General features: G+C 46.3%; 1 protein-coding gene across 1 annotated transcript; it reads left to right on the top strand.

Annotated features, from left to right (window-relative positions):
* Nucleotides 1-38,945: 38,945 nt before the first annotated feature.
* On the top strand, nt 38,946-66,501 carry LOC143172122 (complement C1q tumor necrosis factor-related protein 3-like). The gene is made up of 6 exons (XM_076361379.1): nt 38,946-39,233; nt 44,025-44,136; nt 46,844-46,998; nt 54,598-54,727; nt 64,812-64,911; nt 66,342-66,501. Exons 1-6 carry the CDS (start codon nt 38,946-38,948, stop codon nt 66,499-66,501), a joined length of 945 nt encoding a protein of 314 aa, XP_076217494.1.
* The last annotated feature ends 5,588 nt before the right edge of the window (nt 66,502-72,089 follow it).

The following is a 72,089-nucleotide window of genomic DNA, read 5'->3' as shown; positions in this document are numbered from 1 at the left end:
TCTTGGAGGCGCCCTCCCTTCACAGGGGATGGGGGCCTTTGGACCTACACCTGGATGTGGGAATGATTTGGTGCCCCAGGAGGTGTTTGAGGGACACACACCATATCTTCTCCTCCAGCATCTCATCAGATGTGCTCCAGAGAAGGACTAGCTCATCTATGACCAGAAACTGTTGCATGTCCCCTTGGACAGCTGGACGTATGTCCATCACATGCAGTCTGGGTCACAGGACTGAGTGTCACATTAACAACCTGATGGGCGATCAGAGGAGGAGGGACTCATGTCTGTGGCCACATGATTGCACATCTGGGGGACTGAGGAAAGGGGGCAGCTGGAAGTGGGCTGCCAGCACAATTCAAACAGGTCCTGAGGAAAGATGGTAGAAGACCTGGACAGGTGACAAATTTTTCTGGGACTTACCTTTGAGGTGGCCAAAGGAGAGCACTCTTGCTGCTTATGTCAGCACCTGCTTCCCTGTGTTTCCCCTGAGACTCCTTCCTGGTCTATCTTACCACCAGTTCTCCCATGCCAGCACATTTCTATGATATCCTTTCTAGTTTCTGCTAGGCAAAAATGTAGCAGTGAAAATATTTTCCCCATTTCTAAAGAAAAGACATTTATGAGGCTAAACCTGATCTCTTTTCCATTCCCTAATAAAGACTGACTTTTGCATGATAAAGTTATGAATACCCAAATGGAAGGGGGACAATATAATATGCACAAGATTAGAGGCAAGATTTCCTAAGCTAGCAATGTGTCTCAGTTATTTGAATACCTGTATCTCTCTAAGCAATATAAATGAACACTGCTCATCACCTTCCTTCCTACAGCTGAGAGAGCCAAGACTTTTGAAACTGTCTGTTTAAAGTTGTGTCCCCAAGCCCACTGTTCAGCCATCTGAATAAGCTGTCTGATTTTCAGTCATTCTGAGCCTTTTACAATTCCCACGTAATTCTGCTAACAGCAAATCTTGGCCTCAAAGCCTTGCTGTTAAATTAAGCAGCACCAGGTCTGGCTGTGATTATTAGAGCTGAGAAAAACCTCCATTTGTGTTTCACCACATGCCAGGCAGAGCTGGCCAGTGTCCTGAGTAAACCTGTGCTAGGTTGTCTTTTCAAGCAGATTTGCACAGCTGTGCTCAAAACAACCCCCAAAAACGTATAAAAATGCTGTGATAGGACTCCTGTAACTCCAGTATTGATGCAAAGCAGCTCTGAAAACGGTGTGGGTACCAGCAGTGGAAGTGGTGAAACAAGCTGCAGTGGAAAAGGCTGCTAGGATATGCCCGTCTGTGGAATTCGAAATGTTCTCAGAAGTAGAATTGAATCTGCTGAGGTTTCAACTCATGAGATGGAAGAAAAAGCCCTGTTTCAACATATGTTTCTAGTTTGTATACTAAACTGCTTTCACTTCAATGTTTTTGAATATTCAAACATTTTTAAACTGTGCGTTATATAATACAATACAAAATACAAACACTCCTGTTCTGTCAAAATGAAATCTTCATAGGCTTGAGACAAGGTTTCTCTTCATAAAATAAATTCAGGTTTGTTCCAGCTTCAAATGAATCAACCAGGAAAATCTTTTAATCTTCCATAGAACAGAATTTTCTTCCTCCAGACATGTCAGCAGCTGCTGCAGCTGGTGTGTCTGCCTGGATCAAAGAGATCGGGAAGGGGTGGTGAGACAGCGTAGCATTCATCCAGCATGCGATAGTGAGCACAGAAGTTAGTACCTGGAATCATGATGTCATTTTATGAATTATAGAAAATCATTGGAGTCAAGGGAGACTTTCATGTCCCTTTCCTGGTTTGGAGAATATTTATTTTGCAAACTGGCTGTGGAAATATTTAAGTACAAGTTATGGTCAGTCAAACCTTTACATTTCAATGGGAGTTTTGTATTACTCAGGAATAAAGGGTCTAAAAGTTAGACTGACACTTCTGCAGATCTGCTCTACTTGTATATAGAGACTTGACTATTTGAGTCACTAAATGAGATACTTGGCAACAACAGTGGCTTTTAGAACGATTCTATTCTTCTTGTGCTCTGTTTTTTGAAGGAATATTATGCTGTCAAGGTTAATTCAAAGTCATGCAGAATTTCCCACCTCCCAGGTGGCTTATGTTGAACATGGCCAGTGAGTTCATGTGACTTTGAACTCGCGTTGCTCTCCTCCCTCAGCTTTAGTTCTTTAATGATGTCTTTTTGTTGATTCATTGCCTGTGAGTGCAGAGATAACCTCTCCTTTTCCTTGTAGCTCACATCATCCATGAGCACAATATAGTCTGTAAGATTCAGCGCTCTTGTTATCAGAGCTCCCTGAGTTTGGAAATGAAGCTTTCCATGTCCATTGAGTTCCAGATAATCGGTGAGGAAAGCAGTTCACAACTTACAAATTACAGCCCTGGTGCATGAAAGAGAACCAAAATTGGTGCTGGTTTACCTTAACATGCTGGGTTATAGTTTATGGCAGTTCAGGAGTGTATAAGGAGACATCTAGCCGTGCCTGCAGCTGGGATGGGAACCTCCAGAAGAGGGTGGGATAGATAGAGGGGGGCAGGCGGTCAGGTCAGCTCTCCCAGACTTGTCATAAGCCCATTAGTGAGTCAGAGCCCTCACCCCAGCTTCAGTGTGTCTCTGGCAATCAGACACATAATGCAAATGTGGGTGTCAACTGCCAGTCTTGCAAACCGCACTTCCTTGAGCGGGTGTAGAGAACCACATGGGGGGAACCACAGGCACTGATTTTTATGAAGCAACATAAAAAGCTTTGCTTCAGGACCCATATATCAGTTGGTTTTATGTATGTAATTGCCCAATGCTTTGCAATGTGTTTTTTAATTAGAAAAAATATAATTTTAAACAAACTGCAGTCATTTTTGATAGCAAAACTCTGTAGGTGCAATACTCTGGGAGTGGGTTCTTTGGAAGGTGAAGGGAATGTTATTGCTGTCTACAGTTATCTAATGGGAGGGTATGACTGAGCCAGGCAACTCACCTCGAAGGTGTACAGTGGTAGGACAAGAGGCAACAGACACAAGCTGGAGCATTTGATAAAAGGAAAAAGTTTCTCACTGTGTGGGTGAACAAATCTTGAAACAGGGGCCAGAGATGTAGGGAAATTCCATCCTTGGAGATCTTCAACACTCGGATGGAAAAATGCCTGAGCAACCTGATCTCACCTGCTTTGAGCAGGGTGTTGGACTGGGCGACCTCCACTTTGGTGTCCCTCCCAAAATGAATTTTTTTTATGATTCTATGAATGTAACCAACTGAAAACCACATGTATTCCTCAAAGAAAAGCAGATTCCTAAGGAAAAAGTCTCCAAAGGTGAATTGCAGGTAACATCTAACAAGCCAAGCCCCCACACGTATAAAAGAAACCCCTAGGGAGCGCTAGCGACCAGGAGTGGCATGAACAGAGAGGGCAGACAGGGCGTGGCGCATCATCAAGGGCGTGGCACAGCAGTTTGCGTGGAAGGGTGTGCAGGAAGGGCGCTGTAGCTCTGCCAGCTCGACCAGGGAGCAATGGTATCTACCTGGCAGAAGGCCATGTCCTCTCTAAACTCTGTACACGCCACGACTGACGCAGCTTCACAGACAGAGCTCTGATGGGAACATGCTGCCACCCAGGTGTCAGGTTGCAGGGTGTGCCCTACTCTTATGCCAGTACAGGATGGCAGAGCTCCGGGAGGAGGTGAGTAGGTTGAGGAGTATCACGGAGTCTGAGAAGGAGATTGACTACTGGAACCACACCCTACCATCCCTGGGACAGACTTGTCAGGCAGACAGGACACATGATATGGAGGATTCCCTATCCTCTCTCCACCTGGCAGAACGCATTAACTTGAAGGATAGGGGGGAATGGCAACAAGTTCCTGCCTGGCGCAGCAAGCGCATATCCTCCATGACTACCCCACCTTCCTAGGTGCCCTTGCATAATAGGTACAAGGCTCTGCAAGTGGAACCAAACAATGATGAGGATGATGGTATGTCTAGGTTGGAAGTGTCGCCAAGGTTAAGTTGGCCTACGCCCCACATCAAAACCACTTCCATAAAGAAAAAATGATGGGTTATTGTGATAGGAGACTCTCTTCTGTGGGGAACAGAAGGCCCAATATGCTGACCAGCCCCACTTCTTAGGGAAGTCTGCTGCCTCCCTGGGGCCCAGGTTAAAGATGTGATGAGAAAACTTCCTACTCTGGTACGGGCCCTTGGGTTATTACCCATTATTGATTTTTCATGTAGGCAGCGGTGAAGTTGCAATAAGAAGTCCAAGGGCAATCAAGAGAGACTTCAGGGCCTTGGGACGACTGGTTAAGGGATCAGGAGCACAAGTAGTTCCCTTCCAGTTGCAGGGAATGATGTTGGAAGAAACGGGAAGACCCAGCTGATCAATACCTGGCTCCGTGACTGGTATCACCAGCAGAATTTTGTGTTTTTTGATCACAGGTCGGTCTACATGACACCAGGCCTGCTGGCAACAGACGGGGTACACCTTTCTCAAAGGGGGAAAAGGATCTTTGCACAAGAGTTAGCAGGGCTCACTGAAAGAGCTTTAGATTTGAAGGGGGACAGGGATAAAGCCAGGCTCGCTAGAGATAAGCCTGGGGGTGACACGCCAATGTTTGAGGGATGGTGTGCTAGCGAGGTCCTTCAGTCTGCTCCACAATGTGCTGAGTGCACTGGAGCACATTTGAAATGTCTCTATACTAACACGCGCAGCATGAGGAATAAACAAGAGGAGCTAGAAGCTTTGGCCCAGTCCCAGAGCTACGACATCATTGGCATAAGTGAAACCTGGTGGGATGAGTCCTGTGACTAGTGTGCCGTGATGGATGGTTATAGACTCTTCAGGAGGGATAGGCAGGGCAGGCGAGGCGGGGGTGGTGGAGCTGTATGTAAGGGAGGAGTTGGATTGTATGGCGCTTGCAGTTGGTGATGACACGGTTGAGAGCCTCTGGGTAAGGATTAAGGGGAAAGCAAATAAAGCAGGTGGTGTTGTGGGAGTCTACTATTGACCACCCAGCCAGGATCACAAGACCGATGAATTATTCTATAAGGAATTAAGGGATATCTCTAGATCAGCTGCCCTTGTCCTTATGGGTGATTTTAACTTCCCAGACGTCAACTGGGAATATCATACAGCGGACACAAACAGGTCCAGGAAATTCCTGAAGCACGTAGAAGATAACTTCTTGGTGCAGGTACTAAGGGAGCCGACTAGGAAAGGTGCCCTCCTAGATTTGTTGTTTGTAAACAGAGAGGGACTCGTGGGCGAAGTGGTGATTGGTGGCTGTCTTGGTCACAGTGACCACAAAGTAGTTGAGTTTCAAATCGTTGGAGATAGGAGAAAAACTTCCAGCAAAACTTTGACCCTGGATATGGGGAGAGCAGACTTCGGGCTGCTGAAGGAGCTAGTTAGTAAGGACCCCTGGGGATGTGCTTTTGAAGGTATTGGGGTCCATGAATGCTGGTCACTTTTTAAGAGCCCTCTCTTAAGAGCGCAGGAACAGGCAATTCCAAAGCGTCGGAAGTCAAGCAAGCAGGGCAGAAGGCCGGCTTGGCTGAGCAGGGATCTCCTCCTAGAACTTAGGCGGAAAAGGAAAGCGTATGGACATTGGAAGCAAGGACAGGCGACACGGGAGGACTACGGAGATGCTGTTTGCCACTGTAGGGAGAAAATTCATGCGGCCAAAGCTCGATTAGAGTTCAAGCTGGCCAGCACTGTGAAGGACAACAAAAAGGGCTTTTTAAAATATGTCAACAGCAAAAGGAGGATCAGAGATAACATTGGTCCGTTACTTGATGAGGTCGGTCACCTCACAAATAGGGATGTAGACAAAGCAGAGACGTTTAATGCCACCTTCGCCTCTGTCTTTAACACTGATGATGGGCCCTGGGACCCCCGGAGCGCTGTGTTGGAAGACTGTGACTGGGGGGATGATAAACTCCCAGCCGACCCTGAACTTGTTCGAGACTTGCTGCTCCAGCTGGATGTGCATAAGTCTATGGGGCCTGAGGGGATTCATCCCAGGGTACAGAAAGAGCTGGCCGATGTTATCGCGGGACCTCTCTCCATTATTTTTCAACAGTCTTGGGAGCCTGGAGAGGTCCCAGTCGACTGGAAGCTGGCAAATGTTGTCCCAGTTTTCAAGAAGGGAAAGAAGGAAGACCCTGGTAATTACAGGCCTGTCAGTCTCACTTCAGTGCCTGGTAAAGTTATGGAGAAGGTTATTCTGGGAGTTATTGAGAAACACTTGAGAGACAACACAGTCATTGGTCATAGCCAGCACGGGTTCACAAGGGGAAAGTCCTGCTTAACCAACTTAATTTCCTTTTATGACAAGGTCACCCATCTAGTTGACCAAGGGAAGCCAGTAGGTGTGGATTCTTTTTGGATTTTAGGAAAGGTTTTGATACTGCCTCTCACAGTATCCTTCTGGACAAAATGTCCAGCATGCAGCTAGACAAGTCCATAATACGTTGGGTGAACAATTGGCTGATGGATCAGGCTCAAAGAGTTATAGGAAATGGGGTTACATCAGGCTGGCGGCCAGTCACCAGTGGGGCTCCCCAGGGCTCAAATTTAGGGCCAGTGCTCTTTAATGTTTTTATAAATGATCTGGATGCAGGAATCGAATGTACATTAAGCATGTTTGCCGACGATACTAAACTAGGAGGAGCTGTGGACTCCCTCGAGGGTAGAGAGGCCTTACAGAGAGATCTGGAGAGACTAGGCAGCTGGGCAATTGCCAACCGTATGAAATTTAACAAGAGCAAGTGCCGGATTCTCCACCTGGGACGGGGTAATCCTGGTTATACGTACAAATTGGGGGACGAGAGGCTGGAGAGCAGCCCCGTGGAAAGAGATCTGGGGGTTTGGGTTGATGGCAAGTTGAACATGAGTCAACAGTGTGCCCTGGCAGCCAAAAGGGCCAACCGGGTCCTGGGGTGCATCAAGCACAGCATAACTAGCCGGTCGAGGGAGACGATTGTCCCCCTCTACACTGCACTGGTGCGGCCCCACCTCGAGTACTGTGTGCAGTTTTGGGCGCCTCAATGTAAGAAGGACATCAAGCTATTAGAGTGTGCCCAGAGGAGGGCGACCAAGATGGTGAAAGGTCTCGAGGGCAAGACTTATGAGGAGCAGCTGAGGTCACTGGGTTTGTTCAGCTTGGAGAAGAGAAGGCTGAGGGGTGACCTCGTCGCAGTCTACAGCTTCCTCAAGAGAGGTAACAGAGGGGGAGGTGCTGATCTCTTCTCTCTGGTGACCAGCGATAGGACACGTGGAAATGGAATGAAGCTGTGTCAGGAGAAGTTCAGACTGGACATTAGGAAAAGGTTCTTCGCTGAGAGGGTGGTCGGTCAGTGGAACAGGCTCCCCAGGGAAGTGGTCACGGCCCCAAGCCTGTCAGAGTTCAAGGAGCGTCTGGACGACGCTCTTAGTCATATGGTTTAGTTTTAGGTAGTCCTGCAAGGAGCAGGGAGTTGGACTCGATGATCCTTATGGGACCCTTCCAACTCGAGATATTCTATGATTCTGTGATTTCCCACCAAGAAGCGTCAGAGCGGTCCTGCCCCCCTCGCTCGCTTCTCTGCTCACAGATGTGGCTTGCCCTCTCCCTCATGTTTGTTCTGGCACTTTTTGGGCTTTTTGTGGAGCCTCCCCAACCCCCAGCCCAGCAGAGCGCTATCAAGGGTGGCACAGGCTCAGGGCAAATCAGGTCCAGCAGAGCGAGGGTGTTCACAGTGTTTGGAGCGGGAGAGATGTGACAGAAAATGAGCCTTCCCCCTCCCTTTCAGCCATGGAGACCTGTTTGATTAGCTCAAGCTGATGCATATAACTGCACCCTGGTGAAGCATCCACGATGGTGACAATTCGAAAAAGAACTTCTAATTACAGAAGCATACATCATACAGCGATGCAACTTCACATTTATTGGACAATTATCCCTAAGCAACTCACAGGAAATATTAGGAACACTAAATACCAGTGTGCTCACGATACACGCACTAGAATATGTTTTACTCACTTTTCCAGAGATCTAAACCAGAGGAGCTTTGCAGGGATCTTGGCCATCCTAGACCTGTGATTGCCATCTAGCGGGCTCTGCTTTTCATGCAAACTCAAGTGAGATCAGTGCCTCCTGGAGAAGCTTGCAGGAAATGGCTGTGCCCTGTGTCCTTTCCTACCTTTGCTGAATGGTAGATCCTGTTCCATCTCCTCTGTCCCACAGGCATTTGCAGCCTGAGCTGTCGCTGCCATCCCGCTGCCCAGCCCCATGGCTGGTAACTGGCTGAGTCCCATGGTACAGCAGGGCCTGTTCAGAGGAGCCCAGGAGGCCGCACACTCACCCCTTGTGCCAGGATGCATGACCAAGGTGTTTTCTCATCGCATGACCCAAGACACCGTATTTATCCCCTGCCACATGACACTATCCAGAGAGAGCAGGTTTGGGAGGTCTCTTGCTCAGGGAAGGCAATCCAGGGTGTTTTCTGAGCAGTGCACAAAGCAGGGCCAATGCCTACATCAAGGAGACCAGTTACACTCCCTTGGGGCATGAGACCATTTTGCAAGCTCCTGCATTCTTGCTTTGCAAACTGTTTGCATGGATGGTCGTATCCATAGATACATGACCACGCTTGTCTGGCAGCAGCAGGACAGCGTGAGCGCTAACATGGCCTCTGCTAGATCGGGCTGCCTGAGAGACCGGAGCTCTTCCATACAATGGCTTCCAACAGTAATGAATGATGTATTTAGCCTGAACCAGAGCTCTGTCCTGCAGAGAGAGACAGGAGGCACTGGTCAGGTATGGACTTGTGCCTCCCACCATGTACTGGGGGAGGCAAAAGCCCGTCTGGGCATGGACGCAGGGACTGGGTTCATGTGTGTGCTGGTTTTCACTGGGATAGACTTAATTTTCTTCATAGTAGCTTGTATGGGGCTATGTTTTGGATTTGTGCTGAAAACAGTGTTGGTAATACAGGGATGTTTTTGTCATTGCTGAGCAGTGCTTACACAGAGTCAAGGCCTTTTCTGCTTCTCACACCACCACACCAGCGAGTAGGCTGGGGGTGCCCAACAAGTTCGGAGGGGACACAGCTGGGAGAGCTGACCCCAACTGACCAAAGGGATGTTCCATACTGTCCTGGTTTCGGCAGGGATAGAGTTAATTTCCTTCCTAGTAGCTGGTACAGTGCTGTGGTTTGGATTTAGGGTGAGAACAATGTTGATAACACACCAATGTTTTAGTTGTTGCTAAGTAGTGCTTACACTAGTCAAGGACTTTTCAGCTTCCCATGCTCTAGCAACTGAGAAGGCTGCAGGTGCACAAGAAGCTGGGAGGGGGGCACAGCGAAACCAGCCAAAGGGACGTTCCATACCATGTGATGTCATGCTCAGTACATAAACTGGGGAAAGCTGGCCAGGGGGGCCGCTGCTCGGGGACTGGCTGGGCATCAGTCGGCGGGTGGTGGGCGATTGCATTGTGCATCACTTGCTTTGTGTATTATTATTATTATCATCATCATTATTATTATTATTATTATTATCATTATTATTATTTTATTTCAATTATTAAACTATTTTTATCTCAACCCACGAGTTTTTCTCACTTCTACTCTTCCAATTCTCTCCTCCATCCCACCGGGGGGTTGTGGGGAGGAGGAGTGAGCGAGCGGCTGTGTGGTACTCAATTGCTGACTGAGGTTAAACCACAACACATACCATGTGACATCATGCTCAGCATATAAAGCTGGGGGAAGAAGAAGGAAGAGGGGGACGTTTGGAGTTATGGCATTTGTCTTCCCAAGCAACCATTACCCATGATGGAGCCCTGCTTTCCTGGAGATGGCTGAACACCTGCCTGCCGATGGGAAGTAGTGAATGAAGTCCTTGCTTCGCTTTGCTTTGCTTGTGTGCACAGCTTTTGCTTTACCCATTAAACCATCTTTATCTCAACCCATGAGTTTTCTCACTTTTACCCTTCCGATTCTCTCCCCCATCCCACTGTGGGGGTGAGTGAGCATCTGTGTGGTTGCCGGCCGGGGTTAAACCATGACAATGTGTCACCACATACCCCTTGTGTGGTACGTCTGTGGCGTGGCCTGAGGATGAAACCGCTTTATTTTAGTCTGACCTGTACAATTAATTGGGCCTGCTTGTCCTTCCCGTGGCCTCGACAGCTGAGGTCTTCCCTTCAGGGGAGGACACAGGGCTAAGAAGATGCTAAGGGAAGCTGTGGAGAGGAGTGAGGTCCCCAGAGGGGTGAGCAGCCCTCCCAGGGCTCAACTGTAAGGCATGAGCCAAACTCAAACACCAGCCATGGTCCAACCTGAGCTGTGCCATCTGCCTCCCCGCTCCCAGGCATCACTAGAGGGAAACAGAGCACTGTCTTGTGGCACTGCCCAGAAGTAGCTCCTTAAGTCCTATTTTCCATGCCTTTTCTTTCTGTTTGAGATTATTGCTGAAACTACGGCATTGCGGAGTATGCCAGACTTGCTGGGCCCTTGGCCTCTTCTGCCAGGACCCTGCAGGGCTTCCCCTGCCAACACCGGGGGCACAGAGCCCTGTGATGGCAGCTGGCACCAACATGAACACACCCTGTCTGTAAAGCAGCTAAGAGGCAGCACCAATATTTGGGTCTATACTGAATGTGTAAGAGGACATGAGAAAGAAGAGTCGGCTGTGGAGGGCTTGGGCCGCTGTAAAGGAAAAGCAGCAAGAGGTACCTGCTGGTCCCACCAAGCAGGAGCGTAAGTGACAGTGGGGGGACACAAGGAGCTGGGAATGGCTGAATTGCAGAAAAAAGGCAGGGTTTGAAGAAAGAAATCTGTTCTTACTGAGCAATGTTTATATAAATACAGCCAGGAGCTCTTCCCATACAGAATGGATAGCCCAGGCCTCGGGTTAAAGCAGTGGGTGACTGGGAGCTGAGTTAAGCTGGAGGAAGGACGGCAGGTGGTGACAGCCACTACTGTCTGGTCACTTCAGATCGAAAGGGACCATCAGGCAGAGCTGGGACTCACCTCACAGAACTTTGTCTGAAAGTTAAATGTCTAGATGAAGCTGTCTCATCTCCCAGTCCAAACAACAAAGACACACCCAAAAGGCAATTCATCTCCTCCCAGGACTGATGTTTGAGATAAATGGCGTGATTCATTCCCTTGATTTACTTTCTCTATTGGCTACAGAAGAAGCCTACACACCTCACCTAGAAGAGCTGCCTTGCTGCTGGCTTGTGCTGGACGGACCGAGCATAACTTTTAATTGGATCTGCCGTGCATCTTTGCCCATTCCACGCCACCCTCTTTCTCCTCCATTGAGCATAAACAAACATATCTTCCAGCAGGACACCTGCCAAGCATATCAAAGACTGGGCAATGGACTACTTGCACAGCTTTTCTAATTTCTGATTTGAATTCACCTGGTTTTAGGTTCTAGTCACAAGTTCTTGCAATGTGTTTCTCTCTTGGCAAGTATTTTCTCCCCATGAACTTATTTAGACACTATATTCAAATGCCCTCTCAATTTTCATTTTGTAAAGAGGTGAAGGAAGAGGTTCTTGAAAGGCATTTTGAATAATTTCATGACTCTCTTCTTATCTTCTCCAAATTTTTCGAAATCTTTAAAAAAACACTGCCAGCGGAACAGTTTGCCTGGTTCCAGAGCCAGGCGCATCAAGGCTACACACAGGATCAAAATTACCTCCATGATCATGTGCATTTGTCCCTTGGGTACAAATTCAATTTTGTCACATCACACTGGGAGCTTTTGCTGATCTGTTGAACCACTGTTGTGTTGTTTCACTGCCAGAGGCTCCCAGGAGCTCCATAGCATATGCCTGATATTTTTGTCTATAGCTTTGTAAATTTGCTTCAGTTGTGTTTGTTAGAAATACATTTTTACAGGATGCTTCCAAGATAAGTACAGTAATATTGGAAATTTTGCCCTGGATTTTTTCTATTTGATGAAATAAGGGCTTTTGTAAAAGGTTAATTTTGTGTCCTCTCTATTTTGCTTTCCATTTCTCTTTTATTTCTGCATTATATTTACCTCCTCCTCCTGCCTTTCCCCAGGACAGACTTGCAGATAGATACAGATGAATCTGCATCTCTCAAACATTTGTTTCCTAGTCTTTGTCATGTGGATTGTATTACCAATTCAAAACTTAAGGAGAAGCAAGTTGGAGTGTTTTCATTCTGAAATATGTATGCCACATTATATGAGAAGATTATAGCAAGCACCATGAAATGCAGCTATCATGCTGTTCTCAGCAGTTATTTTTGTCTGGTACATTATACTTTTAAATTTATGTCACTGCTGGTGTAACGCTATCTTATGTATAAAATTGCTACAAATTCTCTTTGAGACATTCTTGTGTTTCCTTCAAACTTTGTTCTAGAGAAAATAAGAAATGCCAGTCCCAGGACTGGAAGCGGGAGATACTTGGGGACTGGGGACTGACTTACAGTGCTTAAATTTATGAAACAGCCAGCTCTGCTCTGAGGACCACACTGACTGGGGATGCTCCAGACCTGCCGGAAGTGGGAAGGAGCGACCTTCCTTTAGCTGCAAGGCTGTTTGGCCTGGCCAGAGAAGCCCTGTGCTCTCCTCCGAGAGTGTCACTTCTGTCCCTTTGGGTCCACCAAGCTTTTCACAACCTCCCCCTTCAGTGGTGCTTGGCCGCCTGCCCTGCCCAGCTGTGTGAGCTCTCAGTGCGGCTGGCAGCCATCCTTCCTGCTGTCAAACCAAACTTTTCATCATTAGAAACCATTGCCTCCCCGGGGACCCAAAAAATCACCTCCCAGCTTTCTCGGAGACCATTCGAAAGGCTGAGGCACTACAAGCCTGCCTTATTCCAGCTCCAGGCTGCCATCCCGGCTAAACAGAGCCCTTCAGCCTTCCCTGCCGAGTGCGAGTGCTGCACCGGGTGCCGCAGCCTCCCAGAGCCCTCTGCCAAGTAGCTGGTGTTGCTCTGCGTGCTGTCTCCCACCTCCTCCTTCCTGAGCCAGCCTGATCACCATCTCCATTATATCTTTAAACAAATAACCTGCTACGGAATTGCCAGAATGGGTCATTAGCCAGAGGGGAAAAAAACAAAGACAAAAAAAATGGGAAAGAAAAAAAACAAACCAGGAAATCCAGTCTGGTTCATGCTTTAAGACTCTCTGAAATTCAAAGATGGTCGCATCTGGGGATTTGGCAGCTAAAGATTTCACATTTGTGAAACTGAGATCCTATCTGCAATTTCAGGCATGTCCAAATTTAGAGGACGTTCAGATATTTTCTTATTTTGCTTATTATGCCTGCCTTGAATTAAAACCCTTAAAGAATAGCTATGTGAGCGCATGGTCATGCCGGCACACTCGGAGAGATGCCAGCAAGTCACTGACCACGAGCAAACACTGCCCTTGCCAGCAGGGGGCTGAAGCACTGGCCAGGCTGAAACAAGGAGGCCATTAAATGTCCCTTCCTTTGGCCATGGTTGAGACAACCAAAGCTGCTTCTCCTGCTTGTTCCAGCTGTTTGCAGAACTGCAGGACTGAGGGCATGTTACATGTTAATAAACTGTAGTATGCTGGAAAGATAGCTGAATCTTATAGTCAGGTTTTTCCTCCTAATGGAAACAAGGACCCAAGTATCAATAATCATCCTAATTGCAGGCAGTAATGTGACAGATCCAAGAAGAAGAAGAAATAAATGCTTATTTCCCAGAAGGAATCTCCATGGTGATAGGAGAGTATGGGACACATCTGGCCCCAAATACCCAGGATCAATACATACATTACAGATAGCAGCAGCCAGTGTGTGCACTCCCACCACCTCCACAATAACAGCCTGCCACCAGCCTGTTTATGTCTGTCACAGTGCAATTTCATGCTCCGGGGGTGATCTCTGCTCAGCCTGCAAATCGAAAGGGGGGGACCATGACTGGAGGTCATTGCGTTTTTCTCTGAACCTGCCTACCTTCAGCAATATCCAGCTAAGCAGCTTCAAATACTTGCCAGAGGATGTGGAGCATGGGTGGGTGTGTTGCCATTACATGAGAGAGACGCGGGTGGTTCGCCTTGGGTCAGACTAAGCCCCAGATGAAGCTCTTCTCCAGACGTCTTCTCTGAAGCACGACACCAGCTCATGCTGGGCAATGGCAGGGCTCATTGGCCGAGGTCCTCGTGAGCCTCGCCGCTGTGCTTGCAGTGATGAGTCACCCAGGCGGCTCCTTCTGATCCCTGGCTGCACCGCTGGTGCTCCCCAAAAGCCCCGGGACGTCTGCTTCACCCCTGCTTCCCCCCCCCAGAGCTCTCAGTTGGGATGAATGCCAGCCCTTTCCACGGGAGCAGACTGCCTCATGGCTGAAGGTGACTTGCTCCGCCCTTTTTCTATTGTGTGTGGCATCTGCTTTACCCCTTCACCCCACCACACATGGTGCTTCAGATGTTTTCATGGACCACAGCATCTTCTGCTTGTTTCTCCCACCAGAAATCAAAGTCATGCCCCAGCCTGGCAGCCCTTGTGGCTTACTCAGCACCAAGACTTACATAGTATTAATCATGAGATTAACCCATGGGTTAATAACCCATAAGGTAAGATACCTGCATGCACTGAGTATAAACTGGGACTATGGTGTGAAAAGTGATGTCTTCTGCTAGCAGTTAACTTGTATGGAGGACATCATGTGCCCCATACTTGCATGGATTTGCTTCTATTATTTTCAACATACATGCAGATATCCAGTCTTGGCTCCATCTCGCCTAACTAGAAAGGCCTTATGATTCATTGTCATTACATTTAGTAGATCTCTGTGAACAAACTTTAAAATATCAAGATTCCAGGGTACAAAAGCTCTTTTATAGCCTTCATTCACAATTAAGCTTGTGCTGCATTCTTGCCATTTTGAAATTACCCTTGTCTTGAACACTGTATCTTGTGATGTGCAAATTAACAACAGGAAAAGGTTTCTAAACTAACATAACTCATTGATAATACAATAGTTGTATGTTTTATCTACAGATCTCTGATCTAGGGAGGCATTATTTCTTAGAGCCTTTACCATAGCAAGGGAGAAACACTGCAGAGTATTACTCAACATTATTGTGTATGAATAGCACATTATTTTACAATATTTTCATAACATGAGTCTGTTCCAAGTACCAACTGGAATATCCAGAAGAGCGCTCTTAATTGATGGCTCCAAATTCCTGCTTGGCACTGCATTTCAAAGTGGCAGCTATAACCTCCCCAGTCCTCGCATGTGTTTCTCATCTCATCTGAAACGCACGTATTTATACATAGCCTGGCATGACTCCAAGGAATCTGTTACAATTTATCAAGCGAATATTGCAAATTCAGAAATTGTCTGCATACTTACCTACACAATGGGCTCCTCTGCTACATGAACTCCCTTGAGACAGCTCTTTCCCCAGTCCCCCCCAGCCTCTCCTCCTGTTTCCTTGTTTATCCTCCCACACACCAGCATTTCTGGCCACACACCTCCACATTCTGACGTGACTTTTGGGGAACAGTGGGTTGCACTGTCTGCTGAGCCATTTGTCCCTCGTTGTGCACATGTGCAGTGCTGGAGGAACATATCTTCATTTCACAAAGAAAAGCCTATTTATTTTTCTAGACTCTACGGCACATGGGTAAGTGATACTGAGGTCAGTCAAATCCCTGTTGAATTTGCAAAGTGGCTGCTTTAATTTAAGCAAGGAAAACCTTGTCTTCCGTCACAGTTCTTTTCGTAACAGACCTACAATCCTTGTATAAATTACACTTCATTTCATACACCATACTAATTACTTAACTGATACTCCAGGAGTAGGTTTCACTAATCTGGCCCATGTAAAGCTCTGACTAATCCAGTCCCGTGGCCTTTTTCCCAAAAGCTCACTCTTCCCATGCAAACCCACTCCCAGCATTCCTTTCCTTCCCCAGAAGCCTTTAAAAAAATACACAACTCAGATATGCAAAATAATTGTTCTGGTTTATTTATACTGCAGGAGTGAATGCCAGCATGGCAGGACCCAGGCTGGGCACTGCAGTCCCCTCAGCTACAGCCATGGTTCTAGCAATACAGGGCACCCCTGTGGTTTTCCCAGACTGGGGGAGGCAAGGAAGTCTCCCTCTTCAACACAGAGACAGCAGCAGGGTCCCTACCATCCATTGCAGAGATGGAAAAACATATAGGAGAAATACTTCTTTCAGGATTTCTCCCTCTTTCAAATTACCTTGCATGTCCTAGCAGGTGAGAGGTAGCACCCAAGTAACCACTGCAGAACAGACAGGGCATACAGAATCATAGAATAGTTTGGGTTGGAAGGGACCTCTAAAGGTCATCTAGTCCAACCCCCCTGCCATGGGCAGGGACATCTTCAACTAAATCAGGTTGCTCAGAGCCCCGTCCAACCTGACCTTGAACATTTCCAGGGATGGGGCATCCACCACCTCTCTGGGCAACCTGTTCCACTGTTTTACCACCCTCAGCGTAAAAAATTTCATCCTTATATCTAGTCTAAATCTACCCCCGTTTAGTTTAAAGCCATTCCCCCTTGTCCTGTCACAACAGGCCCTGCTAAAAAGTCTGCCACCATCTTTTTCATAAGCCCCCTTTAAGTACTGACAGGCTGCAATAAGGTCTCCCCAAAGCCTTCTCTTCTCTAGGCTGAACAACCACAACTCTCTCAGCCTTTCTTCATAGGAGAGGTGTTCCGTCCCCCTGATCATTTTCGTGGCCCTCTTCTGGACCCGCTCCAACAGGTCTGTCCTGGTTTCGGCAGGGATAGAGTTAATTTCCTTCCTAGTAGCTGGTACATTGCTGTGTTTTGGATTTAGGGTGAGAACAATGTTGATAACACACCAATGTTTTAGTTGTTGCTAGGTAACTCTTACACTAGTCAAGGACTTCTCAGCTTCCCATGCTCTACCAACTGAGAAGGCTGGAGGTGCACAAGAAGCTGGGAGGGGGCACAGCCAGGACAGCTGACCCAAACTGGCCAAAGGCCTATTCCATACCATATGACGTCATGCTCAGCATATAAAGCTGGGGGAAGAAGAAGGAGGGGGGGGACATTCGGAGTGATGGTGTCTGTCTTCCCAAGCAACCATTACGCATGATGGAGCCCTGCTTTCCTGGAGATGGCTGAACACCTGCCTGCCCATGGGAAGTAGTGGATGAATTCCTTGTTTTGCTTTGCTTGCGTGTGCGGCTTTTGCTTTACCTGTTAAACTGTCTTTATCTCAACCCACGAGTTTTCTCACTTTTGCCCTTCTGATTCTCTCCCCCATCCCACTGTGGGGGGAGTGAGCGAGCGGCTGTGTGGTGCTTAGTTGCCGGCTGAGGTTAAACCACAACAAGGTCCATGTCTTTCTTATGCTGAGGGCTCCAGAGCTGGACACAGTACTCCAGGTGGGGTCTCACCAGAGCAGAGTAGAGGGGCAGAATCACCTCCCTCGACCTGCTGGCCACGCTTCTTTTGATGCAGCCCAGGATACGATTGGCCTTCTGGGCTGCGAGCGCACATTGCTGGCTCATGTCCAGCTTTTCATCCACCAGTACCCCCAAGTCCTTCTCGGCAGGGCTGCTCTCAATCCCTTCATCCCCCAGCCTGTATTGATACCAGGGGTTGCCCCGACCCAGGTGCAGGACCTTGCACTTGGCCTTGTTAAACCTCATGAGGTTCACGCAGGCCCACTTCTCGAGCTTGTCCAGGTCCCTCTGGATGGCATCCCGTCCCTCTGGCGTGTCGACCGCACCGCTCAGCTTGGTGTCATCTGCAAACTTGCTGAGGGTGCACTCCATCCCACTGTCTATGTCATTGATGAAGATATGAAACAGTACCGGTCCCAATACAGATCCCTGCGGGACGCCACTCATCACCAATCTCCATCTGGACATTGAGCCGTTGACCACTACCCTCTAGATGCGACCATCTAACCAATTCCTCACCCACCGGACAGTCCACCCATCAAATCCATACCTCTCCAGTTTAGAGAGAAGGATGTTGTGGGGGACCGTGTCAAAGGCCTTACAGAGGTCCAGATAGATGACATCTGTAGCCCTTCCCGTGTCCACTGATGTAGTCACGCCATCATAGAAGGCCACTAGGTTAGTCAGGCAGGACTTGCCCTTGGTGAAGCCATGCTGGCTGTCTCGAATCACCTCCCTGTCCTCCATGTGCCTTAGCATAGCTTCTAGGAGGATCTGTTCCATGATCTTCCCAGGCACAGAGGTGAGACTGACTGGCCTGTAGTTCCCCGGGTCTTCCTTTTTTCCCTTTTTAAAAATGGGGGTTATGTTTCCCCTTTTCCAGTCAGTGGGAACTTCACCGGACTGCCACGACTTCTCAAATATGATGGATAGTGGCTTAGCAACTTCATCCGCCAGTTCCCTCAGGACCTGTGGATGGATCGCATCGGGTCCCATGGACCTGTGCACCTCCAGGTGCCTTAGATGGTCTCGAACCTGATCTTCTCCCACAGTGGGTGCCTCTTCATTCTCCCAGTCCCCGCCTTTGCCTTCTGCGGCTTGGGCGGTGAGGCTTGAGCACTTGCCGGTGAAGACCGAGGCAAAAAAGTCATTGAGTACCTCCGCCTTCTCCGTGTCCTGGGTAACCAGGTCTCCCGTTTTGTTCTGGAGAGGGCCCACATTTTCCCTCGTGTTCCTTTTATCCCCGACGTAGCTATAGAATCTTTTCTCGTTGCCCTTGATGTCCCTGGCCAGATTTAATTCTGTCAGGGCTTTAGCTTTCCTAACCTGATCCCTGGCTGCTCGGACAATGTCTCTGTATTCCTCCCAGGCTACCTGTCCTTGCTTCCACCCTCTGTAGGCTTCCTTTTTGTGTTTGAGTTTGTCCAGGAGGTCCTTGTTCATCCACGCAGGCCTCCTGGCGTTTTTGCCTGACTTCCTCTTTGTTGGGATGCATCGCTCCTGAGCTTGGAGGAGGTGATCCTTGAATATTACCCAGCTTTCTTGGGCCCCTCTTCCCTCCAGGGCTTTGTCCCATGGCACTCTACCAAGCAGATCCCTGAAGAGGCCAAAGTCTGCTCTCCTGAAGTCCAGGGAAGTGAGCTTGCTGTGCGCCCTCCTCGGTGCCCTAAGGATCTTGAACTCCACCATTTCGTGGTCACTGCAGCCAAGGCTGCCCTTGAGCTTCACATTCCCCACCAGCCCCTCCTTGTTGGTGAGTACAAGGTCCAGCATAGCACCTCTCCTCGTTGGCTTCTCTACCACTTGGAGAAGGAAGTTATCATCGACGCATTCCAGGAACCTCTCGGGTTGCTTATACCCTGCCGTGTTGTCCCTCCAACAGATGTCGGGGTGGTTGAAGCCCCCCATGAGGACCAGGGCTTGTGAGCGTGAGGCTGCTCCTATCTGTCTATAGAGGGCCTCATCCGCTCGGTCTTCCTGGTCAGGTGGCCTGTAGCAGACCCCCACTGTAATGTCACCTGTCCCTGCCCTCCCTTTAATCCTGACCCACAAGCTCTCGGTCATCTCCTCATCCATCCCCAGGCAGAGCTCCATGCACTCCAGCTGGTCATTGACATAGAGGGCGACACCCCCTCCTCGTCTCCCCTGCCTGTCCTTCCTAAAGAGCCTGTATCCCTCCATCCCAACACTCTAATCACAGGAGCCATCCCACCACATCTCCGTGATGCCAAGAAGATCGTAGCCCTGCAGGCATGCACACGTCTCTAATGCCTCTTGTTTATTCCCCATGCTACGTGCGTTTGCATAGAGGCATTTAAGTTGGGCCCCCGATGAAGCTGTCTTACTGGCTGGAGTTCCTTTGTGCTGCTCCTCAGGCGCTCTCCTGCTGACCTGTGATCCTTCTCCAGGCTCTGGGCATCTGTTGCTGACCCTAGCATCAAACCGGTAGGAGTGGGATGGATTGAGGCTCCCCTCCCCTGGCATCTCTAGTTTAAAGCCCTCTTCACCAGCTTGGCAAGCCTATGACTGAAAATGCTCTTCCCCTTCTCTGACAGATGGACCCCGACAGCCCCCAGTAGACCAGGTTTCTCAAAGCGAGTCCCATGGTCTAAGTAGCCGAACCCCTGGCTGTGGCACCAGTCCTGTAACCATTTGTTGACTCGCCAGATTCGACTGGCCCTTTCAAACCCCTTCCCTTTCACCGGCAGGATTGATGAGAAAACTACCTGTGCTCCTGAGTCCCTTACCGCCGCTCCCAGGGCTCTGTAGTCCTTCTTGTTAGTCCTCAGACTGCTCCTGGCTGTGTCACTAGTCCTGTAACCATTTGTTGACTCGCCAGATTCGACTGGCCCTTTCAAACCCCTTCCCTTTGACCGGCAGGATTGATGAGAAAACTACCTGCGCTCCTGAGTCCCTTACCGCCGCTCCCAGGGCTCTGTAGTCCTTCTTGATAGTCCTCAGACTGCTCCTGGCTGTGTCACTGGTGCCTATGTGAAACAACAGCAGTGCATAATAGTCAATGGATTGTACAAGGCTTGGTAGCCTCTCGGTGACATCCCTGATGTGAGCCCCCGGTAAGCAGCACACCTCTCTAGAGAGTGCATCCAGTCGGCAAATGGGTGCCTCCGTACCTCTCAGAAGAGAGTCGCCTACTACTATCACCCGTCGCCTTTTCTTAGTTGCGCTGGTTGTTATACAGGGGGCAGATCGGGCTGCATTACTCAGCTCCAGTGCTTCTCCTGGTGTGACAGGTCTTTCTTCTTCAGTCTGCAGAGCGGTGAAGCGGTTCTGCAAGGGCACCTCAGGCTTCAGGGGAAGCCTCTTCCTCCTGCTGGTCCTTGCCTTTGCAACCATCCATTCTTCTGCATTATTGGCCCCCCAGCTCCCTTCTGTGTGTGCCAGTGGGGGAGTTTTTGGCTGTTTGTGGGTCCACTGCAGACTGCACTTGGAACCAGCAATCTAGCTCCTTCTCTGCCTCCCTGATGTTACGCAGTCTTCTCACCACCTCCTGTATCTCAGTCACCTGCTGCAGGAGGTCCTCGACCTGGACACACCTTTTGCAGGCAGGTCTGCTGCCTGTCCCTACCCCAGGAGAGAGGTCTAGGCACTTCCTGCAGCCTGAGGTCTGCACTGCAGCCTCTCCCTTCAGCAGTTCCGTCTGCGTGGAGGCATCGGCCACCACTGAGGTAGATGGTGCAGACCCCCCAGCCGGAGCCGCAGCCTTTTTTCTCAGATGAGTGCCCACTATTCTGCCTTGAGGGTCAGGTAGAATGAGTGCCCTTGATCTTTGCCGATTGTCACAGAACGATTCCTGGTTGCTGGGTTATGTGTACTCCAAGTCTCCGACTCAGCCCGTGGAATGCCCCTCCTTCAGGGGGTGCCACACCACGCCCGTCCTAGTCACTAGCACTCCCTGGGGCTGCCTGTAGTGGGAATGGGGGGTGGCAGCCGTTACTCCTGGCCCCGCCCATGCCTCATCAGATGCCCTGGTGAGAGCTGCTGGCTCCTGGCGGGTCTCTGCGCTCCCCTGGGGCTTCCACAGCTCAGGAAACCCGCCTGTACGCCGTGATCCGCCGCTCCGCTGCGGGACGCGCCTGTACCAGAGCTGATTGCCTCTGCGAGTGAGATGTTTAGCATTCTCTTTCATGGAGCTGGTCTGTGGGCTTGTCGCTTCTTCTGAGCTTGTATCTGCTGCCAAGACAGCTGTTGAGAGTTACTGTGTTGATGGTTGGTGGAAATGGGTCTCGTGGGGGTCTGAAGGTCAGTTTGAACTAGAAGGATAGATATAGCCACAGTGCTTCCTTGCAGTGCCCAGACTGCTGCGGGAAGAGAGATGGTTTTTCCACCAGCCGGTCTTCAAGACTTTTCAAACTTCTCAAGACTATTTGTCAAACAATTTTGACACTGATTTTCTGCTGTGACTGTGTGTGAAAGCTGCAGGGGAGGTGCCTTTGTAACATCGACACAGAGATACACGAGGGGAAGAACGGTTCTTGTTAACAATTAATCTTCCCCTCTGGAGTGTGGTTGAAAGAATGTTATAGCACAAAAAGGATACAAAGTCAAAGGACCAAAAATATAGCAGATATGAACTTGCAGAGCTCCCCTTCCAGCCAGATTTTGCTCTCAGTTCCTTCCTATACTATAGGCACTGCAGTGCCATCAGTTTGAGTATTATTCCTTTTGTTTGTTTGTTTGTTTGCATGAAGGTCTTTGACTTTGGTATCAAACTGTAGGTCTCATCACACCAGGACATTGAACATACATGTACGAAACTCAGTAGCCAGTGGCTTGGACTCCACAGTACAAGAAAACACTTGGACATTGTCGTGGTTTAACCCGGCAGGCAGCTAAACACCACACAGCCGTTCGCTCACTCCCCCCCCCGAGTGGGATGGGGGAGAGAATCGGAAAAAAGGTAAAACTCATGGGTTGAGATAAAGACAGTTTAATAGGACAGAAAAGGAAGGGAAAATAATAGTAATGATAAAAGAATATACAACACAAGTGATGCACAATGCAATTGCTCACCACACATTGACCAGCCAGTTCCTGAGCAGCGGCCCTGCCCCACCCCAGCCAACCTCCCCAGTTTTTGTTCAGCATGACGTCATATGGTATGAAATATCCCTTTGGCCAGTTTGGGTCAGTTGCCCTGGCTGTGCCCCCTCCCAGCTTTTTGTGCACCTGCAGCCTTCTCAGTTGGTAGAGCATGGGAAACTAAAAAGTCCTTGGCTAGTGTAAGCATTACCTAGCAACAACTAAAACATCGGTGCGTTATCAACATTGTTCTCACCCTAAATCCAAAACACAGCACTGTACCAGCTACTAGGAAGGAAATTAACTCTATCCCTGCCGAAACCAGGACAGCAACGACAAGCCTTTGAACAAATTAAAGAGGAGATAGTTCATGCAGTAGCCCTGGAGCCAGTCCAGGCAGGACAAGATGTAAAAAATGTGCTCTACACCGCAGCCGGGGAGAATGGCCCTACCTGGAGCCTCTGGCAGAAAGCACCAGGGGAGACTCGAGGTCGACCCCTAGGGTTTTGGAGTCGGGGATACAGAGGATCCAAGGCCCGCTATACTCCAACTGAAAGAGAGATATTGGCAGCCTATGAAGGGGTTCGAGCTGCTTCGGAAGTGATTGGCACTGAAGCACAGCTCCTCCTGGCACCCCGACTGCCGGTGCTAGGCTGGATGTTCAGAGGGAGGGTCCCCTGTACACATCATGCAACTGATGCTACATGGAGGAAGTGGGTCGCACTGATCACACAACGGGCTCGAATAGGAAACCCCAGTCGCCCAGGAATCCTGGAAGTGATCATGGATTGGCCAGAGGGCAAAGATTTTGGAATATCGCCAGAGGAGGAGGTGACGCATGCTGAGGAGGCCCCAATGTATAATAAACTACCAAAAAATGAGAATCAATATGCTCTGTTCACACTGATGGGTCCTGTCATCTTGTGGGAAAGCAACGGAGGTGGAGGGCTGCTGTATGGAGTCCTATGCGACAAGTTGTAGAAACTGCTGAAGGAGAAGGGGAATCGAGCCAATTTGCAGAAGTAAAGGCCATCCAGCTGGCTTTAGACATTGCTGACCGAGAGAAGTGGCCAGTGCTCTATCTCTATACTGACTCATGGCAAATGCCCTGTGGGGGTAGTTGCAGCAATGGAAGCAGAGCAACTGGCAGCGCAGAAGCAAACCCATCTGGGCTGCCGCATTGTGGCAAGATATTGCTGCCCGGGTGGAGAACCTGGTTGTAAAAGTCCGTCACGTAGATGCTCACATGCCTAAGAGTCGGGCCACTGAAGGACATCAAAACAACCAGCAGGTGGATCAGGCTGCTAAGATTGAAGTGGCTCAGGTGGATCTGGACTGGCAACATAAGGGTGAATTATTTCTAGCTCGGTGGGCCCATGACACCTCAGGTCACCAAGGAAGAGATGCAACATATAGATGGGCTCGTGATCGAGGGGTGGACTTGGCCATGGACACTATTGCGCAGGTTATCCATGAATGCGAAACATGCGCTGCAATCAAGCAAGCCAAGCGGTTAAAGCCTCTCTGGTATGGAGGACAATGGCTGAAATATCAATATGGGGAGGCCTGGCAGATCGATTATATCACACTCCCACAAACCCGCCAAGGCAAGCGCCACGTGCTTACAATGGTGGAGGCAACCACCGGATGGCTGGAAACACATCCCGTGCCCCATGCCACTGCCCGGAACACTCTCCTGGGCCTTGAAAAGCAAGTCTTATGGCGACATGGCACCCCAGAAAGAATTGAGTCAGACAACAGGACTCATTTCCGAAACAACCTCATAGATACCTGGGCCAAAGAGCACGGCATTGAGTGGGTGTATCACATCCCCTGTCATGCACCAGCCTCTGGGAAAATCAAACGATACAATGGACTGTTAAAGACTACGCTGAGAGCAATGGGTGGCGGGACGTTCAAACATTGGGATACGCATTTAGCAAAGGCCACCTGGTTAGTCAACACTAGGGGATCTGCCAATCGAGTTGGCCCTGCCCAGTCAGAACTTTTACGTACTGTAGATGGGAATAAAGTTCCTGTAGTGCACATAAAAAATATGCTGGGGAAGACAGTCTGGGTTATTCCTGCCTCGGGCAAAGGCAAACCCATCCGTGGGATTGCTTTTGCTCAAGGACCTGGGTGCCCTTGGTGGGTGATGCGGAAGGATGGGGAAGTCCGATGTGTACCTCAAGGGGATTTGATTTTGGGTGAGAATAGCCGTTGATTTGAACTGTATGATGTTAATTGCTACGTAATATTATATGCCATATCAATGGTATTACAATAAGAATCACCCAGACTAATGAAGAATAACTTCAGTGAAACCAAGCAAAGCACAGTGATGATGGTACCAGAACTGACTTCAACATGAAACAATCCAACACCACATACCATCTCCGTCTTTCCTGCCCTGGAAGATTTTTATGACAGATGGAGCCCGAAGTCAGGGACTAAATGAACTCAACAAACATTTTAGAGGGATGGCCCATAGACTAAGGGAATGATATCTCTGTGTGTATATATATCAAAAGACAGGAAAAGGGGTGGTGATTAATGGGAATGTATAGGAAAGTGGGGGACCTGGGCATGACGTAGATGGTATAGAATAAGGGGTGGATATTGTCCTGGTTTCAGCAGGGATAGAGTTAATTTCCTTCCTAGTAGCTGGTACAGTGCTGTGTTTTGGATTTAGGATGAGAACAATGTTGATAACAGACCAATGTTTTAGTTGTTGCTAGGTAGTGCTTACACTAGTCAAGGACTTTTCAGCTTCCCATGCTCTACCGACTGAGAAGGATGGAGGTGCACAAGAAGCTGGGAGGGGGCACAGCCAGGACAGCTGACCCAAACTGGCCAAAGGGATATTCCATACCATGTGACGTCATGCTGAGTATATAAACTGGGGGAAAGCTGGCGGGGGGGACCATTGCTCGTCGACTGGCTGGGTGTTGGTTGGCGCGTGGTGAGTAATTGCATTGTGCATTACTTGCTTTGTGTATTCTATTATTATTATTATTATTTTTTTTTTTTTTTTCTTCAATTATTAAACTGTTTTTATCTCAACCCATGAATTTTCTCACTTTTACTCTTCCGATTCTCTCCCCCATCCCACCGGGGGAGGGGAGAGTGAGCAAGCGGCTGTGTGGTGCTCAGTTGCCGGCTGAGGTTAAACCACGACACCAAGCCAGGCAGAGTGCTCTCTCCTGGCAGGCAGGGTGGACACCTTTTTCCCCCGTCTCTGCTGCTCATCTTTGCTCTGCCTGTGTAACCTCCTGGCATACTTCTGCCGGTGGGGATTGATTTTTCCTGGTTTTCAGGAAAATACGTGCTTGCCTGTTGCCTAGGTGTGGTGGGTTGAGCTTGGATGGCCGCCAGGTGCCCACCAAGCCGATCTATCATTCCCCCTCCTCAGCTGGACAGGGGAGAGAAAATGTGACGAAAGGCTTGTGGGTCGAGATAAGGACAGGGAGATCACTCAGCAATTACTGTCACAGGCAAAACAGACTCGACTCAGGGAAATTAATTTAATTTATTGCCAATCTAAATCAGAGTAGGATAAGAACAAATCTTAAAACACCTTCCCCCCACCCCTCCATTCTTCCCGGGTTCAACTTCACTCCCAAATTCTCTACCTCCTTCCCCCAAGTGGTGCAGTTTCCTTTTCAGAGGCATCCTGAGAAACAGTTTTTCTCCAAAAAAAAAAAATTACTTAAAAGGCACATCTGTGGCTAGTCTCCTGGATCAATTTTATCAGCAGATAGGTTAATCTGAGTTTCCAAGAGGAGCTGAAAGCTGCTGCCCTGGGGAGAGGGGGTAAAATGAAGATTTACCCCAGCCCCACTCCACTGGCCCCCCCTCATCCGGTGGGGAAGGAGGGGGGATGACCTTGGCCAGCCCCGTCTCGGTTCCCTGCTGCCCCGGTGGGGCTGTGGTCCGCCGGCTTGCCCCCGGGCAGGCAGGCTCTGCTGGCTTTGCTGCTGCAACAGCAGATATATCGCCAATGGGGGCTGTGCGGTACAGAGTTTCTCTTGCATGCCTCTGCGATGCTGCTGCTGTCTTTCAGGCTGCACCCTGGCAGCTGTCTGCTTCACCCATGCCTACAGCTGTCCACAGGGTGCAGCAAAATAAATGTGCTGATTGCAATGATAGCGTTGCTTTTCCTATGTATCATCCTTATAACTCAGCCTAAAGGTGGAGGCATAGGCTGGACTTGCTGCCTTGTGCATCGGGAGCGTCTCTGCTCAGAGATTTGCTAACAATGCTGTGGCTGAGCCTTTCATAGTACTACTCAGGTTTCTTTCCCACCAGAAACTGAATTTGACATTATTGATGAAGTTAATAGAAATTACAGATATGGAGCGAGACTTGTTGAGCAAGTGTCCCACTGCAGAAGATCTCTTGGCCATAATTCAGTCTCATCTGTTTTTCTTATTAACTAATGAGCAACATTAAAATCAGATCAGTAAATTTAATGTCTGCTTTAGCAGCTTCCATGTCCTGAGGTTTCTGAGGCTTTTCTAAAGATGTGTTAGAGAAATAAGGTCTTTTTATTTCTCTCCAAAGCCTGTGTTGGCTAAATGAATCTAAGCTCTATATGAAAAAAATTACACCTCCTATGAACCCATCCAGACTTCTGCACTTGTTAACTTTAAATTGCCAAAGGTGCCAAGATGATAGACTTCTCTAAAAAAAAAAAAAATTAAAGCCATTTTTTCTCCTAAATAGAAACAGTAATGAGCCAACAAGAAAGCAAATTAATTTATACACCTTAGGGGTATATACCCCTTTGGCAGGGTCAGTGTCACCTGAAACAGGCAATGGGGCAGCTCTGACAGCCTCTGGTTATGGTGGGTGTATGCGGCTTACACTGTGTTGGAGATGAATTGCATTATACAAGGTCCTCAGTCACTTGTGTGACTTTTAGTTTAATGTTACAGAAAAATAAGCTTTTTGGCTATCCTATTTGTCGACAAAACTCCTGCAGGATCCATACATGGGAAGAGCAAAGCAAAGGATCCTGCTGTCCTTGGTGGCAGGGTACAGAACAATTAGTAGAGTAACTGACATTGTGCAGAACATGTCACTGTAGACTTGAGAAACAACTAACCCTTGTTAAAAGCAATGAGCCAGATGGGGAAAGAGTGGAGTGAGGCATAGTGTAAGAAATTGTCCAGTTTGGGAGAGTTCACAGCTTTCCTCACAGTGCGCCTATGAAAGCTCAGGGAGAGCCAGAACTGCTCTGCGAAGGAATTATCCATGATCCTACAACCCTATGGCCATCTCGGATGGAAATACCACTGTCTGCATCTGGCCCATCACCAAAAAGGCCGTTCTAACCCTGTTTTGGATTATCCCAGAGCATCAGCCTTACCAAGAACAGGACACTACTCCAGTGCTGCTAGCAGAAAGAATTTGGGGAAATCCTATAACGCTTGTAGGCCTAAAGGGCAAAAACCTTAGGTAGCATTGCTTTTCCACTTATTTTTTTACACTGTCTGCTGAACTGCTGTCTGTATTTGATTTATGTCGTGACAGAACATTTTATTCATCTTGTCAATGTGTGTGGTTGTGCTCATGGAAATCTACTCACATGATGCATCTTCTCTCCAGGGTAGCGCACCACAGGCTGGACACACTGCCTCACTGTGCTTGACCTGGTCACGCTAGCAGGAGAAGGGACTTCTCCAGGGTTGAAGGACACCCTTCACATCACTTGGCTAACACTGAAATGATCATAGCTCTCAGAAGCACTCTCAGCTCTGTACAGCACCTATTCCTACCAACATTGTCTCCTGAAGAGACTATATGGATAGATTTGGCAGGTTACAACATCACTCCCTTGATATATAGCCATAAATAGGTTGCTCAGGTCTTTAATTTTGACACCCCCCCTCAGTAATTTGGATCCCCAATTACAAATGCCTAGACAACATGCAGTGGTGTCTGCATTCACAGGGAGCCTGAGATGAGGCAGATGACATATAAACTGCCTCTCTTATGTCAAGAGCATTTAAAGAAGACAGTCTATGGCTACTCAAGTCTCAGACATGGAGGTAGAGTGCAGCAAGGAGCCCAGGAGCTGGCAGACTGCTCTTTTGCCTTTGATACAGTGAAGACTTCAATTAACACAGACACCTGAAACAGCAGGAGAAGTAAGTATGCCTATGGCACTCCTAGAGACCTGAGGTGTCCAGCCAAAACATTTAGGTCTAGCTTGCTTTTATTTCCACTTACTCCGAATCAGCCCAAGGGCTGTCATAAGGGGATGAACATTTGGTAACAGATGTGGCTGCCAAAAACTGGACAACCTCCTGGAAGTCTTGCAAGAGCCATACCTTCAACCAGAGGGAGTCATTACTGACAGTCTTGAGACCGAAGGCCTGGATGTGATTGGTAACAAGTCTAGAAATGGTCTGTAAACATGTGGAACATTGTAGGAACATCCATCCTTTCCTATGGATGAATAAGGAATTCCTCAAGCATATAAAGCCATAATCTTTTGCAAATGCCATAAAAAAACCCACCGTGATGATATAATTTCCTTTTCAAACTATCTTTTTTTTTCTCCCTGTGAAAGTGAATATTTAGAAACCAAATTAGGAAAACAAACACAGCTTTTGCCTTGCAGGAAGCTCATTCTTTTCTGTTATAAATGGTGCTAGTTGGCTGGGCTTTTACCCAGCAAGGGCTGCCAGCTCTGTAAGAGAGGTTACTCTTCTCTCCAGTCAATGTGGCTCTTTCCCAGTTATTATTACAGCATATATTTTTAAAAATATTTTTAGCTCAAACAGGCAGGCAATGAATGAAAGTGAATGTGCCAGATGTCCCTCTCAATTCTATCCAGTCCCATTTTCTGCCTCTTCTGGGGTAAACAGATGCCTATGGATTGGGTATTTATCAGAAACCTTTTACAAGGGGAAGAAATGAAGCAAAAAGCTAGGCCTGCAGCACACCACAGCTGCTGGCTTTATATGCTAGGTTGGCATCTGGCCTGGGTTGTTCTGATAAGCCCAATCTTTTTCCCTCTTTCTAGGGCTGGCTTCTTAGCTCCTTGCAATCTGGTCCGTTCAGGATATGTAGTGTTGGTAGGCTATACAGGTAGTTTAGCAAAATCAGATGGTGATGGACACCCCTCTTCTTACCACAATGTGATTTATTTCAGATAAAATACATCAATGATGTGATCTGTTTTGTGACCTTTGGATCCCAAGCATGATGATGCAGGTTTTCTCATTTTGGCTGGACCCTGGACAGTTCACAAGCAAGTGCTTGGACCTTTCTTCTAATGATCTCTGCAGAGCTCACCAGAAGGTTGTAATCCAACACTATAGCACTGCCTTCCTGACATTTTCCTAACAGCCCTGCTCTTGATCTATGGCATCCCAATACACGCATTAAGCAAAAAGACTTTAATAATCTGATATGAACAGTCAAGAACTATCCCAGTAACCAGATCTTACCGGGTTAATAGATTATGGATCAGTCACAGTTCATTTTCATCCAGTGCCCAAGTAGGGTGGGGAGAACTCCTGGAAGAGTTTGACCATTTATAGAAGTCCTGTTTTTCACTTGATGGCACACTTTCCCAAAGACATAATGTCTTTGATATGTTTTAGGAATCTGAGAAACTCTCTTAAATCTGGGCCCTTAAAAATGATTTATGTGACATCAGGTCACATAAATTCTGCAATTTTGCTTACAGTCCCCAGACAAACGTTTTACAGTTTATTCTTGACCTCTCCTGGATACTGGGGCACACTGAGAGTGTTTTGTCTTCATGCCTTTCATTGTACAGGGCAGAAGAATAGTCTTGGGTTAACGGTGGGCCTGAAACTGTGCCTCAGCTTCCCATCCAAAACCAGCACACCTTATCTGAACTACCCACATCTCCTGCACGTGCAAATATTGAGCTGGGAATGCAGTCAGAACAGGATTTCTCACAAGATGTTCTTTATTGCTTGTTGGGTGGTTAAAATAATGAGCAGTTGTTTCTGTGGTATTTTAGCTGTTACACTTTTGGTCCTGGCCAGAACAGAGAATTGCAGAGAAGAGCATATTTCAAGTAATAAATTTAAACATTTTGAAACTTGAGAAAAAAGGTGAATTAAGATGAAGCCAAAGATTCAGGTTAGATCTCGTTTAATCCAAACCAGGATATCCATCCCTGACAAAAATGTTGACCACGGCTATTTTTTTGGCACCATGTTTGTTCTCTCCCCACCCTGCTTTCTTGGAAGTCACTGTGCTCTGGCTCTTCAATTAGAGATGGATAATTGTTGCATTGCAGACTGGAAAAAGCTTATCACACTTCATTATTTGTTCCACCACCGGAGCCCTATCACCACTGTGAAATCTATTTCTGCAAGTTTGAAAGAGACTTGGATAAACCACCTGGCGATCCCATCTGGGACTGTCGACAGTCTGATCCAGGCAGTTTATCATGGACCCTTGAAAATGACATTGACGGAATGAAGGGATCTGTTTCTCCAGTGCATATTTTGGAGTGAGGGTTTGTGCAGACAAGCTGGTGGAGGCTGTGCTGTGTTTTGGAGGATCACCCAGACTGTGGCTCTACTGATAGCCAGGAGCTCAGGCCTGAATTTCTGCCCATTGCTGATCCCTTAGTTTATATGGACAAAGGTGTATGGAGGGGGGGAAAGATGCTTTTTAGGCTGTAAAAAGTGGAGGGATGAGGTAGCAATGGCAGTCCAGGGCTGCTGGAGAACATCACCCCAGGGTACCTCCCTGGGCAAACCATGGGGGCCCAAGGGGCGGTGCAGGACAGTGGAGAGCCAGGACCTCAGCCCCAAATACCGCCACAAGCTCTCATATTATATTGGAAAGAAAATGCCAGTGTCAAGCAAGGCAAGAGGGTTTCCTGATTGACAGAAAAGTCAAAGTTAGGGAGGATCCAGACCCCTCTGGAGACTCGTCTGCTTCAGGTGAGGGCAGAAGCCATGTAACAGAGCTGGATCTGCCCCACTCTCCTCCTCTGACAGCTAGCAATAGCTTCCTCTAACCAGTGAGGAAAACACCTACAAAACACACCTTGCTACTAGGTACCTCTGGGAACTGGTGTAACTGCAAACTACACACAGCTTGGGTGTCACGAAACAAACTGCACCAACTGCAGCACTCACTGCACCATCACTGTCCACAGAGCTCAGTGGCAGTAAGTTGCAGAGAAGAAAAGGTTTAACCATGGAGAAGATGTTGCACAGGCTGTGACTGTAAGCCCTTTTTGGGTGCACAACACTTGGAAAGCCCCATGAATCTGCATTCCCCTTGGTAGCCCATCTCTGTGGAGGCTCCCTTGGGGAGGAGGGTGGTGGGTTTTGCCTGAATTCTCGTTACTGACCAAAACTCCTGCAGAAACAAAGAGCAGATCACAGAAGCCTTCAGTGAAAATACCTCACTTGCTCCTGTGGGTTCGCAGGTAGGGAGAGGTAGGGAGGGGTCAGATTTTATTTTCTCTGTCAGCACTCTTGCAACGCTCACTGGCCCCGGAACTAAAAGCAAAATCAAACTTTTTAGGTCAGTCCTTTTCTTATCTCCAGATCAGTAGGATATGTTCTCAGCATGAAGCATTTTCATTATTTTATTCCAGTACAAAGTGAATTCAAAGCACTGCTATTTTGATGTCCTAGTATTTTAGTTTCGGTTCACGTATTCGGATAAGTGTATTTGATCATTTGGAGATCAAGAACGGAGAATCAGTTCCTCCATTGCTTTTTACTTCTGAGTCCAAAATTTCTGCCTGTAGACGGTGATTTTGTGGGCCAGCTATTCCTTGCTGAAGGCACAGAGGAGAATGATGGGCAGCAAAGATTTCTGCAGATGGGATTCTGTTCAAAGGATTGGAAATAAAAGAGCAAAGTCTAAACTCTATTATTAATTTGGACCAAAAAATGTGTGTAGCATCAAACTACCAGAGCAGTGATGGGTAGGAACAAGGTGGACTCTATTAGAAAGCGAAGAAGGGAATGTTTCTTCTTTCTAATAGCTGCCAAGAAACATGCTTGTTTCAGCTTTTGCATGAAATGATAGATGGGGGCTTTGAAGCCCAAATCTCTTTGGTTTTATTCCTCCTCCCTTTGGGACATGGGTGCTGTGGATGTTCATTACTCATGTTGGAAACATTTGCCACAGGAAGCTCCTAGAATGGAGTTTGGAAAGCCATGAAAGCCCTAACAGCAGCTGAAAACATCAGTGCTGTCCCAGCACTTGCTGAATCAAATTATTAAGTGCCAAGATAAACTAATGTTTGTCTCTGAGTCATTCCCAATTTTACAGAGTCCAGGGTTTTCAAACTCCTTTCCTACCAAGAAAATCCTCTCTCCTTGAAAAAGAAACCCCATTTTGGTGGCAGCAGCTTCCAAAGTCTGGAACCGTGTTTACAGAAGTCTTGCTTCACTCTCCACTGAATTCCTTTCCATCTCTCCTTGCCCATTGAAATAACTGGAATATTTGCTTTTTTTTTCAAATCAGGATTTTCAGTAGTCATAAAGCATAGGCTGATGAACCTCTTCTGCAAGGCTATTTAGTTGATTAATATTTATACACTGAAGCAAGGCTCAAGAGCTAATCTATGATGTGCATTCAATGATCCTGAACATTTGGCTTGAGAATCCAAGATTTCACTGAAATCGAATTAAGATTCCTGCCATTAGAGCTTCAAAATAAGGGAGATAAATACAACAAAAGCATAAAGCAAGGAGACACAGCTCTGTCTGGCAAGCCTGTGGACTGAGATAACCATGAGCTGCCCCTGTTCCTGGGGCTGTCGCTGAGACAACTGGGGTACTGCAGGCAGCAGGTCAAGTTTATCTTTGGGGGGAAACACTGAGCCCACAGCACCTGAAGTCTCTGCTCCTATGATATGGTTGGCTAATGGAGAAGGAGAAAATGGGAATAAGCTGCCCTTGGTGACCTTCACTCCTGGCAGCCCTGAGCACTGCCCCTGCACTGGCTCAGCCCAGACCCTGCGTGTCTGTGGGGGCTGGCACTGCCTTTCTGAGGGACCGGCACAGCCCCACACTCCTCTCTGTGAGCTGTTAAATAGGAAATAACAGAGGAAAGTGGCAGGGTACAGGCTAATGCTGACACCCTTCCCAGCACTTGTGCTGCCAGCAGAAATACCCCAACTGAACATTGCTTACCCCTCTCCACTGCATCTACCACCCAGCACCTCCTCCCATGATTTCACTTGCCCTGCTGTCTCCCACAGAAAGAATCTGAATATAAAACAGAAAGCACTTTCTCATCATCATTCAGCAACCATCAACTGCGCATCCCTTCCAGCATCTGCAAGGGTCTGAACAGCCTTTGCATCATGGATCTCCCTTCTGGGCTCATCTTCCATTTAGACAGGAGAACCACAGCCCTTTTCAAAATCCTTGTTGCTTGAGCCTTACTCTGCTCACTTGGGGTCAAAAAGAGGGTTTCCTATGATTCCACAAGGATTAAGACTAGTCTTTGTTTCTTCAAACTCTCCATACCTCATCCCCATCTCAGTAATATGCCAGGGAGTGAAGACACATGATGGCTGCCCCTTGCAGCTGCAATCAATGAATCATAGAATCATAGAATCATTAAGGTTGGAAAAGACCTCTAAGATCATCGAGTCCAACCGTCGACTCAACACCACCATGTCCACTAAACCATGTCCCTAAGTGCCTCATCTACTGATCTTTTAAATACCTCCAGGGATGGGGACTCAACCACTTCCCTGGGCAGCCTGTTCCAATGTTTCACCACTCTTTCAGTAAAGAAATTTTTCCTCACGTCCAATCTAAACCTCCCCTGCCGCAACTTGAGGCCATTTCCTCTCGTCCTATCGCTTGTTACTTGGGAGAAGAGACTGACACCCACCTCGCTACAACCTCCTTTCAGGTAGTTATAGAGAGCGATGAGGTCTCCCCTCAGCCTCCTCTTCTCCAGGCTAAACAACCCCAGTTCCCTCAGCCGCTCCTCATCAGACTTGTTCTCCAGACCCCTCACCAGCCTCGTTGCCCTTCTCTGGACACGCTCCAGCACCTCAACGTCCTTCTTGTAGCGAGGGGCCCAAAACTGAACACAGTATTCGAGGTGCGGCCTCACCAGGGCCGAGTACAGGGGCACGATCACTTCCCTAGTCCTGCTGGCCACACTGTTTCTGATACAGGCCAGGATGCCATTGGCCTTCTTGGCTGCCTGGGCACACTGCCGGCTCATGTTCAGCCGGCTGTCGACCAACACCCCCAGGTCCTTTTCCGCCAGGCAGCTTTCCAGCCACTCTTCCCCAAGCCTGTAGCGCTGCATGGGGTTGTTGTGGCCAAAGTGCAGGACCCGGCACTTGGCCTTGTTGAATCTCATACAGTTGGCCTCGGCCCATCGATCCAGCCTGTCCAGATCCCTCTGCAGAGCCTTCCTACCCTCGAGCAGATCAACACTCCCGCCCAACTTGGTGTCGTCTGCAAACTTACTGAGGGTGCACTCAATCCCCTCGTCCAGATCATTGATAAAGATATTGAACAAGATCGGCCCCAAAACTGAGCCCTGGGGAACACCGCTCATGACCGGCCGCCATCTGGATGTAACTCCATTCACCACAACTCTCTGGGCCCGGCCGTCCAGCCAGTTTTTGACCCAGCGCAGAGTACGCCTGTCTAAGCCGTGAGCCGCCAGCTTCTCTAGGAGAATGCTGTGGGAGACGGTGTCAAAGGCCTTGCTGAAGTCCAGGTAGACCACATCCACAGCCTTTCCCTCATCCACTAGGCGGGTCACCTGGTCATAGAAGGAGATCAGGTTGGTCAAGCAGGACCTGCCTCTCATGAATCCATGCTGGCTAGGCCGGATCCCCTAGTTGTCCCGCTCATGCCTTGTGAGCGCCCTCAAGATGAACCGCTCCATAATCTTCCCCGGCACCGAGGTCAGGCTGACAGGCCTGTAGTTCCCTGGATCCTCCTTCCCGCCCTTCTTGTAGATGGGCGTCACAATGGCAAGCCTCCAGTCGTCCGGGACCTCCCCCGTTAACCAGCACTGCTGATAGATGATGGAGAGCGGCTTGGCGAGCTCCTCCGCCAGCTCCCTCAGCACTCTCGGGTGGATCCCATCCGGCCCCATAGACTTGTGAGCATCCAGGTGGCATAGCAGGTCGTTGACTGCTTCCTCTTGGATTATGGGGGGTTCATCCTGCTTGTCGTCCCTGTCTTCCAGCTCGGGGGGCCGAGTACCCTGAGGATAACTGGTCTGCCTGTTAAAGACTGAGGCAAAGAAGGCATTGAGTACCTCAGCCTTTTCCTCATCCTCGGTGACAATGTTCCCCCCCGCATCCAATAAAGGATGGAGATTCTCCTTGGCTCTCTTCTTGTCATTAATATATTTGTAAAAACATTTTTTGTTGTCTCTAACGACAGCGGCCAGATTGCGTTCTAGCTGGGCTTTTGCCTTTCTCATTTCTTCTCTGCACGACCTAACGAGATCCCTGTACTCTTCTTGAGTCGCCTGCCCCTTCTTCCACAAGCGGTAAACTCTCCTTTTTTTCCTGAGTCCCAGCAAGAGCTCCCCATTCAGCCAGGCTGGTTGTCTTCCCCGCCCGTTCTTCTTATGGCGTATGGGGACAGCCTGCTCCTGTGCCTTTAAGACTTCCTTCTTGAAGATCATCCAGCCTTCCTGGACCCCTTTGCCCTTCAGGACCATCTCCCAAGGGACTCTCTCCACCAGCATCCTGAACAGGCCAAAGTCCGCCCTCTGGAAGTCCATGGTTGCGGTTTTGCTGCCCCCCCTCCTTACTTCACCAAGAATCGAGAATTCTATCATTTCATGGTCGCTAAGCCCAAGACGGCCTCCGACCACCACATCTCCCACCAGTCCTTCTCTGTTTGTAAACAGCAGGTCGAGCGAGGCACCTCCCCTGGTAGGCTCACTTACCAGCTGTGTCAGGAAGTTGTCTTCCACACACTCCAGGAACCTCCTAGACTGCTTCCTCTCTGCCGTGGTGTATTTCCAGCAGACGTCCGGGAAGTTGGAGTCCCCCACGAGAACAAGGGCCAGCGATTGAGAGGCTTCTGCCAGCCGCTTGTAGAACGCTTCATCCGCCCCTTCATCCTGGTTGGGTGGTCTATAACAGACTCCCAGCAGGATATCTGCCTCGTTGGCCTTCCCCCTCATCCTTACCCATAAACACTCGACCGTATCATCATCACAATCGTTGAGCTCTAGACAATCAAAACACTCCCTAACATACAGGGCCACCCCACCGCCTCTCCTTCCTCGCCTGTCCCTTCTGAAGAGTCTATAGCCATCCATTGCAGCACTCCAATCATGAGAGTCACCCCACCACGTTTCTGTGACGGCGACTAAGTCATATCTCTCCCGCTGCACAATGGCTTCCAGCTCCTCCTGTTTGCCGCCCATGCTGCGTGCATTGGTGTAGATGCACTTGAGCTGGGCTATCGATGAAGTTGGGGCATTTTAGCAGATGTAACTCAGTTTCCTTGTTTAGCAGAGCCTGTGATGTTATCCTTTGCTGCCATAGCATGCTGGTATAGAATCATAGAATAGAATCATAGAATAGTTTGGGTTGGAAGGGACCTCTAAAGGTTATCTAGTCCAACCCCCCTGCAATGAGCAGGGACATCTTCAACTAAATCAGGTTGCTCAGAGCCCTGTCCAACCTGACCCTGAATGTTTCCAGGGATGGGGCATCCACCACCTCTCTGGGCAACCTGTTCCACTGTTTCACCACCCTCAGCGTAAAAAATGTCTTCCTTATATCTTGTCTAAATCTACCCCCCTTTAGTTTAAAGCCATTCCCCCTTGTCCTGTCGCAACAGGCCCTGCTAAAAAGTCTGCCGCCATCTTTTTTATAAGCTCCCTTTAAGTACTGATAGGCTGAGGCTTAAGGCTTTAATATAATATAAAAAGCTTAAGGCTTTTGACATTATCGAATAACTTAGCACCTCATTTCACCAGTGGGTCTTGGCCTTCTGTTTAGTCACATCCTGGTTTGTTCCCAGGATCTCTTTTGGAGTGCACAATTTCCCCCCTCAGAATTAAGCCTGGGTGATATTTGTGGATTCAGAGACTGCCTTCTGGATGGATGAGACCTTCACCACCATCGCAACAGGCCTCTGGTGCTCCCAGTTCCCTCACATCCCATCCTGAGACATGCAATCTTAGCCTCATGCTCTGAAAACAACCACTTTAGCACCCTGCACCACAACCCTCACATTTCTTCAGGCAACTGAACAGGAAGAAAAAATAAAAAAAGAAAAAAAGGGGGATAATTTAGGTCCATAGAGCACCCCAGAGGTCATAGAGGAGCTCCAGCCAAACGCTAAGCAGGGTGGTCAGCCTTGAACAACTTGAGTATGAGTTAGTCCATTGCATTGTGGAGCCAGGGATCATTCCCTGGGACTGATGCCTTCAGTAATGTTGTTGTAGCCATGTACTGGTGAAGTGTTTCTCACAGGCCAGGGAACTACTTGCTCTTGGGAAGGTTTAGTGTGCGTGTGTATGTGTATGCATTTGCAGGACTGCATTCTGCAGTTGTGGCTTTCTAGAGGATACTAGTGGGTGGTTCAAAAAATATAATAAGGATATTATTATACATATATAATTTGATTCTTTTAGTCTGAAATAAGCCCACGGTAAATTTATATTTACTTGGCAGTGAAGATATAAAACTTGGTTTGGCAGTTGCATTTAGCAAAACACTCGGAACTCAAGGGAAAAAATATTGCCTGGCTGAGTAGGTTGAACTAATGCTGAAAAATGGGACTCTGTGAATCTGAATTCAACCCAGTTTTTCAGAGCTACTTACTCAGTTTCCTTCCACTGTTGGCCAGCTGACAGAAATTCAATATTTTTCTTTTAGTGAATGAAAAGCATAGTCAGAAACAGCCATTGGGTCAGAATCATATGCAAAAGCTCCTCTTGTGCTCTTGTTTCCTAATTGCTCTTGGAAGGATTTTTCGGACTGAGCTGACGCAGTTGTGTGTGTGAATTTCTTGGCAAATAAGGAAGATGACTGTGTCCGAAAGACATTTTAGAGCGTGAATTCACAGCTTTTCCATGTCTAATCAAAGAATGTAAACCATTAGCCACATGTTCTCCATTTCCATCACATTTTTTCACACTTAAACAAAAACATGCCAAAGAAAAGGTGCTACATTTTTTAATGCCCCCGAATAGGAACCACAGGAGTCTGTTAAATGCTGTGGCCATTTCCAGCATACAAATCAATTTTCCTTGTGGTGGTGAAGTGGTGAATAATGCCTGGTTTGTTTAAAGGAGCATGACTGATTTTGGATGAAGGATCCTGACACTTTGGCATTTTTAGTTTTATTTATTGCACACAACTGTATAAAATCTGGTACTGGTCTCAGTGCCAGGAAAGCTGAAAGGACCACATAACTCCTGGTGCAGCAAAGAGGTTCTCCTTCTGCAAGGCATTTGCTGGACTCCTGAGAAATTATTTTGAATAACATGGCAGAGAAGGATTTCATCAGTTGGCGTCTACTGGCTTTATTTTTTCTTCCATTTTGCCTGTGTCAAGATGAATACATGGAGGTGAGCAGAAGATCTTATAAACCAGTGGCCAAAATATTGCAAAGTCACCACCAGACTGGCCATAAAGGTTCCAGAAGCAGGGAAATATTGAAACAGCGGAGTCAACTTACAGAGTGGACTGTTGTTAATAGCACTTCTACAGACCAAAAAGTCCTGAGACCAGAGGTAGATAATGTAGAACTGCCTACCTCAGATAGAGTCCAGGTACTCTGAATTAATCTTCTAAAGATATCTTTAAAGCTAATGAGATCTTTTTTTTTCCCCTAAGATTATTAGTGATATATTTATGAAATTATTTTTATTAAAACTGTATATTGGTCTGTATCCTGCTGGGTTTCTTTATAGGATCTTTTAATGAGCTGGTAGAGCCAGCAGTGGTTGGGGACACTAATATCAACATAGACAGCAGCCCTTTGTTTTGCTGAAACTATGATCCTCTGCAATCATATATTGTGATATACAGTCTCTTAATTATTTCAAGGTATTACTTATTTAATATATTAAAGTTTTAGATTCTTTTAACTCATTTGGATGTGAAGGAAAATTACAGACTTTATAGAGAAATTTGGAAAGATTCAATTAGCAGAGAATAAGTTTACTTGAAAATTATGTATATAAAGTATATTCTTTTAAGCTTGAGACAAACATAATGAAATTCTGAGTGTTCAAAAATTTTATTCTAAGGAATAGCTTGAAAAAACAGGTACTAATGTATCTGAGATCTGAGTAGATTTAATAATAATATATATCAACTTGACAGTTTCAGTGTAAAAAAGACTTGGAATGAAATTCTAAATCAATCTGTAGTATCTGCTTTTTAAACTGGGGATCTTTTTATGCCTTTTGCATGGCATTTTAGATATTATAGTCATTAGCTCACAGCAAAGGGAAAATGGCACAATTTGATTATACATAAAATATTGCAATCCAAATTTAAAAGGAAAAACCTGAAGGGCAGAAGATGAAGCATTTTCTAGCACTAGACAAAACAAAATTCCACTCAAATGAAGTTTTTGTTGATTGATGTTTTTTAGAAACAACAAGAACATGAGTGTTTTGTTCCTATTATTGATACAAATGTTTGAGTCCTGTAAAGTTCACCTTTTATCATTTGTGTTTTAAAACTCTTTCAGATCAAACTATGATATTTTGAATTCCAAAAATCATGGACATGCAGAAAAGTGTTGAATAATAACCTACTTCATGAATTTTTTTCATGAAGTGAAATTCATGAATTCATGAACTTTTTCATTAATTCATGAGGAGATTTGATTTTAATCCTGTCCTAGGCTTAAAGAACTGAAACACATCCAAGTATTGGAATAGGTTTAATACACCACTATATTCCCTGTATTTAAATTTTATAGTGCTTTGCATTTCATATTTCTTGGGCAGGAGTTATATGTTCGTCAAGTGCACTCAGCAAAATAGATATTTAACTGTAGGTACGTTAAATTGCACTTGCAGTATATAAACAGTGTAAACAATCAGGTATATAGTCCAATGAGCCAGCTAGTGTGTGTGTTCCTCTTAACTGCAGAGACAATTGTGCAGCTGCATACTATAGACCATATATTATTGGTATTTAAAGAAGATTCCCCTTTAACTCAACATAATTTCAGATAATGCAGGACTTAATACAAAATTATGACTTTTTTAGGGGTCAAACTCTCCCTCACAGAAAGTGTCACTGTCTTTGGGGTGCATGTTTTAATTTATGTCGAACCTCTCCCTTCCCCTTGAGCTATCTGAAAGCTGTTTGGCAACTACAACAGCTGAAAACAACCAATCCGTGAATGGAAAGGTTTCACCCCTAAGTCCCTACTTTCTTGGTTATCTTAGCTCTGGCTGGAGAATTTCATCCTCTTGCTAAAGTGTTTTAATGATCCCATTCCCTGTTGTGGAATAGAGACAACAGCATTTGTCTTTGCTGCATCGGGTAAAAGGCCAGTTTCCATGCTGCTGGTAACTTATGAAAAATATAATATGCATTTCCCAAGCACAAGAACTCTTAGTGACTGGGGAGAGCCATGCCAGACACATTCTTCCTTTTTAGGTTGCTCCTTGAAAACCTTCAGGTACCCCTCAACCTACTGGTGTTCTGCCCTGAATTTTGGTGGTTTGTTTAATTCTTTGCTAGAGAAGGGGCATGGAGGGCCTTGGTGCCCACAGAGACGTGCTATTTCGCATTCAGAACAGGAGCCAAGAACGGCGGATGTACATTACTTCTGCGTTGTCTTAGACAACAGAAAAAAATTAATCAGGAAGTGGAAAAGGGCTGGGTCTCCAATTATGATTAGTTCACAACTTTAAGTTAAGGGAATTTTATAGACCATCTGCTGCCTAGAACTTCCTCCTACATACTAAATCATAGGAAATTCAGCAAATAGCCTCAGAAATATTTCCAGTTTTCTATCTGTATTAGGATATCAATGTGGCAGATGCATTTCACAAGCTCCTAAATCATATTCATGTTCTGAGAGCAATGCCAAAGATTCATGCAATAAAATTTATGTGCAAATGGCTGCATAGGACACCTTTGGCAAGTAGGCTGTAATTAATCTCTTTGTCCCATTTGAGTGTAATTTTACATTAGGCACAGTTTTTTTCTTTTAAGTATATTCATAAAGTTCTCTGTTTTGAGAGATTAAAAAAGTATCCTGAATATTCATTGTTCTTGGCAGCTGACTGTGAACATTTTTTCCTCCTAGTCAAAGGATCAGTAAAGATAATAAGTTAATACTACTTTATGACTTGCATAAGTAGTTATTTTGAAGTCAGTGGAACTGTTCTCATACAACCAGGCTGGCAGGACTTGCCCCATTTCATATCCTGCTGAGCTTTTGGAGAGATAATGCCAAATAGCATTTGGTTATGACCAGCACTAGTATCTATTTTACGATAATGTTGCTGGTTAGCTAATAATGTCGTTCAGGATTTCAGTGCATTGGGTAAAAATCCAAGTCTTACCTGCACAGAGAGAGTTTCACATGCAATCCACTTTGCTGGACTCATGCCTTCCCTTACCTATAATCCACAGTTCTAAGTCTTTGGATATTTCTAGGCCGATATTACTTATTTGCTCTTGGCAGGTGTGTATATAGTTTGCCTTCTCATTTAACATGAATATGAAGCACTATTGAAAAAAGAGCTGGAGATTTTAATCTCAATGCAACATTAGCATTTCAGGTGGTGCAAAATGTTTGCGCAATTCCAGTCCTCTTGTACTTGGCTCCCCTTCAAGGACTGAAAATGAGCTGAAAGCAGGGCTACTTCTTCTCTCATATTAGGAAAGCTTTAAACAGTGTGTCTGGTGATTGTCAGTTATGTTCTTCTTAACAACTGGGAGGGATAAGACAGCAAGAAAGATACAAACAGGTTCTCCAGGAACAGACAGTCCAACAGGCAGAATGAATTTTTCTCATAAAATATAGACCTTATCCAGAATTAAGGTAAAAAGCATAGTATTGACCAAAACCCCATAAATCTGAAGCCCTTCTGCCCATTGGCAAGTCTTAACATTTCCATAACTCTTTGAATATGAAGAATATTTGTTGAGCTGTCAGGTCAGCCATTATTCCCATGGTAACTCCACCGTCGGTGGTTCCAGCTGGATAGGGCACGTGTCTGTCCCATTGGAGGAGTAGCAGTATTTTGGTGGCATGAAAGGTGTTTTCTGTATCCATAAACATAAATTCCCAAGCCTCTTGAAATTAATGAATTCTGGGGGTATACTTGGTATTGTTCAAAACACAGGTAGAAAGCTTTAGTGTTTCAGATCAAGCCAGCTGATGACCTTGAGGGCAGGAATACGGCACATCTATATGTTCATTTGGCAGCTCCCATCCCACCAGAGGCTCATTTGCTGCCGTTAAGCAATAGGTTTGCATTAGGCAAGTAATTTGAGGATGATAAAGATGAGTGGAAAGAAAGGGAAGGAAGACAAATAGTAGAATAATTAAAGTAGTAGTCGGACTGGTGTAACTATCCCCCTCCAGAATTTAAGAACTGCAGATTTGCACCTCAGGATAATAGCAAAGAATTGTAGGGGAAAAGCAACAAAGAAGGAAAAATGCGAAGGAGGTAGAGAAATAAAATCAAACTCAGGACCTCTACCTCAGCTGACCCATTGGAAGCTTTGTGACCGCTAAATCACCACAAGACCCTAGTTATGAAATCCAGCCAGGATTGACTGAGACCCCATTAGTATAAATACAACAATTTGGGAAAGAAAAGCACTGAAATAAAGCTATTATCAAACTATTATTACAGTAGCTGAGCTGTGTATAATAAACTCATTAGTTTATTTATGTTGCTATATTAATTTCAGCATATAAACAGGTTTTCATAGTTACACACCCACAACTACTAATAATCAAACATCCATAACACCAGGTGTTGTGGTCAGTTCAAATTTTTGCCATGTACCTTGGCACTTTTTTAGGTTCTCCCAACTTTAATAGCCTGTAAATATGTAAGTCTGGGGCCATGAACAGGAATATGCTGCACAGACATTTTTTAACATCTCCTTCCAGCGGTCCAACCCAGTTTTCTTAGTTCATTGCTGAAGGTCAGATGAAGTGCCTTGTTTCCTACCACTCATTGCACATACGCTTGTTTGTCAACAAAGGTCAGCTGAAATGTGGGATCAGTGAAAAGCAGGATAGGAACCTAACTGAAATATTCATCTAACTTTCATTACTCGGTATTATTTTATTTTCAAAACCCCCATTATTTGACAGGACAAGTTGGTTTTTTTTTTTTTAATATTCATATAGCTCTTAGAACATTTGTAGAGCTTTCCCCTTAAATGTTCCAAAAATAACATCTTTAGGGACAATCCAAGTATGGGAGATTTCAGCCCAGATAAGAACTGTTTTGAAAACTTAGCAAATATATAAACAGAGAATATATAATGAAGACCCTGTAACCAACATGCATATGATTGATGCCCTCCATGAATTAGCTATTTAAAGCTTATTTTTGTGTACTTAGCCCCCACAAACCAGACTGCAGAATCCAGACTGTAGTTCCTGCTGCCGTGGTGACTTTGGAGTTCGACTCTACCAAGGGCCTCCAGGACCTCCCAGGCCCCCTGGGATGCCAGGTAAAGATGAAGTTTAATTGATTTTTTGATCAGTCTAATTACAGGCTATTCTATGAAATATCAGAGAATGGTCTAAACATCAGTATTTGGGGACAGATTCAGAAACAAGTTTTTCTATAATTTCTGGGGAGACAGAGATTTTCAGTTAGACTCTAAAGTCTTTTCCAGTGAAAACCCATTTGTTAATAAAATTCAGCTTTCACAAATTCATACTGAAAGTAATCTTATTACATTTCTAGGGCAAATTGTTCTCTCTTCTTAAGGCAGCATGAAGCTTCTATTAAAGTTGGAAGAACTTGTTCCCTGGAGTTGATTATTGCGATCACCTTTGAATATCCAGCTATGCTGTTGTGTACTGTATTCAGGAGCTTCTTTTCATCTAGCATACTGCTAGCCAATATTTTACAGACACACACATGCTCCTATTCTCTCATAGAAATGTCTTCTTTTCCTTCTTTCATCTTGTCTTCCATAATAAAAAAATACTTTTTTTTTCATTAAAAATGCACACAGAAGAACAAGATACACAAGAAAAGGGTATACTTTGATCTGATAATTGGCATGGAAAAAGAAGAGCCTACAGAAGGGAAAAAGATAGTTGTATGTTGGTGTAAGTTTGTTACAGCAGCTACCTTCAGGGATTTGAAAATCACCATTCCTAAAGCAGATGTATAATGTAAATGAACATGTCACTGACTGACAGATTTGTCTCATCTTCCAAAGCTTTCCTCTTCTTTTATCACAATAAAAATGCAATTTCATAATCCTTCTGTCTCACAAATATACTGACAATAACAGACATAACATAACCATACACAAAAAAACATTAGTGTGGTGACTTTTGGTAGAAAGTTTACAGTAACAGTTAAATCTGACTGTTATGAAGTTAAATCTGAGTGAATGAAGTGTTTCAAGAATTAGCTTCAGTTGGTAAAATATTGAAATAAATTGTTACTTTGACATATTTTGGGTATTAGGCATAATTAGGTCATAGGCATATTTGGCATTAGCCTGCTGTGAGCTATTCATGCATCAACCCTTTATAAAAATAGTATTGATCATTACAGATGCAAGAGAAATCTAATGGTGAGGCCTCTTGTGTGGAAATATTGCATTACGTCTTAATAAATCGTTGGGTTCTTAGAAGTGGGACAAGATTTTGTATTACACCCACACTTTCAAGGCTACCAGTTGATACAGGGAGACACAGCCCAGTCCCAGCTTTGCCCTTTCCTTATGCAAGGATGTATCTCAATCACACTCTCATGCCACAACAGGATGCCACAAACACGTGGCCCACAGCAACCTTCTGCAGCCTGGAATTTCTGTCTCCTTCATCTGCTGCATTTCATATCGTGCACATAAGGGGAATGACAACAGCTGCTTTTCCCTTGATTGAATCAAATGTTGCTTGCATGTTTCTGTTCTGAACTGGTAGAGAAGTAGTTCTGGTTTTACAGGAAAGATCATTCTTGTTATTTTTAAAAGTTATTGATTTCTCCATTCAAATCAAAATTTGCTTAATTTCTTCCACCATTTAGCTTCCTTGTTTGAAGTCAATTTTTTTCTCAATACAAAAACTCTGAAGAATCACTTAATCATTAGATTTGATCTCAGACAACACCATTCTTCTTGTAAATTCATAACCAGAGTGACTAATCAGAGAGTAAGCAGAGTGGCAAAGAACCTAATTTCAATTCAGGTAGAATTAGAACAATGATGACTCTAATTAATCCCCTGAGTAATTAATTGAAAGATCAGGCTTTTGATTCAGGTAGGCACAGTAATTGCTCAGTTATTCTAGCCAACTTTAAAATTTTGTTAGTCACATAGATGTTTGCTTGGTAATTTCCTCAGTAAACATCAGGAAGTAAGTAATACTGCAGATGCAGGAATATGTTTTTATAATGACCCTTTTTATAAGAAGCCATCTCAGAAAGCTTCATTATAAGACTTTTGTCTTTCTTTAAATCTAGGAAAAAGCAATCAACCCTTTCAAGCTAACTAGCACCCTGAGAATGCAGATCCTCTCATTTTTGGCACAGATAGGTCATTTAGCTAGTTTAAGGCTACAGCCATTCTCCATTTGTGTAGACATGTTTTAAAGATAGCAAAATGTTCTTCAAAATTATCTTATCCTATCCTAATTAACTTAAATTGTCAGGAAATAAGTTTTTACACAAAAGGAAAAGCAAGAGTGCTTATGCAGGCTACCTGGTATGTGTCAGCAGGCAGTGGCCTTCGCTTTCCCCAAGCCTCATGTCTGCTGAGGTCTCGTCCTTGTACATCTCCCCAACAACGCAATGACCTGTAGATGAGGCGCTTAGGGACATGGTTTAGTGGGCATGGTGGTGTTGGGTTGACGGTTGGACTCGATGATCTTAGAGGTCTTTTCCAACCTCAATGATTCTATGATTCTATGATTCTATGACCTGAGATATCTGCAGTTTATACAGCAACATGAAGATAGCATGAGGGTTAACTCTTAAACACCAATGTACGTCCTTCTGGAAACTTGCTCATCAAAACCTTCACCTTCAGCTTAACCCCACAACTCTTTCTTATTCATCGCAGCTCAATATGGGTTTTATGGTACTGAAAAGTGTATGTGTTGCAAACTGGTGGAAAAGGACCCTGTCACAGGTATCTGTTAAAATATATTATATGAAATTATTTAAGTTAAACAGAAAGCTCTGTTTCCTTTAAGGAAATCATGGAAACAATGGAAATAATGGAGCAACTGGCCAGGAAGGAGCCAAAGGTGAGAAAGGAGACAAAGGAGATATGGGACTGAGGGGAGAGCGTGGCTATCATGGACCCAAAGGCGAGAAGGGTTACCCTGGGATACCCCCAGAGCTACAGGTACAAAATCTCTGGCTTGTGTTGGCTGCAGCAGTTCTCAGGTTATGGAGTTTTCTTCTCTGAAAAGCAGCACCTAACTACTGTAGGATACTTAAGAAGCAAATCCACCTGTAAATTAATACAGTGAGAGACATATATAGCACTTGTCATGATTGACAAATGTGCTCTGCCAGATCTTCCTGGAAAAGAAAGACAACAGGGCTTAGCCTTTCTTTAGAGTAAGAATCCAGCTGAGAAATGGGCAGGAAGAAATATATATGGTTCCCTTTTAGTGCAGAAAGCCAGCATCTGGGTCATTAAAGGAGAATAGTGGGGACTATAATTTTTGTATTAAGCTGTATCACATACTTAACTCTGCACTTCCTAGGGCATGTGAAAAGAGTAAAGGAGTCATTCAGGCCCACGCTTCTCAGCTCAGTCAGGCTTTATGAGATTCTCAGAAGCATATGTATCCAACTCCTCAAAATATTGGATCAAAACCTTTGAGTGCAGACAGGAGTCCTCTGGTTTTGAAAAATACCCCTCAGTATCTGTGTTTTTAAATGTCTCAATACCTTAAATATGTTGAGAAGCATGTAGGTTCTGTCTATGAATGAGCTACCCAAAAGCCAGGTGAGCATTAAAACATGGGTTCAAGCCTGAGCTGATAAGTTCTGCTGAGGCATGGAATATATTTGTTTGGGCTCAACACTGTGTTGACATAGTCCCATAGCTTTTTGATTAGAGCTTCTTCATGTCCCAGGAATTTGGCAGACAGTGGAGAGCTTGTGTGTGTGTGTATATATACCTGCAGTACAGCGGAGGCATGGTGTAGTCCTGTTCTTAAGGCAACCAAAAGTAAATGGGACTTGGCTAACTAGGACCCTTGGTTGCTGTTGACAATTGGATTTAAAAGAGTTGTCCACACTGTACACTGCAGTGTAAGGATATATGAGCAGTTCATCTTCAATAGCAGGAATAGACTTGGGTATCTCTATGATGTAGTGCAGCTAAGGTGCTAAATAAAGGCAAGATTTAGATGCATGGCAAGCCTTTGAGATATATCCCTCCTGGTCTCCAGCTGCCACTGTGGAAGGGGCTTCTGTAGGTCTTGCATCAGATCAGCCAGCCCCGTGGGGGGGATCCTAAAGGACTTCAGATGGCACTAGGTACATTTGCATGGGCAAGTGATTGGAGTCAGATTCAGCTCCAGAGAGCCTACATGTGAGGGAAGCATCTAAGCTCCAATTACAATTACTGGAAGAACAACTCAACTTAATCTGATGGTCACTGCTGCTTTTAGGCAAATGGGATTTCAGACACCACAGAGTATAATATAGATCTCCAGAAACTATAAGGGAGTTTACATCCTCACTCACACATATACACTTAAATGGAATTGTCTTAATCTTGATCTGATTCATACCCCCCAAACCCAGTTCACCACAGAAGGGACAAAATGGGATATAGCAAACATGCACAAAAAGAAATCCCACTTCCAAACCCTTTGACTATGGAGAAAACTGAAGTTCTGATCTATTTACAGATCTACACCTTTTAACTGAAAGATACTGTTTCCCAATAACAGTCATTCGTATATAGTTTATATCCTCATAAAGGGCATGCAAATTAACAACAAAATCAACAGTACAACCAACATGTGCAGCGTGGGAAAATGGCTTCGGATTTCTTGGCATTGTGTATGTTTGAATTCTCCACCCTAGGTTGCATGAAGATGGGATAATTGCACAGGATAAAATTCACAATGAAAATAGTTTCCAAAATTACTGGACTTTTATAATAAAGCAGAATTATTTTAGTATTCTTAGGGAATTAACTGGAATTAACATTATAGCTGAATATCTTAAAAGCATATTTGTTGTAATTACATTCAACATAAATCCTTTTGCAATTTTAAAATGAGCTATCAGTAATTTTTTCTTACATAAAGATAGTGGTAAGTAATTTAATTAAAAACTGAATAATGAAAGGGGGTGAATAACAAAGGCTCGTATTGCAATAGCTATTTCCAAGTAAAATTCCATCACTGTTTTTAATAGATGTGCTTAAAAATTCTTTACACAGTATAGCATATCATTTCTTGTTAACATCATGCTTAAGAATTTGAGAGAGGGGATAGGGAGAGGAGAAAACACTTTTGAATACAATACTGTTTTAAGTACAGGATTATTTTGAAAGACTTGGCATGTCCATGTTGATCTGCTACTTCAAAATGAGACCTAGGGAGAAAGGACATCTTTTTCAACTCTTCTGACCAGCCCAAGAAAAGTAGCTTGCGGTCAAAGAGAATGTGAAATGGAATCTAGACAAAAAGTAATAAATCCCATCAAGCTGCCATTGCAGCTGCTTTGCTTTAATACATGATGAACTTTGATGTGATCCTGGCTGAGAAGCAAGAAGTTAACAGTTTGCTGTCATAGAAAATGCATCCATGCAGGGATAAGGAAAATCAGCCCAAGCTTTCAGCTTACATCTGGAGCTCCTCAAATTTCTGAGCAGATGGCTAATGATTTCCATTGTTGGATCCGGACTTGCATTTGATTTTGCCTGTTTCAGTTTTGTTCTCATTTGGATCTGAAATCAAAAGAAGTTCTGGGTTTGTTTTTTTTAAATACCAGTATAGCTGGAATCTCATGAAAAATGTCATTTTTGTGAGGAGCAGTAACAACTGTAATTGAACACTTTTCATCTAAGAAGTTAAGGAGCTCACACGCAAGCATACAGCTGTCCAGGTCTCTGGCTGCAGGGAGTGCCTGAGCCTGTCACTTGTACTGGAGGGCAGCAGAGACAACACCTGTGTGCGGTGTGACCAGGTGGATGATCTGCTCGGCCTGGTGGCAGAGCTGAAGGAGGAGGTGAAAAGGTTGAGGAGTATCAGGGAGTGTGAGAGGGAGATAGATTGGTGGAGCCGCACCCTACCGTCCCTGAGGCAGAGGCAGCAGAAGGAGGCTCCGCGAGAAGCAGAGGATCCCCTGCCTTCTTGCCACCAGGTAGAAAGAGGGGACCTAAGCGACGGGGGGGAATGGAAACGGGTCCCTGCTCGGCGTGCCAGGCAAACCCCTGCCCGGCCTCCCTCACCTTCCCGGTTGCCTTTACACAACAGATATGGGGCCCTGGAACTTGAGGGCAAGGCAAGCGAGGATGTAGACGAAGGTCCATCCGGGGGGTCGCCTAGGGTGAGGCAGTCAGCCCCACGCATTACGACTGCCGCTGCTAAGAAAAAAAGGAGGGTAATTGTCATAGGCGATTCCCTTCTGAGGGGAACAGAGGGCCCGATATGCCGACCGGACCCGTCCCACAGGGAAGTCTGCTGCCTCCCTGGGGCCCGGGTCAGACACATCACTAGGAAGCTCCCTGGTTTGGTACGGCCTTCTGATTACTACCCACTGCTGGTTATACAGGCTGGCAGTGATGAGGTTGCGGAGAGAAGTCCTGCAGCGATCAAAAGGGACTTCAGGGCACTGGGGCGACTGGTTCAAGGATCGGGAGCACAGGTAGTGTTTTCCTCTATCCCTACAGTGGCAGGGAAGGATACTGAAAGGAGCAGGAAAACACACCTGATCAACGCGTGGCTCAGGGGCTGGTGCCGTTGGAGGAATTTTGGCTTTTTTGATCATGGGGAGGTTTACATGGCACCGGGCCTGCTGGTGACAGACGGAGTCCAGCTGTCTCACAAGGGAAAAAGGATCATGGCTCATGAATTGGCAGGGCTCATTGAGAGGGCTTTAAACTAGGTTCGAAGGGGGAAGGGGATAAAACCAGGCTCGCTAGAGATGAGCCGAGGGGTGGCGTGCCGATGCCGGGGGCGAAATCGATAGCCCAGCTCAAGTGCATATACACCAATGCACGCAGCATGGGCGGCAAGCAGGAGGAGCTGGAAGCCATTGTGCAGCGGGAGAGATATGACTTAGTCGCCCTCACAGAAACATGGTGGGGTGACTCTCACGACTGGAGTGCTGCAATGGATGGCTACAGACTCTTCAGAAGGGACAGGCGAGGAAGGAGAGGCGGTGGGGTGGCCCTGTATGTTAGGGAGTGTTTCGATTGTCTAGAGCTCAACGATTGTGATGATGATACGGTCGAGTGTTTATGGGTAAGGATGAGGGGGAAGGCCAACGAGGCAGATATCGTGCTGGGAGTCTGTTATAGACCACCCAACCAGGATGAAGGGGCGGATGAAGCGTTCTATAAGCGGCTGGCAGAAGTTTCTCAATCGCTAGCCCTTGTTCTCGTGGGGGACTTCAACTTCCCGGATGTCTGCTGGAAATACAACACGGCAGAGAGGAAGCAGTCTAGGAGGTTCCTGGAGTGTGTGGAAGACAACTTCCTGACACAGCTGGTAAGTGAGCCTACCAGGGGAGGTGCCTCGCTCGACCTGCTGTTTACAAACAGAGAAGGACTGGTGGGAGATGTGGTGGTCGGAGGCCGTCTTGGGCTTAGCGACCATGAAATGATAGAATTCTCACTTCTTGGTGAAGTAAGGAGGGGGGGCAGCAAAACCGCAACCATGGACTTCCGGAGGGCGGACTTTGGCCTGTTCAGGACGCTGGTTGAGAGAGTCCCGTGGGAGACGGTCCTGAAGGGCAAAGGGGTCCAGGAAGGCTGGACAATCTTCAAGAAGGAAGTCTTAAAGTCACAGGAGCAGGCTGTCCCTGTACGCCGTAAGAAGAATGGGCGGGGAAGACGACCGGCCTGGCTGAACAGGGAGCTCTTGCTGGGACTCAGGAAAAAAAGGAGAGTTTACCGCTTGTGGAAGAAGGGGCAGGCGACTCAAGAAGAGTACAGGGATCTTGTTAGGTCGTGCAGAGAAGAAATGAGAAAGGCAAAAGCCCAGCTAGAACGCAATCTGGCCGCTGTCGTTAAAGACAACAAAAAAGTTTTTACAAATATATTAATGACAAGAAGAGAGCCAAGGAGAATCTCCATCCCTTATTGGATGCGGGGGGGAACATTGTCACCGAGGATGAGGAAAAGGCTGAGGTACTCAATGCCTTCTTTGCCTCAGTCTTTAACAGGCAGACCAGTTATCCTCAGGGTACTCGGCCCCCCGAGCTGGAAGACGGGGACGGCGAGCAGGATGAACCCCCCGTAATCCAGGAGGAAGCAGTCAATGACCTGCTATGCCACCTGGACGCTCACAAGTCTATGGGGCCGGATGGGATCCACCCGAGAGTGCTGAGGGAGCTGGCGGAGGTGCTCGCCAAGCCGCTCTCCATCATTTATCAGCAGTCCTGGTTAATGGGGGAGGTCCCGGATGACTGGAGGCTTGCCAATGTGACGCCCATCCACAAGAAGGGCCGGAAGGAGGATCCGGGGAACTACAGGCCTGTCAGCCTGACCTCGGTGCCGGGGAAGATTATGGAGCGGCTCATCTTGAGGGCGCTCACAAGGCATGTGCGGGACAACCAGGGGATCCGGCCTAGCCAGCACGGGTTCATGAGAGGCAGGTCCTGCTTGACCAACCTGATCTCCTTCTATGACCAGGTGACCCGCCTAGTGGATGAGGGAAAGGCTGTGGATGTGGTCTACCTGGACTTCAGCAAGGCCTTTGACACTGTCTCCCACAGCATTCTCCTCGAGAAGCTGGCGGCTCACGGCTTAGACAGGTGGACTCTGCGCTGGGTCAAAAACTGGCTGGATGGCCGGGCCCAGAGAGTTGTGGTGAATAGAGTTACATCCAGATGGCGGCCGGTCACGAGCGGTGTTCCCCAGGGCTCAGTACTGGGGCCAGTCTTGTTTAATATCTTTATTGATGATCTGGATGAGGGGATTGAGTGCACCCTCAGTAAGTTTGCAGACGACACCAAGTTGGGCGGGAGTGTTGATCTGCTCGAGGGTAGGAAGGCTCTGCAGAGGGACCTGGACAGGCTGGATGGATGGGCCCAGGCCAACTGTATGAGGTTCAACAAGGCCAAGTGCCGGGTCCTGCACTTTGGCCACAACAACCCCATGCAGCGCTACAGGCTTGGGGAAGAGTGGCTGGAAAGCTGCCTGGCGGAAAAGGACCTGGGGGTGTTGGTCGACAGCCGGCTGAACATGAGCCGGCAGTGTGCCCAGGCGGCCAAGAAGGCCAATGGCATCCTGGCCTGTATCAGAAACAGTGTGGCCAGCAGGAGTAGGGAAGTGATCGTGCCCCTGTACTCGGCACTGGTGAGGCCGCACCTCGAATACTGTGTTCAGTTTTGGGCCCCTCACTACAAGAAGGACGTTGAGGTGCTGGAGTGTGTCCAGAGAAGGGCAACGAGGCTGGTGAGGGGTCTGGAGAACAAGTCTGATGAGGAGCGGCTGAGGGAACTGGGATTGTTCAGCCTGGAGAAAAGGAGGCTGAGGGGAGACCTCATCGCTCTCTACAACTACCTCAAAGGAAGTTGTAGCGAGGTGGGTGTTGGTCTTTTCTCCGAAGTAACAAGCGATAGGACGAGAGGAAATGGCCTCAAGTTGCGGCAGGGGAGGTTTAGATTGGATGTAAGGAAAAATTTCTTTACTGAAAGAGTGGTGAAACATTGGAACAGGCTGCCCAGGGAAGTGGTGGAGTCCCCATCCCTGGAGGTTTTTAAAAGACGTGTAGATGAGGCGCTTAGGGACATGGTTTAGTGGGCCTGGTGGTGTTGGGTTGACGGTTGGACTCGATGATCTTAGAGGTCTTTTCCAACCTCAATGATTCTATGATTCTATGATTCTAAATAAAATGCCAAGTCACTATGTGATCTTCTGGCATCCAGGTGCAGCAATTCTGCCTGTACCCCATCTACTGACAGTCAGATGGGAGGATCACAGACTCACAGAAGAGATAACCCCCTTTCCTGCCCATGCAAGATGGTTCTCTATAGGTCGTTCCCTGATGTCTTACTGAGGGTAATCATCTGAATTGTCCAATGTGGGAGGTTTTGCACTGCTTCCTATGAAACATTTTCCACGGCCAATATGTCTCACTGCAAGAAGTGTAATATGAAGTTGAAGCACAGTTTTCACTTTCTTAGTTTCCTCTTTTGATGTCCACCACCCTCCGTTGTCGTGACTGAGGGATACAGGGCAACTGGTAAGAGAGAAAAAGCACTGACTCTTGAGTCCCAGCCACTGCACTTCTAGGGGACCTCTAATAAAAATGCTTAATGTATCTCTGAAGGTATTTAGCAAGAAACACTAATGTGTATGGATTTTACCAAGCATTATTTATTTCACACATTCAGTTAAAAGCAATATCCAGTCTAAATGCATTGGGGAACATATAAAAAACAATTAAATCACTTTTATCAAAAACACCATACATTTCAATACCAGTTTTCTATTGCATCATTCTAGAGAGAGTTAAAGGTAAATAAAATCCCAAATGAAGATCCTGACCTGCAAACACTTGCCCATACACTTACCTTTACAGTCATGAATAGTCCAATTGAATGTAAGAAGCCTAGTCCTCTTCCAGTTTTATTCAATGGGAGTTTTGTTACTAGAGTTTAATGGCCTTGGAGCAGGCCCTAGAAGAACATCTCTGTCAGGAAAATAAACAGACTGCAAATACAGGAAAAAAATCTGTAGCTGATTCCTCTATACATGTGCATTTCGTGAACGGCTGACTGACTAAGAACTACATTTTGGCAGGTTGCATTCATGGCTTCCATGGCTACTCACTTCAGCAACCAGAACAGTGGGATCATCTTCAGTAGTGTCGAAACCAATGTTGGGAATTTCTTTGATGTCATGACTGGGAGATTTGGTGCTCCAGTGAACGGTGAGTGTTTGCAAAACAAAATAATGCAATTCTGGGAGCTATGGGGAGAAGCGTGGTCAATAATGATGAGAAAATAGTAACTGCCTTTGTACAAGGCACTGATGAGACTCTCTCTGCATAGCTCTTGCCACCTACTTTCAGGAAAAATGAAATTGGAAACTGAGCAAGCCAAGAGAGGGCTTGCCAGCCAGTGAGACTAGTGCTGGCACAAAGGCAGGAGGAAGACACATGGCCAGAGTTGGGGAGGGAGTGGGACCATCTGCTTTGAGACCTTTAGCCCTTCTGCCACTGTGATGAGATAACCATGGCCTGATGTCACAGCAGCGGTTTCACAGTCTCCTCCTCCACTTCCTGCCTCCAGTCACTCTCTTCATCCCCATCTTCACTCATGCCAGTCCAGCTGTGAGCTGGCCAGCAACAGATGTGTGGCTGGAAATGAGGCATTACAGTTTTTCCTGAGTTATTTTTCATCTGTATCAGTCCCTCATCTCACACAGCTGTGGTGCAGGAGGTGCAATAGGAGACGGGGGAGGTAGGGCCATAACCAAAAACATGTCTAACCGAAGCCTGAGACCACCTTCCTTCACTTGGCCTTTCTCACCCTGCCATTCATTTACTCACAACTATGAGAAGTGATATTAGATTAAATGAAAGTCAGGCCCTCCAAGCTTGCTGTGGCACATCTTACTGACAGTTAGGGGGGTGTGTCCTCACACCTGCTTCCTCTTGAGGTTAATGTATATGTGGATGTTAATAAACTTTGACCCACAATGATTTAATGATTTAATGACTTTAGAATAGAATAGAATAGAATAGAATAGAATAGAATAGAATAGTTCAGTTGGAAGGGACCTACAATGATCATATAGTCCAACTGCCTGACCACTTCAGGGCTGACCAAAAGTTAAAGCAAATTATTAAGGGCATTGTCCAAATGCCTCTTAAACACTGACAGGCTTGGGGCATCGACCACCTCTCTAGGAAGCCTGTTCCAGTGTTTGACCACCCTCTCAGTAAAGAAATGCTTCCTAATGTCCACTCTAAACCACCCCTGGTGCAGCTTTGAACCATTCCCACGCATCCTGTCACTGGATACCAGGGAGAAGAGCTCAGCCCCTCCCTCTCCACTTCCCCTCCTCAGGAAGCTGCAGAGAGCAATGAGGTTGCCCCTCAGCCTCCTTTTCTCCAAACTAGACAAGCCCAAAATCCTTAGCCGCTCCTCATAGGACTTGCCTTCCAGCCCTTTCACCAGCTCTGTTGCCCTCCTCTAGACACGTTCAAGGACCTTCACATCCTTCTTAAATTGTGGGGCCCAGAACTGCACACAGAACTCAAGGTGAGGCCGCGCCAATGCTGAATACAGAGGGATAAACACCTTTTTTGACTGGCTGGTTATACTGTGTTTGATGCACCCCAGGATGCGGTTTGCCTTCTAGGCTGCCAAGTGTCGTTGTTTAACCTAAGTCAGCAACTGAGCACCACACAGCTGCTCACTCACTCCCCCGCTGCCCCAGTGGGATGGGGGAGAGAATTGGAAGAGCACAAGTGAGAAAACACATGGGCTGAGATAAAAACAGTTTAATAATTGAAATAAAATAAAATAATAAGAATAAGAAAAAGAAGAATAAGAAGAATATACAAAGCAAGTGATGCACAATGCAATTGCTCACCACCCGCTGACCGATGCCCAGCCAGTCCCCAAGCAGCAGCCCCCCCGGCCAGCTTTCCCCCAGTTTATATACTGAGCATGACATCATATGGTATGGAATATCCCTTTGGCCAGTTTGGGTCAGCTGTCCTGGCTGTGCCCCCTCCCAGCTTCTTGTGCCCCTCCAGCCTTCTCAGTCGGTAGAGCATGGGAAGCTGAAAAGTCCTTGACTAGTGTAAGCATTACCTAGCAACAACTAAAACATCGGTGTGTTATCAACTTTGTTCTCATCCTAAATCCAAACCACAGCACTATACCAGCTACTAGGAAGAAAATTAACTCTATCCCAGCCGAAACCAGGACAGTATCCACCCCTTATTCTATACCATCTACGTCATGCCCAGGTCCCCCACTTTCCAATACATTCCCATTAATCACCACCCCTTTTCCTGTCATTTGATATATATACACACAGAGATATCATTCCCTTAGTCTATGGGCCATCCCTCTAAAATATCCGTTGAGTTCATTTAGTCCATGACTTTGGGCTCCATCTGTCGTAATAATCTTCCAGGGCAGGAAAGACGGAGATGGTATGTGGTGTTGGATTGTTTCATGTTGAAGTCAGTTCTGGTACCATCATCGCTGTGCTTTGCTCGGTTTCATCAAAGTTCATTCTTCATTAATCGGGGTGATTCTTATTGTAATATCATTGGTATGGCATATAATATTACGTAGCAATTAACATCATGCAGTTCAAATCATTGCCTATTCTCACCCAAAATCAAATCCCCTTGAGGTACACATCGGACTTCCCCATCGTCCTGCATTATCCACCAAGTGCACCCAGGTCCTTGAGCAAAAGCAATCCCACGGATGGGTTTGCCTTTGCCCGAGGCAGGAATAACCCAGACTGTCTTCCCCAGCATATTTTTTATGTGCACTACAGGGACTTTATTCCCATCTACAGTACGTAAAAGTTCTGACTGGGCAGGGCCAACTCGATTGGCAGATCCCCTCGTGTTGACTAACCAGGTGGCCTTTGCTAAATGCGTATCCCAATGTTTGAATGTCCCGCCACCCATTGCTCTCAGCGTAGCCTTTAACAGTCCATTGTATCGTTCAATTTTCCCAGAGGCTGGTGCATGATAGGGGATGTGATACACCCACTCAATGCCATGCTCTTTGGCCCAGGTGTCTATGAGGTTGTTTCGGAAATGAGTCCCGTTGTCCGACTCAATTCTTTCTGGGGTGCCATGTCGCCATAGGACTTGCTTTTCAAGGCCCAGGAGAGTGTTCCGGGCAGTGGCATGGGGCACGGGATGTGTTTCCAGTCATCCGGTGGTTGCCTCCACCATTGTAAGCACATGGCGCTTGCCTTGGCGGGTTTGTGGGAGTGTGATATAATCGATCTGCCAGGCCTCCCCATATTTATATTTCAGCCATCGTCCTCCATACCAGAGAGGCTTTATCCGCTTGGCTTGCTTGACTGCAGCGCATGTTTCGCATTCATGGATAACATGCGCAATAGTGTCCATGGCCAAGTCCACCCCTCGATCACGAGCCCATCTGTATGTTGCATCTCTTCCTTGGTGACCTGAGGTGTCATGGGCCCACCGAGCTATAAATAATTCACCCTTATGTTGCCAGTCCAGATCCACCTGAGCCACTTCAATCTTAGCAGCCTGATCCACCTGCTGGTTGTTTTGATGTTCTTCAGTGGCCCGACTCTTGGGTACGTGAGCATCTACGTGACGGACTTTTACAACCAGGTTCTCCACCCGGGCAGCAATATCTTGCCACAATGCGGCAGCCCAGATGGGTTTGCCTCTGCGCTGCCAGTTACTCTGCTTCCATTACTGCAACCACCCCCACAGGGCATTTGCCACCATCCATGAGTCAGTACAGAGATAGAGCACTGGCCACTTCTCTCGGTCAGCAATGTCTAAAGCCAGCTGGATGGCCTTTACTTCTGCAAATTGGCTCGATTCATCTTCTCCTTCAGCAGTTTCTACAACTTGTCGCATAGGACTCCATACAGCAGCTTTCCACCTCCGATGCTTTCCCACAAGACGACAGGACCCATCAGTGAACAGGGCATATTGCTTCTCATTTTCTGGGAGTTCATTATACATTGGGGCCTCCTCAGCACGCGTCACCTCCTCCTCTGGTGACATTCCAAAATCTTTGCCTTCTGGCCAATCCATGATCACTTCCAGGATTCCTGGGCGACTGGGGTTTCCTATTCGAGCCCGTTGTGTGATCAGTGCGACCCACTTACTCCACGTAGCATCAGTTGCATGATGTGTACAGGGGACCCTCCCTCTGAACATCCAGCCCAGCACCGGCAGTCAGGGTGCCAGGAGGAGCTGTGCTTCAGTGCCGATCACTTCTGAAGCAGCTCGAACCCCTTCATATGCTGCCAATATCTCTTTTTTAGTTGGAGTATAGCAGGCCTCGGATCCTCTGTATCCCTGACTCCAAAACCCTAGGGGTCGACCTCGAGTCTCCCCTGGTGCTTTCTGCCAGAGGCTCCAGGTAGGGCCGTTCTCCCCGGCTGCGGTGTAGAGCACATTTTTGACATCTTGCCCTGCCCGGACTGGCCCCAGGGCTACTGCATGAACTATCTCCTCTTTAATTTGTTCAAAAGATTGTCGTTGCTCAGGGCCCCATTTGAAATCGTTCTTCTTCCGGGTCACGTGATAGAGAGGGTTTACAATCAGACTGTAATTTGGAATGTGCATTCTCCAAAAACCCACGACGCCTAAGAAAGCTTGTGTTTCCTTTTTGCTAGTTGGTGGAGACATGGCTGTTATTTTGTTGATCACATCCATTGGGATCTGACGACGTCCATCTTGCCATTTTATTCCTAAAAATTGCACCTCCTGTGCAGGTCCCTTGACCTTATTTGTTTTATGGCAAAACCAACCTTCAGAAGGATTTGGACTATTTCCTTCCCTTTCTTCAAAAACTTCCCCTGCTGTGTTGCCCCACACAATGATGTCATCAATGTATTTCAGGTGTTCTGGAGCCTCACCCTGCTCCAGTGCAGTCTGGATCAGTCCATGGCAAATGGTGGGGCTGTGTTTCCACCCCTGGGGCAGTCGGTTCCAGGTGTACTGGACGCCCCTCCAAGTGAAAGCAAACTGTGGCCTGCACTCTGCTGCCAAAGGGATGGAGAAAAATGCATTAGCGATATCAATTGTGGCATACCACTTGGCTGCCTTTGACTCCAGTTCGTATTGAAGTTCTAGCATGTCCGGCACAGCAGCACTCAGCGGTGGCGTGACTTCATTTAGGCCATGATAGTCTACTGTCAGTCTCCACTCTCCATTAGACTTCCGCACTGGCCATATGGGACTGTTAAAGGGTGAAGGAGTCTTGCTGATCACTCCTTGGCTCTCCAGTCGACGAATCAGCTCATGAATGGGAATCAAGGAGTCTCGGTTGGTGCGATATTGCCGCCGGTGCACCGTGGTGGTAGCATTTGGCACCTGTTGGTCTTCGACCTTCAGCAACCCCACAACAGAAGGGTCTTCCAAGAGACCAGGCAAGGTGGACAGCTGTTTAATTCCCTCCGTCTCCAAGGCAGCTATACCAAAAGCCCACCGGTACCCTTTTGGGTCCTTGAAATACCCTCTCCTGAGGTAGTCTATGCCAAGGATGCACGGAGCCTCTGGGCCAGTCACAATGGGGTGCTTTTGCCACCCATTCCCAGTTAGACTTACTTCGGCTTCCAATACAGTTAGCTGTTGGGATCCCCCCGTCACCCCAGAAATACAGATGGGTTCTGCCCCTATATAGCTTGATGGCATTAGGGTACACTGTGCACCGGTGTCTACCAGAGCCTTATACTTCTGTGGGTCTGATGTGCCAGGCCATTGAACCCACACAGTCCAGTAAACCCGGTTGTCCCTTTCCTCCCCCTGGCTGGAGGCACGGCCCCTTTAGTCCTCATCACAGTACTCATTTCTCATTTCTTGTACGTACGAGTCAGAAGTCTCTTCATTAAGATCAGGAGTAAGATCAGCCCTTCTGCTCTGTCTGGGGAACTGCCCGCTGGAAACTGGAGCAGCAATTTTCCTGGAAGAACCTCTTTCTGTGGTTGTTTTCCCTTGCAATTCACGTACCCGTGCCCCTAGGGCTGCGGTAGGTTTTCCATCCCACTTCCTCATGTCCTCTCCGTGGTCACGCAGGTAAAACCATAGGGTGCCCCGTGGTGTGTACCCTTTATATTCTCTCTCTTGAGCAAAAGAACGCTGCCTCCTAATAGTCGAGATATTGGTCCGTACAGGTGGGGAGTAGGACCAGCTCTCTGAGTTGCTGGACCTCCCGGGACAGTTTCTCCACAGCCGAGACGAGGGAGGAAGAGAGACTTTCCTCATATTGCCAGAGTTGACCAGCCAATTCATCCACCGTTTGTCCCTCTCCATCTTTCCAGGTCATCACTGCCAATGCATTGGCATATGACGATGGTGAGCTCCTTATAAACTTCCGCCACATGGGTCGTGTGCACTTGACTTCATCTGGATCTTTGGATAGCTGCTCGTTGTCCAGGTCATCATAAATCACCTCCAGCACAGCTAATTCCCTCAGGTACTGGATACCCTTCTCCATGGTGGTAATTCCAGGCTACTGGCCCAATTATCCCAGCATCGGAGCAGCCAGGTGTCCTGGTTTCGGCAGGGATAGAGTTAATTTCCTTCCTAGTAGCTGGTACAGTGTTTTGGATTTAGGATGAGAACAAAGTTGATAACACACCGATGTTTTAGTTGTTGCTAGGTAATGCTTACACTAGCGAAGGACTTTTTCGTTTTCCATGCTCTACCGACTGAGAAGGCTGGAGGTGCACAAGAAGCTGGGAGGGGGCACAGCCAAACTGGCCAAAGGGACATTCCATACCATGTGACGTCATGCTCAGTACATAAACTGGGAAAAGCTGGCCGGGGGGGCCGCTGCTCGGGGACTGGCTGGGCATCGGTTGGCGGGTGGTGAGCAATTGTACTGTGCATCACTTGTTTTGTGTATTATTATTATTATCATATTATTATTACCATTTTATTTCAATTATTAAACTGTTTTTATCTCAACCCACGAGTTTTTCTAACTTGTGCTCTTCCAATTCTCTCCCCCATCCCACCGGGGGTCAGGGGGGGAGTGAGCGAGTGGCTGCGTGGTGCTTAGTTGCCGACTGAAATTAAACCACGACACCAGGTGACAATATGCTCACCTGGACGACGGCTGAATTCTTTTCGTATATCTCGCAGCTCACTCAGGGATAGAGATCATGTGGTTACCGCTTTGTTTATGAGTTCTTCCTCTTCTTCCTCCCCAGGCAGTGCCCGGCTCTCCTCTTCCTGTTCTCGTGATAGCCCTACTCCAGGGTAGTTTGCCTCGTCCACTTCTTCCTCCGGCTCCCTCTTAGAAGAAATTTCTTCCTCGCTTACTAAACGAGCCGACTTCCGCTTCCAAGGTTTCTTCTTGTGTACAAGGGCGATTGATACTGGCACAGGTTGGTTCTTTGGTTCAGCCGCAGTGCCTGTCGTCCAGGTTGGAGTGGCTGCAGGGCCTGTTACCGGGGTCGGAGTGGCCGCAGGTCGTGTTCTTTTACCGTCAGATCCAGAGACCTTCTCTTCCCTTCGAGGGTACTGAATGGTGTTGAACAGGGCTCGGTAGGCATGGGCCAGGCCCCAGCACGTTGCAGTGATCTGTGTCTCTCTGGAGTTGCCAGGGTGACAGCATACTTTGTCCAAATATTCTACTAACTTTTCAGGATTCTGCACTTGCTCAGGGGTGAAGTTCCAAAACACTGGGGGTGCCCATTGGCCTAGGTGCTTGCCCATGCTATCCCACACACCCTGCCACTCATAACTATCCAGCCTTGGGGCAGATCTCTGGATGATATTCTTAAATTGCTTATTAACCTTAGACAAAACCGAAACAATATTCCCAAGAAGTACCAGTAGAAGTATCTTAACTACCCAAGGATGTTCAAGATACTGAAAAGTTACTGTAATGAAGGAGGAAACATCATAGAAGAAGGTAGTGACGCTGCCATTCTGTATTTCCTCCATAAAAAACCTCTCAGAGGAGGAACTGTAATTGCTAATTGTCTCCATGAAGTGGTACCCGAAGTACAGTAATGGCTTCAGTACAAAGCTCAAATACTAGATAAAGCTCAAGACCAGTGTGTTAATAACAAACCTCCCAGGCAAAACATCACCAATCACTGCAGACCACAGCAAACTGCAAAAACCAACACCAATCTTTAACATGTACAGCAAAAAAAAGAGCATGATGCAGATCACACACACCAACATGGAGAACAGATGAATCAATATTGTGACTCGCAACTGTTAACAGATATAAATTCCTTAATGCGCTCTGGTTAATCTGTTACTATCTCAAACCCTTCGAGCCCCACGTTGGGCGCCAAAAAGGACTGTCGTGGTTTAACCTCAGTGGGCAAGTTAGCACCACACTGCTGCTCGCTCACTCTCCCCTCGCCCGGTGGGATGGTGGAGAGAATCGGAAGAGTAAAAGTGAGAAAACTCATGGGTTGAGATAAGAACAGTTTAATAATTGAAATAAAATTAAATCCCAATAGTAATAATAATAATAATAATAATAATAATAATAATAATATACAAAGCAAGTGATGCACAATGCAATTGCTCACCACCTGTCGACCTATGCCCAGCCAGTCCCCGAGCAGCGGTCACCACCCCCCAGCCAACTCCCCCCAGTTTATATACTGAGCATGACGTCATATGGTATGGAATATCCCTTTGGCCAGTTTGGGTCAGCTGTCCCGGCTGTGCCCCCTCCCAGCTTCTTGCTGGCAGGGCATGAGAAGCTGAAAAGTCCTTGACTAGTGTAAGCACTACTTAGCAACAACTAAAACATCAGTGTGTTATCAACATTATTCTCATACTAAATCCAAAACACAGCACTATAGCAGCGACTAGGAACAAAATTAACTCTATCCCAGCTGAAACCAGGACACTTACTAAAATCTGGAAAAACTACATCCACCGCCTTCCCTTCACCCACTAGGCAGGTGACCTTATCGTAGAAGGATACCAAATTAGTTATACAGGACTTTACCTTTGTGAACCCATGTTGACTGTGCCTGATGACGGCATTATTCTTTAAATGCCTCTCAGTAGCACCCAGTATGATCTTCTCCATAATTTTTCCCGGAACTGAGCTTAGACTAACAGGTCTGTAGTTTCCTGGGTCTTCCCTCACGCCCTTCTTGTAAATTGGAATAATGTTGGCTAGCTTCCAGTCAGCAGGGACCTCCCCAGACTCCCAAGACCTTTGGTAGATGATCGAGAGGGGTCCTGCCATAACATCCGCTAGCTCCTTCAGTACTCTAGGATGAATCCCATCAGGCCCCATGGACTTGTGAACATTCAGCTGATACAGCTGGTCCCTTACAATTTCAGTGTCCACAAATGGAAAGTCACTGTTCCCACACTCATGGTCCTCCGACTCAGGGGACCGGGCAGCCCAAGGTCTATCAGTATTATTAAAGACTGAGGCAAAAAAAGCATTGAATGCCTCCGCTTTTTCTTCATCCCTATTAGTCAGGTGACCATCATCACCAAGTATAGGTCCAATGTTTTCTTTAGACCTCCTCTTGCTATTAACGTACTTAAAAAAGCCCTTCTTGTTGTCTGACACAACACTGGCCAGTTTCATCTCTAATTGAGCCTTGGCTTTGATGCATACTCCAAGCTCCCATTGCAGGGTCAATGCTACAGACTTACTGTTCAGGAACCAGGAGCTTGTCATCCCTCCTGGGGGAGCCTTGTAGAGCTCATGACACATAATATAGTTGCACTGACAACACTGTTGGTGCCTTTCAGGCAGAGAAAGAACTTAGAAGGGAAAGGGTAATGGCAAGGGGTGTGTCGTGCAAGAAGAGAAAGCGGTGGCTATGTCTGCATTGTGCAGGATGTGGTACGGCAGGTGAGCAGCAGTGGGTGCTGCTAAAACTGCTCATGCCCTGCCTGACCTGGGCGACATGCTGGCTCTCTGACAGCCTCTGAGCCTGAGCCCTGGCTGGCCTGGAGACTGCCCTTTTGGGGAGAGGGCAGGAGCAAGAAAGTAAGGAAAAAATGGTGAAAGAGAGGTCACTAGACTCAGCCTCTGGGAAATTTCCCTTTCGGTGAGAAGGGAGGGATGGGCAGCCCTGCCGCGTTCAAGTACAGTCATTTCTCTGGAACAGGATGTGGCTGAACCCCTGCCATATGCAGAATAAAAATGAATCCGATTTTGGCACACTATTAAGCAGAAGCAAAATAGCCACTGTCAACTGGAAGGTAATTTTGGCCTCAGCTGTTATGTTTTCTAAGCAAGAAGTGCAAGTCTGTAGCATGACTACTTTCCTCTATGAAGCAAACACATTATATTTGGTAATCATTTCAGGGGTGTATTTCTTCACCTTCAATATGATGAAACATGAAGATGTGGAGGAAGTGTACGTGTACCTGATGCATAATGGCAATACAGTTTTCAGCTTATATAGGTAAGTGAAGGGCCAGGCCATTTTGACTGCAAAAGACATGTTTGTACAGATGTGATTGCTTGCTCACATTTCAAGAAACATGAAATTGTTCCTTTTTTTAAGAAATTCTGTAGGGTAAAATAACCAACAAAGAAAAAGTATTGTATTTTGCCCTCCTCAAATTGCAAATTTGAATCATACCTGCCACTGATCCTGGACCTAAAATTCAGCCTTGATCACAAGTTCCTCAAAGCTCAGGGGAAAGGAATTAGCACTGCAAGTCAGGGTTGGAGTCCAGTCGTAACATGCTGTCATTCTGCTAAAACATATCTTCATCCTCATTTTGTCTGTCAGAGAAAGGGCATAATGAAGTGTTCAGCAACGAATAACAGTCTTGTTAAAGATTAGGGGAAAGCAATTTACTTTAAAGGTGGAGAGCATTTAAACTGCAGTAGTAAGGAAGAGTAAGAAGCAAAGGTCCTCCTTACTGGCTTTGTTATCATTAGCACGCTTTGAATAAAAAGTTTCTGAACTCTTTATGTTACCTGGAGGATCATCAAGAATAGGATCCACTTCGAGCTTAGCAACTTCTATAAGGACCAGGTCAAGAAGCTTGTAGCCAGATGGATATCTGAAAAAAAAAAATGTTTGAAAAAAATATTATTTGTTTAATACCAATCAGGGGTCTGATGCCAAAACCAAGCTTCTCTCCTGAGCCTGAATAAACAGACACAAAAGCTTAGATTGATCACACTGGATTTTAGGCACTTAGATGATAGCAGATTCATTTAAGCTGTCCAGGCTTCTTCAACAGTCTGTAACAGAGGCACCGCCAAAGGGTACTTCGTTCCCAATAGATCTTTCCTGCAAAAGAAAAAGGACCCAATTTTTTTCCCCTGAAGCATTAATGTCAGAAAAGGCAGCAGGTGGAAGAAAAGGAACCAACACTCACACAAAGCCAGCATGTTAGCCCACATCGAACATATCTATGTTCCAATGAAAGGTCTCAGGATGGAGCGAACTGCCTGTCTCTGCCCGCTGCCTGTGCCTCACGTGAGACTCCTGACCTACAGGCATTTAAAATTAGCTGGGATGAATCCAAGGGAAAAAGAACATCACAGGGAATCCGGAGTGTCGTGACGAATGAGCAGAGGTTTATTTTAAAAAATAAATTTGTTCCTGTGCCCTGGAAAAAGACATGTAAGTTAAACTTCCAGAATTTCAGAAAGAAATGAAATCATGCAATTAGGTAAGGTGCAAAATTTGACTAGGAGATCAAATGCACAAAGATGCCAAAATTTCCTTATAAAGCTGAAAAAAATGTTAGCAAGCCTTTCAAGGAAGTTTTGCTCAGGATAACAATGTGCTTTCTTGGATTCATTTTTTTAAAGTTGTTTGCTTGATCATTGTTGAGAAAGAAAAAGCTGACTTGTTAAAATACTCATCCTTAGCTATGAATCAAAAGGGAAAGCAGACACTTCAGGAAACAGTGCGGTGCTAAAACTTGTCAAAGGAGATGAAGTTTGGCTGCAAATGGGAAACGGAGCTCTCCATGGGGACCATCAACGCTTCTCCACCTTTGCTGGCTATCTTCTTTTTGAAACCAAGTAAAAAACAAGAAACAACCCAATAGATGTTTATCTGAGGAAGCTTCTTTTTTGGAACTGGTATTTTTCTCTGGACTGTGGAATAGCATTACAACATATAAAGATCAAGAAGGCTTGTTTTGATGCAATGCGTTGCTATTTGTGTATCAGATATGAGCCGAATACTTGTAGTGAGGGGCCCAAAACTGAACACGGTATTCAAGGTGCAGCCTCACCAGTGCCAAGTACAGGGGGACGATCACTTCCCTAGTCCTCCTGGCCACACTATTTCTGATACAGGCCAGGATGCTATTGGCCTTCTGGGCCACCTGGGAACACTGCCGGCTCATGTTCAGCCGGCTGTCGACCAACACCCCCAGGTCCTTTTCCGCCAGGCAGCTTTCCAGCCACTCTTCCCCAAGCCTGTAGCACTGCATGGGGTTGTTGTGACCCAAGTGCAGGACCCGGCACTTGGCCTTGTTGAATCTCATACAGTTGGCCTTGGCCCATCGGTCCAGCCTGTCCAGGTCCCTCTGCAGAGCCTTCCTACCCTCGAGCAGATCAACACTCCCGCCCAACTTGGTGTCGTCTGCAAACTTACTGAGGGTGCACTCGATCCCCTCATCCAGATCATTGATAAAGATATTGAACAAGACCGGCCCCAAAACTGAGCCCTGGGGAACACCGCTCGTGACCGGCCGCCAACTGGATTTAACTCCCTTCACCACAACTCTCTGGGCCTGGCCGTCCAGCCAGTTTTTTACCCAGCGAAGAGTACACCCGTCCAAGCCATGAGCAGCCAGTTTCTCCAGGAGAATGCTGTGGGAAATGGTGTCAAAGGCTTTACTAAAGTTCAGGTAAAACAACATCCACAGCCTTTCCCTCATCCACTAGGCGGGTCACCTGGTCATAGAAGGAGATCAGGTTAGTCAAGCAGGACCTGCCTTTCATAAACCCATGCTGACTGGGCCTGATCACCTGGGTGTCCTGTACATGCTGTGTGATGGCACTCAAGATGATCTGCTCCATAACCTTCCCCGGCACAGCAGTCAGACTGACAGGCCTGTAGTTCCCCAGATCCTCCTTCCAGCCCTTCTTGTAGATGGGCGTCACATTTGCTAACCTCCAGTCAACTGGGACCTCCCCGGTTAGCCAGGACTGCTGATAAATGATGGAAAGTGGCTTGGTGAGCACTTCCGCCAGCTCCCTCAGTACCCTTGGGTGGATCCCATCCAGCTCCATAGACTTGTGTGTCTTGGATTATGGGGGCTTCATTCTGCTCCCCATCCCTGTCTTCCAGCTCAGGGGGCTGGGTACCCCCAGAACAACTGGTCTTACTATTAAAGGCTGAGGCAAAGAAGGCATTAAGTACCTCAGCCTTTTCCTCATCCTTTGTCACTATGTTTCCCCCTGCATCCAATAAAGGATTAGAAAGCAGTTTGCGCAGTAAAGTCAATTTTGTCTGTAAATATACTTTAGTTAAGTATATGTCAGGAATTGAACAATTGATTCATGTTTTTCTGTTCATTTATTCAGTTCTTATTACACGTTCAGTTAAGTTTGCATCATGGAAATAGGCCTGAACGAATTGTAAGTAGGCTCAGCTGAGACCGGATTTAAAGGAAGAAGTTTTTACTGGACTAGAATGAACTTTACAAATAGAAGAAAAAAATGTGAACATAAAAATGTCAAGGATTCAGGTTTATTGCATCCTCATCTCAAACCTCTGAAGATGCATCTGATGTCATTTTTCATAGATTTTTAGTACATATTTATGCTTGCTCTCTCTCGTAAAAAAGTGTGGTAGTAATTCTTGCCTTAGTAGCAGCTTGAAGCTAAGGTAATTTAGCCTGCAGTGTGCAGGGGATTGAACAGGGGAACTGTAATGTTTCTTTCTAGCCTTCAAATTGTTAAAACTTGATGTAACTGAATGCAAGGTGTCAAAGCAGAGGCATATACGCTGGAGAAGTTGGGATATGTCAACAGCACAAACAGAGAAACACACGCTTTGTGGAGTTTGGAGCTCTTTTAGAAGGATGTCCATTTTAATATTGCATATTTACTTAACAGTGAAGCTATTGATACAGTTTTCCTGTGCCTTCCAAGAGCCAGTATTTCAGGAAATACATTGCAGCCTGGCAAAGCAGCATCTAACCCAGTTCAATATTTAACTGGTGAAAGCAAACACTGGCTGGCTCAGAAGTTCTGATCACAGTAAACTGGGCCATTCTTCAGCATTAATATTTGCCACCAGTTTTTCAAAATTTGGGTACTTGAAATCCTGTCTTGCTGTTTTCTTTTCATCAGAGTGAGCACCAAATATACTAAGACAATACTGAAGTTTGAATATATCTTCTGCACGTTCTGGCTCTCCACACACTAACTAATGAAATATAAATTACATTTTAACAGGGTGTTGCATGAGACATTACCCGCCATTAATGTATAACAACAGGTGGGGTTAGGACAACATTTATTTGAAATTCTTTTATACTGGATAAAGATACTATTAGCAGGACAATAGAGCAAACAAATCAAAATCCACCCTATGAATTTGTATGCCCCTGTACATGTTCCCAGTGTATGTAAACCATGTCTTATGATAAAAAAATGCATGTTGATACTTGATGATTATGACTTGTGATTTTTTAGTTTTATGCATCAACCACTGAAAATATTAGCTTTAATGAACTGTCATCCAATAATTTTTATATTTTCTTTATGAACTTGGGTCAGGTTTGCACTACATAGGTTTTCAAAACCTGAGACCATGTAATTTTAATAAGCATTTTAGTAACATTCTGGCATGCCTTCAAACTAAAACCCATCCACCAGGAAATCAGATAATGTTATTCTTTTGGAATAAGTGCACAAGTTGTATGAGATATATGGTATCATGAGCTAATGTTCACAGTAGGAAAAATCTTGAAAAAAGTATTTCTTGTTGTGTTAGGAATGTTTGCTTACTTTGTAAATCATACATTTACCCAATAAAGATTAATAGTCATAAAACTATACTGGTTTGTTCATATCTATATTTACTATAATATATCTGAGATCAACTTTTACCATTTGGAGACTATGGAGATATATTCTTAATATTCTTAATATTCTTAATATGTATTTCCTAAGCATTCATTTTACTACTGAATTAGAGAAAATCAGTACTAAGGGTCAAAAATATATTTATTTTACATGTGTATATATACACACAAAATTTAAATCCCTAAGACTTCCTTTGGGGACTTCATTTTCCTTTATGGCATGGCCATTTTAATCCATTTTGGTCAGAATAAAGCACTTACTTAGAAACTATGATACATACACCCATTTTAAGCTCCTTTACATTATTTCTTGTAATGGCCATGATATAAAAGAAAGCCAAGTTTTGCCATTCTCGTTTTATGTTGTTTTCTCAAGTTTTGTACAACTTGGCCCGCTAAGACAGAGTGGAAGGCAACTAAGAACCACCACAAAAGCTTCTGACAAACAGCAGCATGGTCTCAGTTCCAAGGTTAAAGCTAAGAGGTTTTTTACATCAAGGTTGAAACTTCCTAGTTTTTATATGAAATCTCTACAGTCTTTTCTCTGCAAAGTTATTGCATGCAATCTCTGCTGACTGAGTGTTGTGATACTTTCCAAATAAATTGTTAACTTTCATATTAATTTCAAAGATCCTTCAAAATATAGCAGCTGATGTAAAAATCTGTGTGTATGTGTTTCTGTCCCTCAAAATTATCAAGTTTTATATTCAGTGTCATGTGGAATGTATGTTTTTTTCTCAGAAATATTTATGAAAATTACTCATCTTTCCATTGCTGTTGATAATTGAAATCCTCTTGCTTAGCACATACTCAAGACAAAATGTCTTCTGTCAGAGACTTTTGTCGTCTGTTATAAAATAGCTGGTATCTTGTAATTTGTGTAACAACAAGTGAAAAACCTCCTGGAAACTCAAAAGCTGCAATTAGGAGTATACTTAATGGTTTCTTGTCTTTGCTAAGCTGAGTCTGTGTCTCTCTCTCTCCCAGTCCATGAGCTCCTGGATTTAACCAAAACTTGGCAAGAGCTGCAAGCCCCTGCCTGCCACGAAACCTGTAGTTTGGTAGGTGATATCGTGCCTCTGTGGTAGGAGCTGACATCCTAGCAGGAGGAGAAAACACTGCCCCACACAAAGACAAGTTGAGCTCTGCTCTGTATGAAACACCAGCCTCTACTCTTGGTCCTCCCTTCCCCCTGAGACCCAGGGACTGCTGTCCTTCCCCATGACATTCTTGCAAGGTAGCAGCTCTCATCTCCAGCTGCGTTAGGAGCTTAAGGGCTGAATTTTACAAAATAGGGCTGTGTGTCACTTGAGAAATGCTGGTTGGACCCCCTTGGCAGAGGTAAAACACAACTTCTGTGCGAGAAAAACATGAACTAGAATGAAACCTAACTGAAGGAAAAACTCTTAGATCTGGGTCCCAGTTTCACAAGTGGTATTTAAAGAAAGCAGAAAGCAGCTCAGTTTAGTAATCAGAAATCCTTGTTAAAAAAAATCAGTCTATGGTTTTAGTTTCAGAGGTTAGTCCATGGCCTGAGGGTGACTGAGTTGATTCTGAGGAAGCAATTTAGACTGACAACAGTTTGCAGCCTCAGTCCCACTGAAAACCTTGTGAGCCAAAGGAAGGACTTAAAACAAAGTAACAGTTTTCTAAAGGGAAAACAAGGAACATACTCTTCACTCAGATCTTTCATCTTGCCCATGAAATTTTGCATTGAGATTCCTAAATTACACCCTATTGTTTTCTGAAGCAGTTTTTAATAAAAGTGTTTTTTTTATTAAAACTGATTTTTCTCCTACTTAACTCGCATTATTAAAATGATGGTTTGCGCTGTATTGGGTTTACATGGCAAAGTTTTGGTAGTGGGGGGGGCTACAGGAGTAGCTTCTGTGCGAAGATGACAGAAGCTTCCCCCATGTCCGATAGAGCCAGTGCCAGCCGGCTCCGAGACGGACCCACCACTAGCCAAGGCTGAGCCAATCAGCAACGGTGGTAGCGCCTCTGTGATAACATATTTAAGAAGGGGGGGGGGGAACTGCTGCGGAACAGCAGCTGGAAGAGAGAGGAGTGAGAATATGTGAGCGAAACAACTGTCCTGGTTTCGGCAGGGATAGAGTTAATTTCCTTCCTAGTAGCTGGTACAGTGCTGTGTTTTGGATTTAGGGTGAGAACAATGTTGATAACACACCGATGTTTTAGTTGTTGCTCAGTAGTGCTTACACTAGTCAAGGACTTTTCAGCTTCCCATGCTCTACCGACTGAGAAGGCTGGAGGTGCACAAGAAGCTGGGAGGGGGCACAGCCAGGACAGCTGCCCCAAACTGGCCAAAGGGACATTCCATACCATGTGACGTCATGCTCAGCATATAAAGCTGGGGGAAGAAGAAGGAAGGGGGGGACGTTGGGAGTGATGGCGTTTGTCTTCCCAAGTAACTGTTACGCGTGATGGAGCCCTGCTTTCCTGGAGATGGCTGAACACCTGCCTGCCCATGGGAAGTAGTGAATGAATTCCTTGTTTTGCTTTGCTTGCGTGCGCGGCTTTTGCTTTACTTATTAAACTGTCTTTATCT

The sequence above is a fragment of the Aptenodytes patagonicus genome, chromosome W (assembly GCF_965638725.1).
Source record: "Aptenodytes patagonicus chromosome W, bAptPat1.pri.cur, whole genome shotgun sequence".
Taxonomy (NCBI): domain Eukaryota; kingdom Metazoa; phylum Chordata; class Aves; order Sphenisciformes; family Spheniscidae; genus Aptenodytes; species Aptenodytes patagonicus.
This window is presented reverse-complemented; position numbering and strand designations above follow the sequence as displayed.

Coding starts and splice junctions, on each gene's coding strand:
- LOC143172122 (XM_076361379.1), top strand. CDS start 38,946: ATGGCAGAGAAGGATTTCATCAGTTGGCGTCTACTGGCTTTATTTTTT. Junction 39,234..44,024: donor CTACCTCAGATAGAGTCCAG/GTACTCTGAATT, acceptor TTGTGTACTTAG/CCCCCACAAACCAGACTGCA. Junction 54,728..64,811: donor ATTTGGTGCTCCAGTGAACG/GTGAGTGTTTGC, acceptor TAATCATTTCAG/GGGTGTATTTCTTCACCTTC.